We start from the raw sequence: 53,707 nt of genomic DNA on the forward strand, positions 1-53,707 counted from the left end.
TACTCACTAAAAAAAAATCATTTATGTTCAAGTGCACTATGGATTAATTATGATTAGATTGGTAAATAGAGTACTCATGGGATTTAAAGATTCTAATTCAAGTGATTCAGAAATCAACATGCACTAAGGGCATGGAAAATCATTTTATTTTACCCTTTCTTACAAGTGTAAAATTAAATCAATTTAATATTGAATTGCCTTGATTTACATTTGAAAGTGAAAAGTGATTCTTGCCCATAGTGTTATGAGCACTTCTCTTTCAAAATTATATTGTTTGAAAGTGAGTTCAAAAGTGTTTTTAAAGAAATATATATATAAAAATTCAAATCATTCAAAGTGCTCTACACTTGTAGAGTACTTTTTGGTTCCAATGCTTAACCTAAAAGCACTTGAAAAGCATTTTTGAAATTGTAAAATTTAAGCATCAAAGTGATTTATTTGTAAGCAGCCATGCAACTTAGGTGGATTTATTAACTATTAGATTTTTAAATCAACTTCTAAACGTTAAATGTACTAGTTTATACACGTTATGTTTATGTTTTCAAAAATCAATTCAAATTTTAAAAATCAAAATAATTAGTTTTTTTTTTAAATATATATAAAAAAATGGTTCTTGGAATTGACTAGAAATTCAAATATTTCTTTAAGACAAATGAAAATTCATAATAAAAAAATTGTGAAAAAAACAAACATAAATTTTAAAAATAAAAAACTAAAAATGAAATAATCATCCAATATCTAATATCTCGTTTTTTTGTTTACTTTTGAAAATTAAGTTTATAAACACTCTTTCCACCTCTAAATATTTTTGCTTTGTTATTGACTTTTTAATCTCGTTTTAAAAAATCGAACCAATTTTTAAAAACTAAAAAAATAGTTTTTTGAAACTTGTTTTTGTTTTTGAAATTTGGTTAAGAATTCAACTATTTTCCTTAAGAAATATGCAAACTATGATAAGAAATCAAGATGAAATAAGCTTAATTTTCAAATACCAAATAATCACCAAACATGATCAAAATTATAGAACAATGGATAATTGTTATAAATAACAAAATTGCTGGAAATATTTTCAAATATAGCAAAATGTCACTGCCTATCAATGATAGACGGTGATAAACATTGATATTTGTAAATAAATTCGTTTTTCAATATTTGAAAATGGCCCTAAGACAAAAGACCTTTAATATTAATATTGTTGTTTTCAAAACTTATTAGAGAAATATTGTTGTTTTGGGAGTTCGAGGCTAGAAGTCGAGGGTTGAGGATTCGACTAATGTAGAGGTCGAACGTTGAGAACTCAACAAACAAAGAAAAACTTGGAAACAATACGTTAATTAGGGTTGTCGAGGGTTGAAGTTTTGACTTATCGAAACTTCAACCCTCGATAAGGAAAAGGAAATCTCACTAGTTTTGATGTACATAAGTCAAAATTTCAACCCTCGATAAGAAAGATAAGTGGGTGAAGCAGATTGTAAGAGAGAGCGAGATTGAGAGTGAAATTGTAAGAGAGAGTGAGATTGAAAGCGAGATTGTAGGAGAGAGCTAGACGCATACATTCCATAGACGTTGGAGATTGTCCCATCCTACAATCTCGCTCTCTCCTACAATCTCGCTTTCTCTTATAATTCAAAATTCTGTTATTGTTATTATTTTTTCATTAATGATTACTAACTTTTTTTTTCTCATTGGTCATGTATATATATTATATATTTCTATGGAAAATAAATAAATTTATTATATATTCAATTTTTTTATTATAGAGTTATACATTATTCTTTTAATTAACTTATACATTATTCTTCTAATTAACTTGTACATTATTCTTTTAATTAAGTTGTACATTATTCTTCTAATTAACTTGTACATTATTCTTCTAATTGAGAAATAAATATTTTTTTAATTGAGAAATAAATATTTTTTTTTTTTCAGATCATGGCTTTAAACCCAGAACCTGTTGATCCTGATGTTTTGTACGACCAGTCCATTCATCGATCATCTGTTGTATGGCGAGATCGTACTACTGGAGAAATATCTTGTAGGCGTCGAGAGGCAGTTCTCCAACGCACTATCCCGCTCCACCCTCGAATACTATCGCTACTGCGCACATCTGGATTCTATGGGGTTGCCAGATTAGGATTTATTCAGTTGGACTGGCATCTAATCATAACCTTGGTCGAGAGATGGAGGCCCGAGACGCATACATTCCATATGTCTGTTGGAGAGTGCACTATCACTTTACAAGACATAGAAGTGTTGTTGGGGTTACCTGTTGACGGTAGGTCAGTCACCGGAGTGATGTACGATGACTGGTTAGAAGTTTGTCAACTGTACCTCGGTGCAACCCCACTTGCCAACAAGATTAAAGAATCGAGGTTAAGTTTAATATGGTTAGGAACACAATTTCGTGAGCTCACAGATGATGCAAACGAGGAAACCATCATAAGATATGCGCGAGCTTATATACTACAAATGATGGGTGGAAGTCTATTTTCAGATAAATCAAATCATTTTGTTCACTTGATGTTCTTGCCACTGTTAGCTAACCTCCATGATGTTGGGCGGTATTCGTGGGGTGGAGCATGCTTGGCATGGTTGTATAGACAACTATGCAAAGCAACAAGACCTGAGGTTTGAGAGATAATTGAGTCTCTCATACTTTTGCAACTATGGGCTTGGGAGCGATTTCTAACAATGGCTCCACAACTACAACATGTTAATGACGCTCAGTTAGTTGAACGAGCCTACGATTCTCGGTATGTTGTTTTAATTCAATTTAATTTTTATATCATTGATCTAGTTAATTTAAATTCTAAATTATCAATTTAAAAATTTAGGTAGAGAGACAAATTTTGTGTGACTAGAACAACCACACATGTAGTCAGCCAGTATAGATACGTGTTTGATCTGCTTCAACCTAAACAGGTACATTATACTAAACCTAATGGATTATTTTATACACATTTTTATTGTATTTGTCTTTAATATTCTTTAATATAATATTTTGTGTTTCAGGTTATTTGAGAGCCGTACAAAATTATTATGCATACTTTACCTAATTTTTATACAAATGGTTAAAACATATGGCGGACAATGAGTCCTCTCATATGTTTTCACATTGGTGAGTGGCATCTTCTTGATAGGGTGATTGAGACAATTCGGTTTTCAGCAGAATGTCCCATCGTCTTGTAATACTGAACCCGTACTGCATGATATTGACCTAAGGACTGGAAATTGGTCCGAAAAAGTTGCACATTTGGTAGAGCGATGGCACTATCGTGCAAGGTTTATTGCAGTGGGGGTTTCTCTTGAACAGTTTGACACAGATGTCACTCCAAAATATATTCATTGGTATAATAATATCACAAGGTGCTACGTCACTCGTCCGGGTGCAGCTGTGGGTCATCTGGTAAATGAATATTATCTAATTATTTTTAATTTAAATTTATTTTAAATATTGTCTAATTGTTTTATAATTCACAGAGATCGAACAACCGTAGACTCCGTGAGGTTGCAAATGATTCGAACCAGGTTCTTGCTATATGTAGTGACAACCAAAGCTATATGGAGGAAATTCATTATATGTACGATATACCTATTGTTCCTCCACCAGCTCCTAGACGTAGAGGACCTGTTCGGGAAGAGGATGAGTTTGATGAGGTTGCACATAATGTGGAAGAGTTGCCCCTTATGATGCAGACACAGAGTCAAACTGATTATGTTAATCCGATGATGATGATGCCAGCATTTGGTTCAGGACATTATGACTCAGAGGTTAGTCCTTCGTCTTCATACGTGCATGGACATGGTCGGGGTCGTGGAGAACATAATGAATATTTATATTATGAAGCACCTGCAGAGGTACCAGAGCAACATCAAGAAGAACCCGAGCAACCTCAAGTTCGAAGTCGACGATGATAACCAGCTCGAAATCGACAACGTCCTCCTTGTAGGACACATTGATTTTTGTAATTATTTTTATATAAATGAGATATTTAATTTATATTTTTTTTATTTTTATGAGATATTATTTTTTTAATTTATTCTTTTTGTATATTATGAATAGTAATTATTTTGATATAGAAACTTTTAAATGTCACTAACATAAATAATAACATCAGATAGTCTAAATCTAAAAAGTTAGGTAAAAAAAACTTCAATATTCAAATTTACATATTTTAGATAATAATTTGGGGACATAATAAATCAAATCAACACTCAAAAACTTCACATACAAGTATATAAATAAGACTGTATTATCAGTCTTATTTTGGTACCAAGATTTTGATGGAGTTTTTTTTTTTTTTAATTATAAATAATAAAAAAAATATTTTAAGAAATTATTTTATAAAATGGAAAATTAAAAAAAAAAAAAAGGAAGAAAGAAAGAAGAAGGTAGAATGTGTAATAATTAAAAAAAGAAAAAAAAGGAAAATTTGTACGGATATCTCACTCTCGCTATCAAAATCTCGCGCTCTCAAACTCTCGTTCTCTCAAACTCTCGCTCTCTCTCAAAATCTCGCTCTCTCTCATAATCTCGCTATCTCTCTTACTCTTCCCTCTTTCGTTCTCTCCCAATACAAAATTATTTTTAACACATCAAATAATCAAATAATTATGAGTGTTATGAGGAAGGTCTTTCGTTCTCTTCACATCAAATAATTATGAGGAAGGTCTCCAGAATGATAATTAAACAGACTCAATAATAATGTTAGGGTAAGGTCGAGGGTTCAAAATTCGACCTATCTAGGTCAAATTTTCAACCCTCGACTTATTTTAAAAAAAAAAAAAAAACAATATTTTTACAAATAGTTTGAAAACAACAATATTTTCCTAAATAGTTTCTAAAAGGTCTATATCCTTTTAATTTTTCCTTAAGACAAATGTATTTTTAAAATTTTGTATTTTGTATTTTGTATTTGTATTGATTATTTGTTTTTCTAACAACTCCTTGGAGGAAACTACCATTGAAAGTGAGGGTAGGTGGATGATAAGGGTTGGTTCTAGAATCCAAAGCATATTTATAGGCAACAAACAAAACATTGTCATCCAATCATTTTCTTTCTTCCTATGGCTATGGCATTCAACATGGACCATCCAACCACTCAATTTTTTTCTAAGCCCAAACACATTGTATTCCTTATTCAACTTTGTGACAACTTATCCACCTCTTTCCTACATTATTATATCCCTCCCATTCCCATTCCCCTACCCCTTTTTTCTTTTTTTCTTTTTTTCTTTTTTTCTTTTTCTTTTTCTTCTAGGATATTGAATCCCTTTTTAGGGACATTGTAATAAACCCTCTTCCCAATTTTCTATTAACCAATAAATCAATTATATGTCCTTTTTTTCAATTAAAATAACTATGCTTCAATTCCATCTAAAGTTTGGGATATTTCTTCCATATATATATATTACTTGTTTTGCTTGCATGATAATAACTAATAACTTGCCTCTTCTAAGATAGGAATCTTTTTTTTCCTCTCAAGAGATGATTTGGGTCGTCTTTATTAATTGAAATATTAATATTAATTAAAAGGGTAATACTTAAGTGAAGTCCAGACTGCACTCATCTCCATGCATTCTCTTCAATCATAGAAGAAAACAAATATCTTTTTTAAAGAAAAAAACTTCTTACATGACAATATGATTGGACACTTAGGTGAGCTGCATAAATGAGTGCAACCAAGTATTTTTCTAACTAAAATTTTATTTTTATGTATTTTCAAACATTTGTAAATTTGGAATAGCATCTCAAAAGACTCAAACTATGCCCACCATAGAGAAGATTTGTCTTTACAACATATTTATTAATTAGTAGTTGAAGATGTGATATGTTTGTAAGATGTTTATTATTTATCTCCAAAGATTTTATATTTTAGTAATTTTTTTTTAAAAAAAAAACTTGGATGACCTTTTTTCCACTCATTATATCATTATAAATAGGTATTTTAGAAAAAAAAAATTACTAAAATGTGCAATTCATGCAATTTTTTCTTTGGAATATTAATTAATTGGTGACCATCAAAGTTACCTATAAATATGGATTTTTAAAAATGAAAATTCCCACAAAAATTTAAATGATATTTTTATTTAAGCCACCATTTTAGATTAATGGTTTGTCAACTCTTAGCCAGAAACTTCAAGGATGGGTATTGTTGAATATGTCAACCCCTCTTGGTTTATTATTTTATGAAATGATTGCTAATTATTCACATTATGTCACTAATGCCACTAATTATTTTTTTCCAACTTTATATTTTATTAATTACGTCATACATTAAATAAACATTGTACCAAGTTTATTAATTTATGATAAATCATATCAAATAAACATTGGCATAATAATAGAGTATATGCCCAAATGTTATTGTTATTCTTATTACTTGAAAAAGTCATATATGGCAACATGACCAAAAGAAAATAAGAAAAAAAAAACTTTTTTTTAAAAGAAGTGGTAATAAACCTAGTAATTGAATATGTCTTTCTTGATTGTTATTTAGAAAACATAAAAATTATTTTGTAAACAAATTCCTCCCCCTCCCCAAAAAATGAAAATTTTGAAAGTATATTCATAATTACTTTAACATTCCATTTATAAATTTTGAAAGTATATTCATAATTACTTTTCTCACATGAATACTATCAGGATTATTTGAGAGAATTCGATAAAATTTAAGATTTATTAGAAGTAGATAGATTAATTTTAAGATTTATTGAAAATTGTATGGACTAAAATTGAATAATAAAATCTAAAATAAAAAAATTAAAATGATATTTTCGCCTTTAATTTAAAAAGTGCAGGACAACTTGAATGAATAACTTGAAATAAAATAATCATATTAAAAACATGAGTAAATTCTTAAATTTTTAATAGTTATTTGAACATATTTTATACATTTATTACACGTCATTCTCTTAATTCTCTCACTAATCCACTTCAATTGGTCATCTGAATTAATTTACAATAAAGTTTATTATAAAAATTAATGATTAATTTGGAATATAATCAGAATGTACATGATGCTTTTAGAAATAATTAAAGTAAATATTTAATTATACTAAAAAAAAAGTAAATATTTAATTATTCACATAGATTGAAAAAATAAAATAAAAGCTTCATCATTTCATCAAGAAAATTCAATTGCTATGCTATTGGCACTTGAATTTAATTTCTACCATATGATGCATATTAGGAAATTTTCCACCTTGCAAGTGAGTCTCTTTCTGTGGGACTTCATTTTTCAAAAACCAATAATTAATCAAATAAATTTTAAGAAAATTAAAATCATATCCATTCAAATCAAAGTCTTCTCAAATATTATATTCCATTTGAACTTATCAAAGTCTAAAATGGAATTCATATGTTTTTCTAAATAAATAAATTAAATCAACAAATGGTATTGTTATGGAGTTTGGTTTTAAAATATATTTTTGTCCTAAATTACTAATAATTTGTCCATGAACTATATTTTATAACAATTTAATCTATTACTCTTAGATTATTAATAATTTTGGTCCTTAAACTTCAGTAGGTAATAATTTAATTCTTATATTTTAAATTATGATAATTTTGTCACTATCATAAAAAAAAATCATCCAAGAGTATCCATTTTTATTTTATAACCAACTTAGTCTTTATATAATTTATAAATAAATTCGTTCTCCAATCATTTAATCAAACTACACAAAATTTCGTGAAATCTTAATTATATTTTGTATGACAAAGACTAAATCATTACAAATTATAAAATTTGTATACTCAATTATTATTTATTAAGGTTTAAGAAATAAATTATTACTTCTTAATAAAAATATTCTTTAGGGATGGTTACAAATATAACAACCAAGTTTAAAGTATTAACAAATATAACACAATACAAAAAAAATTGTAAATATAACAAAATTTAGACAATCTATTAGTGATAGATCATAGCATTGATAGTTGTCTATCACTAGACCATATTATTGGTAGAAATCTATTAACGATATATCGTATAATTAATAAATTTTGCTATATTTGCGATTTTTTTTCAATGTTGTTATGTACTTAGTTATTATCACTAAAAATTATATCCACTATAATTACTCTATTTTTTTTAACTTTAATTATTTATAAATTATAAAGACTAAGTTATTATATAATGGAAATAAACCAAAGATTGAGAAGTTTTATTTTCTAAAAGTTTATAAATTATTGTATTATAATGAATAATGAAATTACAATATCTCTCCTACCTTTTTCTTTTTTACCATTTACAAAATTTTAGGCATTATGTCTTATTCTTAGTTTACTTTTGGTTTTTCATATACCATTTTGCTCAGCTACTTTAAAATTTTTGTTTGAACATTTGATCTACACCAATTTTTTTTTTTTTTTTTTTTTTATGGCATGTTCATAATTTCTTAATTTCATAAAAGGGTTGATTAGACATACTAGCATTTTAATAATTTTGGAGTTGGTAAATTACTATTTGAAGTTATATACATCTCTGCTTCACAAGTGTTCTCTCTCAAAATTGTCTTAACTTTAATTTGAAGTCAATTAAGTATATTAATTGGCATCTTTATCATTTGAGTTATACTCGAATCGATAATCAAAATATGATATTGAAAAAACAAAAAATTATGGTCTGTTTGGTAACTTTTTTTAAAAAAATAATAATAATAATAAGTCTATTTCATTTATATTTCTTACAATAATTTACATATCTCTTAGATTGTTTTCAAATATTTAAAAAAAAAATTAGTCAACTTATTTACAAATATATAATAAGATAAAGACTTATCAGTATCTATCACTAATAGCTAATATATGTCTATTAGTGTCTATCAAACAGTGACGTTTGGCTATATTTGAAAATATTTCCAATAATTTCATCATTTAAAATAATTAACCTAAGTTCTTTATAGATCTCTAAATTCTTCTCTCTTTGAGTTCCATTTATCCTCTCTCGATTTTTTTTTTCATTATTTCTCTCTCCTTAACTCTTGAGAAATTAACTTTTCTTTTCTCGGAGGAAATTGAGAAGTTAATATTTAGTCATGAGAAAAGTTGAAAGTAAACCATTAATAGATAAAGAGTTAGAATTGGATTAAGAAATTTTATTTTCAAAGTTTATGAATTATTATATTATAATTAATAATGAAATTACAATAGAGCCCTCTCATTTTTTTTTTTTTTACCATTTACAAAAATTTTGGTATTATATCTCATTCTTAGTTTACTTTTATTTTTTCCATACATCTTTTGCATATCTTTAACTTTTTTTTTTTTTTTTAAATGTCATGAGAACATATATAATTTTTAAATTTAATACAACGACGTACAAGCAATTTAACAAGTTTGGAGTGGGTAAATTACTATTTGAAGCTATACATATACGTCTCAACTTCACAAGTATTCACTTTAAAAATTGTCTTTAAGTTTCTTTTATAATAATAGGAATAAAGATAATAATTTAAATGTTGACTGATGACCATAATATGAAAAGTTAGAATATGAAAATACTTCACCTAAATTAGGTATGTCAAATTATTTTTAAAAGTATATATAATTTTATCTTTAATTATAATATAATTAGTAATTAAAATCTAGAAGTTCTTAAAATTAAAACTAAAATAAAATTTCACTGTACATAGTACGTAGATGCATTCATAAAATTGAAGGAAACTCTATAATGCAAATAAAATTTGCATGTATAAAAGTTTGATAATTCACTTCTAAAAATTATAATCAATAATGAAGGTTTAACAGGTGTATAATCTCGTCAACATGAGACGATCAAATCAAGGTCTGAAGTTCGATCTTTCTAAAAGTTAATAAAAAAAAAAAAAAGAGTAATGGTTAATAGACTTTTAAAAAAAAAAAACTAAATAAATAAAGGTATAAAAGCACACATAATTTAATAAATTAGAGAATGGGAAAAAGTTAGAATATAAAAATTTTAATTATGAATAATACATCTTTAATTATAGAATTTAATTTGACTGCATTGGAATTTTAATTATTTGAAATCTCTACCAGAAGAACTCTCTTATCTATTCATTTATTCGAAAGTTTGTATTTCCTCTTGCTTGGTTGTTCTTAATTTTTCAATTGTATCTTCTCCCCTTGAGAGAAAAAAAATTTATAGCCTAAGCTTGTTTGTTTTATTTTTTAGTTTAATTTAAAAATTAAATCTATAAACAATCATTCCATCTTTGGTATTATTTTGTTATCTACTTTCTATCGATATTTTCAAAAATTAGGCAAAAATTTAAAAACAAAAATGAAAACTATTGTAAAAAATTGAAAAAAAAAAAAACAATATTCATTTTCAAATGCCAAATAATTATCAAACGAGTTTTTAATTATTGCATGAATTATAAAATAGTGTTATTTGAGAACCACATATCACTTCATATATAATTTATTCCATTGTAAGTATAAATTATCGCAATATTCATTATATGCTCGATTTTTCTAATAAAAAAAGTAATTTCAATATAGAATTATATTGATCATCAATATAAGAATAAATTCAAATATTATTTATACAAAATCTGGAGACTAATAAAATATTTTGAAGTTAGAGTGTAAGTGTAATTTTTTAAATTCAATGGTCAAAATAAAATAAAGAAAAAAGTTGATAAAGAATTAAATTACAATAAATTATATATGAATCAAAATATTGTGTTGGTGAAAATTGAGTTTTTTAAAAGAAAGTTGACTTTTGAGAATCTCATATTGGTTAAATTAGGAAATGCACTCTCCTTTTTATATTCTCAAGTTGGACTTTGGATTTGAGTCCAAGGTACCCATGTTTTAGAGAGAGCGAGGAGATAGACTAATGTGGGCACGATGGAAATCCCACACGTGTGCCGTTGTCGTCTGACCAGGCGTGTGTAGTAAAATTTTTATATTTTTATTATTTTATAATATATATTTTTAAATTATTTATCAAGAATTTTCCTTCTTAAATGGAGTTGGTCTTTAGTCGTTGCCGCATCACCCGCGTCCTTTTACACGCACATTCAGTGGCTGGCCGCACTTTCTTCTCTGACAGTTAGGTTTTGAGTCTTATAAAAGGCACAACCCTTAATGCGTTTGATCATTTTTCATTCTCCCAATGCTCTCAATCACTCCCTCTCTTCTTCTTTTTTTTTCCCCATTTTTCGAGCAATCTAGTCTGAAGATGTGAGTTCCGATCGGTAATAGTGTATTTTCGATCGAGTTTTTCTTTTTTGGGTTGTTTATCCTAGGGACAACATGGCAGTATCATTAATCTGCTTGTACACTTGTGCAGAACTACGAAACATCTTAAAGAGATTGAGATTCGCAACTCAATCTGTAATGAGCTTCTGTTTTGCATGTTCCATTCTTTGTCCAACCACCGATTTTTGACCATTCGTTACTGTCCCATTTTATTATCAGAGTATTTTCGTATCCAACATATTGATATGTATGAAAAGTCCATATCAAATCTACATCATAAAACAAATATTTGTGGGGAAAAAAAATCAGAGATCTCTCAATTTCCCAAATATAATTGGTCCTTCAACACTTAACCCTATATCGGGCCAACTTTAACTATCAATGGAGGGGACAAGGAGAGAGAAAGATAAAATGAAGATTTTTTTTTATTATTATTAAATTACATATTTAGTAACTTATAATCTACGTTTGACATGGCTGATAAAGATTTAAGTTTATATATATATATCCGATTGATGAATTTATTATATGCAAAATTAAAAGTTGAAAGAGTTTAAATGAATACTTAAAAGTTTATAAATTTAATAGGTAATTTTTATAGGTTAAGAATCTATTAAACATTTTTCTAAAAAAAAAATCCATTTTTTAGAAAAGTCTATAAAAAATAGACTCAGAGAATATGATGAATTCATTTTTTAAAACTATATTTAAATTGTGTGATCTAAATAGCATAAATTTCGGAAATAATATTTTGTATGTTTTTTGTGTTTTTAAATAAAATCAAGTTAAATTTTGTAACTTATTTTTAAAATAAATTGAACAAATTCAAAGTTCAAACATAAAAATGAAACTTTTTCGAGACTATAAACATAATTGAAACCATTTTACTTTTGTTTTTATTTTCTTAAAACAAAGTTGTTTGAGAACAGACATATATTTTTGTTATCTGTGTTTTTAAAAATGTTTTCGAATCTACTAAGTAAATTATATTTTTTTAAAAAGGAAAAGATTGTAAAAACATTTTCTTTTTTAAAAACTCGTTTTCCGTCGTTTCCTCTTTGATTTATTCCTTTAAAATTTTGATCATATACCATCCTTAAAAGATATCATTAGTTAGAAATTATATTAATTTAAATCTTAAATTAATAATTTAATCAATTTAAATTTTCAATTTTTGTAAATATAATAATTTACACAATTTATTAAATTTCGTTTGGAAAAATCAATAGTTAAACTTATAATTGTATCAATTGAGTCATAAATTTTCATAAATAAATCAATTTAAACTCTCGATCAAATTTTCATTTGAGAGTAGTCCATGTCTTTACTCTACTCATCAATTTTGTAAAATCGACATTTAAAAAAATTTACACACTTTTTAAGAATCATTGCATGATCCGAAAGTAATAATAATGAAGGATCTAATTAAAACCATAGGTTGCCAACAAGAGCATAGCTCAATTAGCATAATGTCCATACCATCAACCTTGTGGCTAAAGAATGTGTAAATTGATTCACTTGCCAAAGTTTAAAATTTAAATAGATATAACCATTGGTTTGAAATTTTAATTGATTTAACCCCAAAACTTTAAATATAAATTGATATTTGTCCCAATCTTTTACCTCTCTCCAAATTTTCTCTCTACATAATTTTCTATATTTCTAGAATGTGTCCTGTAATTTTTGTATCTCGCTTCTAACACATTTCTCCATTTTTCTACCTTTTCCAATATTTTTTTTTCTCTCTAAACTTTTCTTTTTCTTTAACTTGTCTTCTAAAATTTCTATATAAATTCTCTCTCAATTCTAATAATAAATGTATCTCTAACTTTTTGCTCTTTTAAAATGTTTTTCTTTGTACACTTTTTCTTACTACAAACTTTCTTTGTTTTTTCTCATTTATATCTATTTCTCTAACATGCATTTTCTACCTAACTTTAATCTCTCTTAATTTTATTTTTTATTCAACACTTCTCTCTCTTTCCCTCTTAACTTTTTTTTTTTTCCTGTCTAAAATTATCTCTCTACATATTGTTTTTTTCATCTCACTAATTTTATTAATTAAAATATAACAGCTCAATGACTAAAATATTATTAAGTTATCTTTAAGTTGATCATGATTTAGATCCACACATGTGCAATTAAATGAGGGGTGGAAATTAAACCTTAAGTTTTCTTTTTGCTTTTTTTTTTCCTTGTCTCTTTTCTTTTTTCTTTTAATTCAACACGTAGAGATGAAGAGTCGAACCTCAAAATCTCAAACTTCTCTAATAAAAAAAAAAAATCTAATTCAATTGAATTATGTTCAAATTGATTCAATCTAAAATCTTTAAGAGAATAACTCATTTACTAATTTTGAAGTTAAGATTATGTCTAATAGTTTAATCATTTGAATTTGACGACGATTTATTATTTTTTCCCCTTAATCTCAGACACAAAAAAAATCAAGATCATTACAATACTTCCAATTTTCATCCATTAATTTTAAATATGCATCTTTTTTCCTTCTGTAGACAAAGACAAACATCTAAAATTTATCTAAAAATGAAATCACATTTATAGATTTTAAAAATAATTACTTCTAAAAGGTCAACATTAATAATATTAGTATGCTTTTCTTTTTTTAAAAAATATATATATAAGGCATGGGCAATGTTTTAAAACATCAGAAAAATAACCATATAACTTGAATTTAAAGGAAAGTAACTCTTTTTTTTATAGGTAATATGAGATGAGGCAGTTGATTATATTTCCAAAAAACTCACACCAAACTAAGAAGAAAAAGGTAATAATAGTAATTTCCAATTACGGAAATTACAAAAATTGATATATTTATTTATTTTTATATATATTTATATATAGTTTTAACCGAACTACCGGCGGAACATTAGTAAAATATCGCGATATATTGTCGGCGAACCGACAGCAGATTAAATGCACGCAAATCTAAGAGCGGGTACACTCACCCCACATAACATACGGACCTCGATAACCCGCCGTAAAAAGCTGCCACGTGTATATAGGAGCCGTCTGATTTTCGACACGTCATGATAAGGTTTTTGATGCAGTGGGTCCGTTTTGCTTGATGTTTAGCTGGCTTGCATTTATTGGTCTGTTTATTTAACCATGGGTGAACTCAAAACCCAACTCCCTCACCGTCACCCTCACCCGCGGGTTAAACTTCTTGCGGTGTACGGCTTCTTTCTCTCTCCTCTGTGGAGTGCGAATCCACTCGGCCACGACCCTCTTTGCTTATCAAACTCATTATCTTTCTTTTCTTTTATTTTTTTCTCTCTCTTTTTATATCTGTGTATTTTTGCTGTTGTGCTGTCGTACCTTGCCGGCGGCGAACGGAGAAGCACAGGCGGAGGGCGGCATTTTTGTCGGCGGAAGAACCAATACCATTTCGGGGTTTGAATTTAGCTTCCCAATTGGGGAGATCCCATTTGAGAGACTTTAATTGATCTGGGGATCGGAGTAGGAGTTGGGTGAGATTAGATGCGGCAGAGTCTTTTGGAGAGTGGGGACTTTATTATGGTAATGTGTGAAGAGTTTTGAAGTTTGGGTTTGTTTTTTCTTCCAATTGGGGTGTTTTGAATCGATTTGATTGATGGGTTTTTGTTCTAGATGCACTTAGATTAAGACACTGGGATTGAATCAGGGACGTACTTTGGGTATTTTGGTTTCTGGGTGTTGGATTTTCTGATCAGGCATTGATTGAACTCAGGGGAAATTGGGACGAACTGCTTAGCAGTGGATCTCGGTTTAGGAGGGGAAATTGTAGTTGTCCTTTTGTGTGTGTGTATAAGATGCAACGGGGGAGATCGAGATGTGTAGGATAGAGAGGAATAAGTGGACATTGAAGAGTTCTATGGCGATGGGATTGAAAGCATTGGGAGAGAGCAAAGTTGAGAAACTGAAGAGTTCAATGGTGTCTCCAAGGTCGAAGATGAAGCTATGGATGATCCGTGCAATGACTTCTATTTTGCTTTGGACTTGCATCGTGCAGTTGACTGCCTTGGGGGAGACGTGGGGACCAAGGGTTTTGAAGGGTTGGCCATCTTGTTTCACTCAAGAATCTGCATCTGTGGATGCGTTTGGTATCCCCAATAAACCTGTTCCAGTTCCCCCAAAAATAGTTCTTCCTCCTAAGAGTAAGTTCTTCTATGGTGGATCATGATTGTGTTTGCTGTATTTTAGGCCATTTTGTTGTGATTGGTAATTCAATGCTCAAAGACAATTCAAACCTCTCTATGTTAATACTTGTGTTGACTTACTTCTTTCCCTTCTTCTCATTCCTTTAGTATATAGTTTTTTTTGTTATCTTCTTTCTCTGTTCATGTTTTGGATAATCTTGTAGCATCTTCTTAATTTTCTTAACAGGTATAATTGTTGGTTAGTGTTTTGAATATTCATTCCCTCTTTCTCATAAGTTTGTGGTTTCATATGCTGGGTTTTAATTCAGATTTTGTTCCTTTTTATGTAGGAATCTATAAGAACAATGGTTACCTGATGGTCTCTTGCAATGGGGGACTCAATCAAATGAGAGCTGCAGTGAGTGGGAGCACATTTGTGCATTTGCTTTACTTGTGAATTGTGATATTGAGTGTTTACTTTTTTTCTCCCTTGAGTTTATGCTCTATCACCCTGGTGATTTTTCCTCCCTGTTATATGCTTCACAGATTTGTGACATGGTTACAATTGCAAGATATTTGAATGTGACACTTATTGTGCCTGAACTAGATAAAACTTCCTTTTGGGCTGACCCCAGGTTTGTTGATTAATCTTCTTAATGGATTCTGCTATGCTTTAAGCTTCCATTTCTAGTTTTGCAGGAATATTAGTTCTAATCTCTTATCCCCTTGAATTTGGCCTATGAACGTATTCTGTACCTAATGAGCTTTTTTCTGGATGATGTTGCAGTGAGTTCCAGGACATATTTGATGTGGAACATTTTATTACATCATTGAGAGATGAAGTGCGCATATTGAAGGAGTTGCCTCCCAGGCTAAAGAAGAGAGTGGAACAGGGAAGGATTTATTCCATGCCACCAATTAGTTGGTCTGATATATCTTACTACTATAATCAGGTCAGTTTTCTCTCCCCCACCAGCTCCTGATATTTGATATACCTTAACTTTCAAATTGCAACTGGCTCATATTATGATCTTTGTAACTTTTCCTGTTAATAGAAACTGCTCTTGGAATTTAGTTTCAAATTAGTCAGTATTGACTATCGTCTGTCTGTCTCCTCATTGTAGGTCCTTCCTCTTATTCAAAAACACAAAGTCGTGCATCTAAATAGAACTGATACTCGACTTGCCAACAATGGTCAACCTATGGAGATTCAGAAACTACGATGCCGAGTGAACTTTAGTGCTCTGAGGTTCACTTCCCAGATTGAGGAGTTGGGAAGAAAAGTTATAAAGCTCCTAAGGCAGAATGGTCCTGTTCTTGTTCTTCATCTCAGATATGAAATGGACATGTTAGCATTTTCTGGGTGCACACAAGGCTGCAATGATGAAGAGGTTGAAGAGTTGACAAGAATGAGGTTAGCCATCTACTGAATGATTCCAACTGTGACATTGGGCTGTAAGTGTAGATTTATTCACTTATGCAAACTCGTTATTCTGTTGGTAGATATGCTTATCCCTGGTGGAAAGAAAAAGTAATAAATTCCGAGTTGAAAAGGAAAGATGGTTTGTGTCCATTAACACCTGAGGAAACTGCACTTACACTGAGGGCACTAGATATCGATCCCAATATCCAGATTTATATTGCTGCTGGGGAAATATATGGTGGCGACAGGAGAATGGCTGCTCTTGCAAAGGCTTTTCCAAAATTGGTCAGTAGATGTTGATATAATATAAAACCACTTTAGCTCTAGTATTTGATTGTCTGTCTCATGAAGCCTTTTGGAATGTTGAAACAGGTAAGAAAGGAGACTTTGTTGGAACCTTCAGAACTTAGGTTCTTTCAGAATCATTCATCTCAGATGTCAGCATTAGATTATCTTGTTTCCTTGGAAAGTGATATATTTGTTCCTACATATGATGGAAACATGGCAAAAGTTGTTGAAGGTCACCGCAGGTACGGTTTGTCAACCAGGTTCATTTATTAATTAGCTTGTTATAGCAACGTAATTCTGCCTCAATCTTGAGCTTAAATAAAGTGCCATTTCTATTCATTCTGCTGCATTCTTGATGGCGTCTTGCTTAACTTTTCAAACTCTCAGTTACATTTTTGTTCATTTGAGTTGGTCTGAACTAATTAGCTGTTTTCTTTTCATCTTTTGTAGATTTCTGGGGTTTAAGAAGACAATCTTATTGGACAGAAGGGTACTTGTAGATCTGATAGATCAATACAACAGAGAATTGCTTAACTGGGATGAATTTTCATCTGCAGTGAAAGAAGCTCATGCAACTCGCTGGGGGAGCCCTACCAAGAGATTGGTCATCCCAGACAAGCCTAAAGAAGAAGATTATTTCTATTCTAACCCTGAAGAATGTCTGCAATTTTCGAAGGAAGGATTGAGTAGTACATGATTTACATAAATATGCGGAGTTTGTGATTACATTCCACCATTGCTCTCTCAGCTCTAGATTTTATTACCAAAGAGATATTTAAAATAGAGTTCCCCCACATGCATTCTGGAAACTATGAGAGGTCAACTTCAAAAGAATCATACAGAATCTGTGGATTCAGCTGGAGAACATGTTTGATGTTAATGCTATATGCAATTCCTGTATAGAAGAAGAAGAAGAAGCTAACCTGCCATTTGGAGAAGAAGACAGCAGGTGAAGTTAGATTGTACACAGAAGAAGACGCAAATACGAATGCGGTTTAGTGCATCTACAATTCATGTAGGGGAAGGTTAATCTCCCCCAATATTCACGTCTTATTTTCTTTTCTTTTCTTTTTTTTTCCAATTTTTTTGTTTCTTCCTTTATGATCAACCATCAATCATGTTATTTCGATATGTTATGTCATGATATACAACAAAATACAGTATATTTTCACAGTTAAACTTTTCTTTCTTCCTGTTGATGGCTTGAATCTGTTAATGGAAAAGGGGCAAGTGACTGTTTATTTTTGAGTGACAGAGAATGTTTTTGACTTGGGGGAAGGGAGATTCTTTTAGCGAGCAAAATAAAAAGTTCAATTCAACCAAGCAGGGGTCAATTTTCTTCAATGTTGAAGAAAAATCTTATTTTACGCACATGACTTCTTACCCAATTTGGATCAGTTTTCTGAATTGACCATTATGTAAGATGGTTTGATGGGTTCTGTTGGATAGAAGAATAAAAGGGTGGTTGTAATTATAGTAATTAGGTTCAAAGCATTAACATATAGTATAATACAAAAGAATTTGCAGATATAACAAAATTCAAACTTAGTTGTTAAGAGTTTGATAGACTATATCAATAGGAGGAGACTCTAGCACAAATAAATTTTGAAATATTTGTAATTTTTTAAAATGTTGTTGTACAATTAATTATCATTCTTAAAATATTATCCATTACAATTTTGTAGAATTAAAAATAATGGGCCATCTCTTAACTAGACTGATTTCCTTATTAAACAAAGTGCTTTAATTGGGAAGTAATAGCTGCATTTTGTTGGTGGAAAATGAATTCTAAATGCTAGGAGTTGGTAAACAATGTGTGGGGGCAGTCCCAAATTTCCTTATGTTTTTCAATTTTTATTTCTTATTGGTAATGTTTTTTTAGGATGCTTTATTCTCAGAAAGTGACAAGAGAACGGAGGCTTTTATTGGTTAAAAAAATGGATGCTTTTTTATTGGTTGGTTGCTTGGTTATTGCCCCCATTAGTCTTCTTTAAAGAGTAGGCTTGGAATTTAGGGAAGTGGAAGAAATCTTTATTTAAAGGGAAAAAAAACCAATAGATTCTTCGTTTAGCTTAGTTGGTAGAAATAAAACAGAATTAGAGTGATGAACAAGAAAGGTGGCTTCATAATTAAACCAAACACTAATTTAGAATATATTCCTTCTATTATTGTTAAATTTTGTCACTTTTATATTTGTGTTCTCCGTTGACTATGCCACCTTAATTTCCAAACCTTTTAAACGCCAGTTGTTGATGGTAGAGACAATCAGAATAAAGATTTAGACAAATTTGAAATTGACATAAATGTGAAGATACTAGGATGAAGGGTATAATTTCAATTTCTTCTTTTACTAAATTTAAATGAGTTAGGAGAAATTAAATCTTTAATATACATCCTTAAATCAATTCAACTTCACTAATCCTCAACAAATTAATTTGTAAAGACTATTACAGTTAAGGAAAAGCTTATTGATTTTAAATCAATAAGTCTGGTAATTATACATTCTAATTGGACTGGAACTGCAAACTACACAGTAATAATTCATTTTTTTTAGTTTAAGACATACTAAGTCAGTTCGAGCATAACTCGGTGGATAAAGACGTCAATTACTATCTCAAAAGTCATCGATTCAATCCATGCTATAATTATTGAGCTTAAAAAGACATTACATTTGAATGATGTGCAAGAAGAAAAGTTAGTTCTATTCACAGGAGACACGGGCAAATTGCAATACATAAAAAGACATACCATATGTCAGGCTTGTTAAAAGAGACCCATTCTCACTCTTACATTTATAGTGCTGCTAAAGACTTAAGAAACAAGTTGCCTGCAGAATGCGAGATATTAGTGGGAGTTTACAGGAAAGTACAAATGAAATGAAAGAAACATATTTGAAGGAGAAGGCTTTGGATTAAAAATCCAACTATAATTTACATAACTGTAGGACAAAATAAAGAAAAAGCGGCTTCTCAATGTTAGGGTGGAAGCCTCAATTACAACAATAGAGAGAAGAATTTTTAGATTAATGTTACATATTATACCATTGTGTAGGGTAGGTAGGTAGGTATCCCCAGCAAAATGAATTAAACTAAACATAAATTATGGATGTTTCTGTAGTTTTGAAACCAGTGGAAGACACATGGGAACCCCCAAAAAAGAAAGAGGAGCCTCCAAAAAAAAATGAATAAATTTATGAACGATCACGAAAGACTGGAATTCTCACACTAGTTTTTTACTGTAGTCTTGAGCTTCTTTGTGGCTCTCTCAGAATCCTCTGTAGCTGAAACACTAGCATGCATCGTCCCCATATCGTTTACATCCTAGGAATAAAGAAAACAATTTAGCAGTGTTAGAAATCTAACCTCTAAACTAGAATTAAGATCTGAAATATATTGATATAGAAAGGTAATAAGAATTACAAGATAAACCAAGACCTAGATCATCAACAATTGCCTCCCTTTCGTCACTCATCCTCCTATTTATAACAAGATACACTAGCTCACTCCCTATCTAATTACCCCGATGTTTCTTACTATACCATACTATCATCTTTAACTAGGTACCTCACACAGAGTCATATAACATGAATATTTGTTTTCTAAAGCAAGAGATTATATGATAATATACTGTTGAGAAACAGTAGAAATAAGATCAAGATAGCATCTGCATACCTTAACAATAGACGGAGATATGGCTCGCCTAGTTGCTCGCTTACCGAGTTCTATTTGCACAGAGATTCTAGCTTGCGATAGATCCACTCCGGAACTCTGTAATGCATGGGTGAGAGTATTTAATAACCTGCTAACCAACAAAATGTAATTGATTATTCAATCAGTTGTCAAACTATTGGTTTATACCCAGAAGATCAAATTGGTCAGGCTGATAGAAATTACAAAAGCTCACCCTTGAGAATATACACTTGAAATGTTAATGGTACCCCCTTCAATGGTCAAATCTTGTTCTTTCTGCATTTCACTTGCAACAGCAACGTCGTTATTGTAGCATCTGGCCTCACATGACCGGATTTCGGGGCGTAATGAGGGGTGATCAGTTTCACATGACAATTGCTTTGGGGGTTGAGGCACTACATTTCCATCCCTTGTAGTTGCATAAACTTTTGGCGGGATCGACATGGGAAACAATGCTGCATTATTTGTTCTTCCAGGATGGTGATCAATTGCTTTCAAGGTAGAAGCAGAACTTGTGTCAGAATCTACCGCATTATGTGAACTTCCAGGAACAATTGGAGATAACGGAGAATTTTTCTCAATGAATTTTGCTGCTAAAACTAGTGCAGGAACAGAACCACTGTTTATCCCTCGAGATTGATCGTTATAAACATCTGCACTCCGTTGATTGTTTCTCTGTGCCAACCATAAGTTGATATTTAGAAATAAAACTTAGCTGTTTACAGATGATCTATTTAGTATACTGATTAGGGTCTTATCCACATACAGATTCTTTTATGCACAAAATTGAATATATAAAACATGCTGATCCAAAATACTAAGAATTAGAGTAGGAAATTTTTCAGATTACAAATTGTATGCAAAAAAGCTAGAAGCATGTGATTACCAACGGCACCAGTTTTGCCATTTCATGATTCCATTCTCGGTATGAACCTTCGTACTTCTGGACCTTTTCCTGTAAGAACTGAATGTACTCCACCACCTGAATAAAAAAATTCCAAAGCACGTTAGATATCAATAAAATACGACATGGATAAAATAAAGGGAATTAATACGAGGCGTACCTCTAATAAGAAAGATGCCTTGTCCCTCTTTTGATCACTATGAGGAATGAGGCCTCTAAGCATCTGAAATCTGTAAAACAGGCAGTAAAGATGTTATACAAGAAGTACTTGGCACTAACCTCCAAGAGGAATGCTACTTCTCTTTAGTATAGGAAACAGAAGTTCATTAGACGAATAAACTATACGAGGCAAGACAGAGAAGATACATAAAAGACCATTGTATTTGTTCCTATTAGAACTCTAGGACACGGTTGTACAACTTATAAAACAAATCCTGTTTAAGTAAGGTCATCGTAATTTGTTTCTACTGGCATTTGCTTAGGTATAATTAGTACAAAAACCACTGTGAAGAGCACTTCAAGAGGAGTGGGGGGGAAACACTACATACTGTTCATTTCTTGTTCCAAATAAAGATTCATCCATAAAGGTATATCTCACCAGAGCTGACACATGAAATCGAACTACTTTGCCCCTTATAAAGATGAAAAAGGAGTGTGAAGTGTGTAAATTCTATGACTTGGCCGGAAGTAATGAAACTAAAGTTGTAGTCGTAAATTGAAATCCTATTGTAAAAGACTAGTAGTTGGTAGTAAGTGCGTAAAACTACCAAGATTCGATAATTTTCCAAACGCTCCTAATATGAACAGTGCAGCAACGTTTAGCACAGGTTCTCCAAGCTATCATCATATTATCGAGTATATAAACAAAACAGATTAGGAAAAAGATAATCAGCAGAGAAGTTCGGTTTGACAGCAATAATTTGCTGACAAATTAACGAATTCTAAGTTGAATAATAGGAGAAACACTTGCCTGTCGTTTATCTTACTTCTTCTTCGCTGCTCTGTTGCAGAGTGCTTTGATCTAGGAGTGTTCGCCTTTTGATCAGAGGTGTTTCCATCAACTTTAATCCTCAATCCTCCTACAGAAATATTTCAAAACGTTTTGTTGCGAGGAGATGCATTCAATACAGTAATAGGAGAAAGTTGGAAGAATTACTGTCTGGTATGATCATAATGAATAATACCTTTATTGGCGGTAGAGGTCTCTTTCTTGATGACAAAATCGCCATCGTCGTCAAGTTCTTCGTCCTGAGAGGTACTCTTGGCGGACTTTAGCATCTCCATGAAGGTCGGGTTCTTGGTTCCTGTCGGCCTATGGAGATTTCCTTGGAATCAATTTCACTACGAATTTCAGAATTGAACTGAAAAGGAGAGAGAGAGAGAGAGAGAGAGAGAAAGATAAAGACTGACTGAGAGGATGAGAGACAACTGAAAGTGTTGTGATGGTTGTTCGAAGAAGATTGCGACGGCCGCTCCATGGACGCCGTCCATTGGCTCGTGCTCGCCCGAGGTTCTGTTCGCAACCCGAAATTAAAATTAAAATTATTTTTTTTTAAAAAAAAAGGGACAAATAATAAAAATAAGGAAACAGAAACCGTCGATTTATATTGTATGGGCCCCTACGCTAAGCCCGATTCTTTAACCAGCCCACCTTAACTTTCACACTTTATTGCCTATTTTCCATTTTTTTATATCGCTGCCAGCTACTCTAATTAGGCATGATATCACACTTTGCGTATAATTTATATTTCATGGACCATTTCAGAAATTTTTTCGTCCAAATTACTAATGCATATGTATTAGTCTGCTTCTAATAAGTTCATCCGAAAAAATTAGCATAATTCAACTCGTATAATATATATATTATAAACTTTGAAGTTCACATGCCGTAAAGAAAAAAAGAAAAAGAAAAATTGTGCATAAAAATATAATGAAGAATGTAAAAGTTGATTGTGATTTCTTTTACATATTAAGTTTTCTAAATAAATTTCATTTAAAATTTTAGGCTATAATTAAAATCCAAATATATAAACCTAAAAAATTAAGTGAGAGCGGAAAGAGAGTGAAACAGTAATTTCTTGAACAAATTAAGTTTTCTATATAATTTTCATTTAAAACTATAGAATATAATTAAAATTCATAATATATGTGCCTAAGAAATCTCGATGTCAAAAGTAATTAAAATATTTAACTTTTTATGTTTTAAAATCATATTTGTAATATTTTTAAGTTCAGTTGTTTTGATTGTAATTTTGGTTTGGTCTTTTTATTACATTAGATCAATGAAAGATAATAAAAATATGAAACTACAATTATTATCCGTATAAGAAATACAACCTAGCATCATCATTTACATTCCAAAATGAGATTAATTTTCTTCTGAAATTCGTTTTTAAACCAATATCTATATCAAATTTTCACAATCACAATATAGTTTTGATATTCACCCATTTTTCAACTACTCATTAATGCTAAACTTGGAATAATTATAGAATAATGATATTTACTTTTTGCATGCGATAATGCAAATGAGAAGGTTTTGTAAGTTCATACCATGGGGTCTATCTCCCACAATAATATTCTCCTTCCCTGTCTTTCCCTTTTTTACTGCACATTCTTCCCAAAGAGTGAAACCACCTCCGGCCGCTGCCAAAGAACTGCCGTTGGAGTTCTCATCATTTCTCTCGGCGCTGCTACTCGATCGAGCACCAGTGTAAACCGATCCTTCCGGCTTCGGCAGAACCCTCTGATCGAAATACGGAACGTGACTTATACTGTAAGTCCCGATCCCACCGGGGAGAAGATGCTCAACGGAAGGCGGTGGCGCTGGTGGCGGTGGCCTCTCCACATCCGTCTCTTCCTTGGTACTGGCCTTCCTTATGCGCTCTTGTGGTTGCAGGAAATCGTGTGTTTTAAGATAACTACCTGTTCCATCCGCAATTAAATTATTAAACCAAAACCAACCTATTTCATTATAAAAATTATTCACTGCAGCACTGTAAAAAAAAATAAGAACTTGACAAACCCATGGATCAGTTTCTATTGACTTTGACATAAATTCTCCCGACTTTGTTACAATGAAAACCTCCACATATCAGCCCATACATGATTGTTCTCACTTATATACCATGAATATCTCCTTTCTAAGGATTACTATTCCTTAATTTACATCCAAAATAGCCTCTTTTTTGTATTTGTTAGTTATCCAGACCAATTTATACATACCACTAATCTCACAAGATCATCTTGACCCTTAAATATTTAAATGTTAAAGAAACTCGTATGATATTAAATATTAGGTAGGTAGCAACCATAGATTAAATCCATAACTTCTTAGCTTTTTATCAAAGTCATTCTCATATATTATTAAGCTAACTCGTGATGGCTACATCTAAAACAATTATTAAGAGGTAGCTATACTGTGTGGACGGCAACTTGAAATATTCTTTAAAAAAAAGTTTTCTTCTCTCTCTTTCTTCCATTTGAATTTTGTTCTAATATCACATTAGAAAGTTGGTAAGAGATCTAACCAACACATTTCAATAAATATTGCAATTTCAATTAGGATAATACTTGAAGTGCATCTCGGGATGCATCCATCTTTATGAGTACCATCACTCACATCAAAAAAATAGTAAATATATTTTGTAAAAGATTATAAGAACTTGACACATAATATAACATGATTGGATAAGTAGATAATTAGATAGGATGTACGAACATAGAAGCTACTGAAATGCATCTAAGTAAATACTTAGATTAACCCAGAGCTTATGAACATTTAAAAAGGAAAAAGAAGAAAGAAGAAAAACCAAATTTTCGCTGTAGTGTGAAGAAATGGAAAAAAGGAAGTGCTGGGAGTCATGTGAGATGTCAAATCAAGGGGATGTGGGCAAGGGGTCCCCCGACGCCCCCACTCCCAATCTCAAATTGGGCGCTAGCTTCTAACCGCTGAGGCAACGCTTTTTTTTTTCTCTTTTTTTCTTTTTGGAGATTTTCATCAGCCTATGCGGTTATAGCCCAGCCAGCCCCGCCGAGACTACGCTTTTATAATGGCCCCAGATCCATGATTCAATGCGTGTCACGTGCATATACGTTTCTCCATTTTCTTCCCTTTTTCCCCCTCCTCTTAAATTATAAGTCCCAGCCTTCAACTCAAACATAAATATATATTTTTAAATATCAAAATTAAAATTGAAAATTAATGAATACCTTGTGGGGATGATCTTGGATCTAGCTGTGGACTTGAATGAGTGTACAGTGAGAGGAAGTCGTGTGTTGATTTGCTTCCTGTTCAACCACGTTCAAGATTTATATTCCGTTAAATCGAATTCTTTCAGTTTGTGAGGATTTTAAATTTTCATGGTTGTTTGCTCGATATGATTGAAAATGGGCGGAAAACAAATATACAGCTACAGAATCGAACTGGTAATTTTCGAGAGATGAATTTGATTTATGAGGAAGATGATGAAGAGGAAGAAGTACCTTCGGCTCCAAACGGACGTGGTTGAGGAAGTTCCATCGGAATTATCGCCAATTTTGGAATTGATAGTCGTCCACAACTGGAAGATGAATTATTCTCGCGGAATTTTGATTTGTATCGCTTCGGAAATGGTAGCAGTGGTTTAAGAAATTCAGAGCAAGATAGAGGGAGAAAATTCTTGAAGTAATTCTTAGATCCAAACCAGGCATCGAAAGCAGCCAATTATCAAATTTCTTGAGCAAATCTCCGGCTGCTGGAGATCTCCAAGACGAAACGTTCTCAGTCTCTTTACGACAAAGCTAGGTTTAATTTCTTTTACTCACATTTAGGTACAGCCTTTTCGCACGATTCTTGAATTCTGATCGTTTCTCGAGAAAATTCACTTCCGATCATCAAATTCCAGAGAAACTAAATCTTCTACCGAAGACGAATTCTCCACCACGACGAAATTCTAAAGATCTGTCAACTAAAATATACATAAGAAGAAGTTTAATTCCAGTATGAACAGTAAACGCAAGAGAATTCGAATTGAAGCAAGATTGAAATTCAGATGGTTTTTACCAGTTCAGATGCAGTTCCGACGCCGGAGTGCTTCAACAAAACGATAATGGAGTTTGATTCTGTAACCTTATCTTCGGAAATGGCCGGATTTAATTAGAAACTCGAAAAATTGGAAGATTTTAGAGGGAAAAAAAATGGCACAAGAATTGGTTTCGATCTGAATTCTTTTATCCTTTCTAAAAGTTGTTGTTTGTGAGAGAGCAAACAGTGCGGCGGAAGACGAGGCTTGAGGTCGGAAGAAACTCTCTCTTTTCTTCATACAGTGACAGTCTGATCTTTTTATACACTCGGCGATTCACCCTTTCTCCGAATTGTAGGTAGTTGTTTTCCGTTTGGTTTTACGACGCCGTTTGACTGACGACGTTGCGGCGCCCCTGACGGCGTTACTCATAACAGTCCACCAATTCCCCATCCCGTTTGCTTGTGGTGTGTGTGTGTGTGGTCATATGGTTCACGGAGAGCCAATCAATTTCACGTTTTAATTCCATTTTTAACAATTTAAAAAGATATTATGGAATCCCTTTGTATATTATTAAAATAAAAAATAAATAGCTAAAGTCCTATTTTGGTATTGATTTTGAAGTTTGTTCCGTTTTAATTTACACATTCTTTTATTCTAACTATTGAGTGAATAATTGAACTTCCAAACTATGCCAATTATCGTTGATTAGATAATAATAATAATTTTATGTCAATATATTATTAATTTTTATCTCTAAATTTTAAATTGATGTATTTATAAAAATACAAGATTTAATTGATACAATTATTAGTCTGGAGTTTAACGTGATATAACTCCTAAAATTCATGGTTTAAATTGATAAAATTATAAGTTTATAGTCTAAATTGATGCAACCTTCAAAATTCATATGTATTCAAAATTATATTAAAAATATTGATGGACAAAACAAAATTGAAATAAATTAACGACAAACTAACCATATTCATTAAATTTAATATTTAATAAAACTATATAAACTAAAATTAAATATTTAAAAATATATGGAAAAAAAAAAAAAAAAAAAAAAAAAAAAAAAAAAAAGAATGATGTCTAAATTCTAGAGATCAAGATAGTATTTCTCACCCTTTTTCTTTTTAATACAGTACTTCATTTTTAAGGGAACACGCACTTAAAATTTATAGCACTTGAAATTTATAGCTCTAGCAAAATAGCACATAGCATATAATTAATAATATTAAAAAAAAAAAAAGATTGCTGCCTAATAGTGGTCTTTGTAATTTAGATTATTTTAAAATAATAATAGTCTTCTCCAATTTTCTTACCCATCTTATTTTAGTCTCTATGTTTTAAATATTTTACTTTAATTTCTAAATCATGGGTAAAAACATAATTTAGTCCTTATCATTGATTTGTATTGGTTATTCAAATATACTAAAACAACAAAATGGAGAAAGAGTGAATGAATGATGATAAGGGCACAAATTTTCAATTATCAACTTAATTAAGTAATTAATTACCCAACTAACGCAATATTTGTTTTTTAAAAAAATACAGTATTTTCATAAATGAATATAGTTAACTTAAATTGGCTTAAAAGTTATAAATCAATCTCGTTAATGTAAATGTATTAAGCTGGATAATGATTGCCAAAGTTTTGTGCACATAAAGCAACACGTAACAGCGTGGCGTGACAATGTATTTAGCAACATATATTAATTTTTTCCAAAAAAAAAAATGTAATATAAGGTTCATATCCCTTTGTTATTAATATACTATAACTAGTGAAATTGGAAGAACATGGAGCTCACATAAACAAGCAGTATACACACACACATATACATATTATATAATTATATGCTTAATTGTTTCATTAATTTAAGCCATATTCACGCAACCGAATCTTCGAGCCACAGCTATGCCTTCTTATTTGATTATTTTATTTTTCTTTTTTAAATAAATAAAATTAAAAGTATTAAACATAATAATATTCGTGAAAAGTGATGGGTATGAGTTTTGTATGGTTTTTCTTGGACGGGAGCCGATCTGACCTGCCGCCAGAATTATCGATTTACTTTTTTGTTTTTCTTAATGTCTTTTAATTGTGAATTTCAAATTTTTCATAATAAATTGTTTTTTACAATAAGATTTAGTCCAGGATTAACGTTAATTTTGGTGGGTCGATTTCGTTAAATTACAAGTATTATATATATTATTTTAGTAACCTTCTCTAACTTTAAAAATAATTTAATAAGACCCTCTTTTGAATAGGTTAAATATGTCTCTAAATTTTTTTATTTTTCTTTATCTAACTGGTTATATACACATATTTGACGTATTTTTTTCCTCATATGCACATGCCCTACTGAACACAATATAAAGTTTTTTATTAGTACAAATTTAAGATGGAGGATTTGAACCGCGGATCTCTTGGTCCTCGAGATTTAGATTGAACTAATTTCGCATTAACGACACAATCTAAAATTTAAAATTTCATTAAATATTAAATTATATTTATCATTAGATATAAAATTGAACGTTTATATTAAATATTTTTAAAATTCGAAGAACTCGTATGTGACAAATACAAAGAACATTAAAAGAAAAAGTTCAGAAGTTTTGTAATTTTAATTTTAACTAAATTATCAAAAAAAATATATCTTTTTTTCCTTAAACGATTGGATTAAATATCACAAATTCATGTATTGGTTTCAATTATACTTCAAAATCTTTAATTTTAAATTTTAAAGTTTAAAGTTTTTTTTTTTTTTAACAACGATATTTTCCTGTAAATGCATTGACGAAACTTTTTGTACATATTCATGTGTTGCTTGAACAAATTTCAAACACACGTGAGAAGTAAATTTGAGGGTTAATTCAGATTAGAAAAAAAAATCATAAACTAAATAACGAAAAATTGGAGAAGCAAATCCAACCAGAGAAAAACGAAAACATGTGTGGTTTACAATTGCACCACATACTTTTTTTTTTCAAACTTCCATAATTAAAATAAAAATAATAATAACGATCCAGTTATATAATTGTAATCAATGGCAATGGTTTAAGGGTAATTTTCCATAGTTTAGTATCTGATTTAATTTAATAGAGGGTAGAATTAACAACTAGTTCGCAATGTAAAAGATAACTTTATTGTTATCATAGTACTTTTATTATCCATTTTTATTATCGTTATCTTTTTAGGCTAAATAATTAAAAAAAAAATGTTAACGAACATTACATTTTGTGTCAAAAATATTCTTGAAATTTCAAAAGTTTCAAAAATACTTTTAAACTTTTAAAAATAGTTTAAAAAAATACTTCTGTCATTAGTTTTGGATGGAAATCGTTAATTTTTTTTCCAAAACTACCCCTAAACTTTCAAAATTTTAAAAAATACCTTTAACTTAAAGGTTAAAAATACCTCCAACATTAGTATATGAACAGAAACCTTTAATTCATCGTGAGAAAAACAACTTTAAAAATTAAAAGAAAAGGTTAAAAATCAGATGCTCCTACCATTAATATGGTGATCAATTTGTTTGAAGTTTTATTAAGATCGAAAAAACAATTTCAAAACAAATTAGGTAGATATCCTCATTTTTTTCATTTAGATACTTTCATATTTCTTTTACTTTTTTAATTTTTAGCTTACATCAATTTTCTCAACGACCAAAATAGAAAACCAAAATTTTAAGTTAAAACACAAATCTCACAAATTTTCACAAAACCATAAAATCAAAATATGCTTTTTAAATATACCAAAACAATAAATAGTCAAATAAAAATAGTATTTGACTATCAACATACACACTTACTATCGTACAACTTCGTTAAAGTATGCAATTTAAAATTATTTGGTACTTTATTCATTATCTTTCTTCTTATTATAGTTTGTATACCTTAATTAAAGTGCATAATTTTATTTGTTTGTTTATTTTAGACAAACAAGTATCAAATAGTTAACAAAAAGGGGAGTAAACATGTATTGAAGAAGGGGGGAGAAAAAGATGGAAAATAAAGAGGTAATACGGTAGGGGTGGAATCGGTTCGATTTGGTGGCCAAACCGAACCGTTTTTGTTTATACATGGAACCGAACCAATCGGTTCGGTTCGGTTCCATGAATCGTTTTTTTTTTTTTTCCCATTCTTCTTCCTTTTATTTTCCTTCTTCCTTCCAAGTTCCATAAAACGAACGAAGCAGCGAAAATTTTTACATGGACCGGTTCGAACGAAGCGAACGGAAGAAGAACGGCGAAAGTAGAATGGAAGCGGCGGTCTACGAAAGAAGGATGGCGGCGGCGAGGCGAAAGTCTTTCAAAAGTCGCAGAAGTGGCGGTCCTCTGGTTCATGAAAGAGGAACGGAGTCCGGCGATACTTTCCTCTAGTCTTGTCAACGAAAGAAGAACGGCGGCAAAAAAAAAAAAAAAAAAAAAAAAACCTATAAATTCTCCTTTTGAAAGCGTTGCGATTGCTAATGCGTGCGACTGCAGGGGTGGAATCAATGTCCGCTGCATTGAGTTAAATTTAGGTTATTTGTTATTAAATAAATATTAATATTATATATATATTTATATTCAAACGGTTCGGTTCAGTTTAGAAATCGGTTTCCAAGCTTTGAACCGAACCGTTTAAATTCGGTTTCAACAACCTGACGAATCTCATCGAACCGAAAAATTCGATTTTGCTTATAAATAGGTCGGTTCAATTCGGTTTTGCAATTCGGTTCGGTTTGAGCAGTTTTTTTATCCACCCCTATGATTCGGTATTTAATGATTTATGTTCATATAACAAGAATGATACTTTTTATTTTTCTTAAGTTTAAGACTATTTTTGAAAGTTCATAAGTATTTTTGAAATAAAACTTTTGACCATTTTCATCCAAAACTAATGGCATTGATATTTTTTAACTTATTTGAAAAGTTTAAAGATATTTTTTAATTTTATTTTTTGTAATTTAGTTTTTATTTTTATTTTTTAATGGTATTTTGAAATATGTAAAAAATGGGAAGGACCGGTGAGTGAGTGGGGCAAGCTAGTTGAGGTTGACCTGCAGCTCACGTGCAAAAAGAACCGCAGAAAACGACGACGTTCGTAAAAAGGAAACTGCGGATTAGCACAGCCGACCAAACCCCTGCAACTCTCTGCTATAATGTCCTCTCACCAATAATAATATTAATAATAATTAATTTTTCTTAAATACAAAAAATATATAACTCACCCACACAATTAAATGGCTAAATAAATCCACCACCAATAAGAATTAATGGCCAGTAAAAGAAATAAAATAAGAAGCCAATGGATAAGTATACGTTTCCGTGTCTAATGATTTGTGTTTTTTTCCCTCTCTTAGTCTTTTTTTTCTTTTTTTTTTCCCTAAAGAAGTATTAGAAATAAATTAACCAAAGTTTAATATCCAAGCCTCCTCGTAAAGAGAGAATCAATGGGCAGATCAAAAGAGTCTATGCCAACTACTCCACATAAGCAAAGAAGAGTGATTTGACAAGACTAACCCCAAAATTATCGAAAGATACTGTCACCCTAGTAAGACGGTGTGTCACCCTCATTGCCACTATCGTACACTAAAGCGAAAGACACAACCCACGTAGCCTCAACAAGGAGACAATTTCGTCCACTAAACCAGTAAGCTTAGAAAGATCACAACCCCACACAATTTAACAATATTAATAAGGTTAGCACAATCATATCCCACAACCATGGAGAGAAACGAGCAAACATCAACCCGAACCAAAAAACCATGCGTGCACTTGATCACTGCAAGGACCTCTAGACTCTTGATGGCCTGTTTCACCATCACATTCTAACAACCCGCACGAATAAGAGATGTAGCAGAGCCACTCTAGGACACATCAACGTCAAACTTCTACGAGTCATCCACATGTACATATATACCACGAGATCACCTGAATCAATTGACTTCCCTCTTGCACAGGTAAGGTGATGTACTAACACCAACTCCAAAATCCTCAGCATGTAAACAAATTTTGTGAAATGGTGTTGTTCGCACGAGATTTCAAGAGAATTTTATTTTATGGAACTTGAACTTGATTTGGTGTTGATTTGATGCGATGTGGTCCGATCTCTAGTACTTGATTCTCTGATTCTCTCTCAGTTGGGTGGATGTGCTTGGCTTGCAGAAGAAAAACACTGAACGTTCTTGAAGTACAAGTCTTGGAAGAGTGTTTGTGTCTTCAATGGTCTTCTGTCTTCTAGGAGTGCATATTCACGGTCTTAGGATCTTCTGCTTGTTGATGAATTCTCTATGGGCTATCTGAATGTAGAATTGCTTGTATTTTCAAAGGACTTCAGTCTTCAAGATGGTCAGAATGCTTGTATCTTCAAAGGACTTCAATCTTCAGAATGTTTATTTTCGAAGGACTTCAGTCTTCAGAATGCTTGTATCTTCGAAGGACTTTAGGGAGTATTCCGATTGTAGAGAATTCTCTATAAGCTTTTTGCAATATAGAATTGTTGACTCTCCAAATGAGGGGAGTTTCTCTATTTATAGAGTTCACAGGTGGGCTTGGGTTTGGTTGATCTATGGGTCTGGCCTTTGGGCCCAATTAGTTAGACTTGGGCTTGGTTGGTCGACGAGTATGGCTCTTGGGCCGAATTAATCGAATTTATGCCTGATTTGACACTTGGGTCAAATTCAACATATTTGTGGGCTTAGTTGGACTCTGACCCAAATAATAATATCAAATAGGGCCAAAATAATCTTATCTGATTCAACGATCATGATAAAACCACGTGGCGTCATCGAAATTTGTTTCAACTTCAATTTGGGGCATATGTCAACTCCTAATTGAGCCCAAATTTAATGATTTGGAATTTCGTTGTTAATTTCGTAAATGACGTGGCAACTTGTAATTGGTCCAAAATTTCTTATTCAACCGGTGTCACCATCAGAAGCAAAGTTACACAATTTAATAAGGTCTCGATAATTCCACACATCGCACAAAATGATAGTCGCGATCGCCCAATCCAAATTCTTGAGATGATTCATCAAATCGTCCCAATAATTGGGCAAGTTCCTGAAACCTTTGCAAGAATTCATCCCTCCTCATTCCTCAGGTAAAATTTATAAATTGAGTTAATTAAATTCCTAAATATTATAATTTATTCCCTAAATTGTTTGCATTTTTTAAGTATAAATCATAATATGAAGGAAAAAAAGAAACAATAAAGCAAGCTTAAAATAAAGAAAAAGTCAATTGAGAGTCCCAAGATAGCTAGGATGATAGGGCTGCTAGCTACATGTACATATGGTTCCAAAGTAATTAAAAGATTCTCGTACAAAGAAACATCCACTCATACTGGCTAGGTTCATGCACGAACCTTGTTCCCTCTTTGTATTTTAAGTCTATAAACAATCCCATATGCAAATCAAGTAAATTATTAATTAAGGTCACATTATATATCATAATCACGGTATCTTCATTGTTTTCTTCCCTTTTCATTTTTTTAAACAGTAATTAATTTAATCTCCATAATTTTTGTTTTTAAGAATTCACAATAATTACTAGATCGAATGATATATAAAAATCAATGCACGAAAGTATTTTTATAATGAAATTTACTATAGAAATATAGGACCAACCTTTAAAATGATTCGCTATATAGAATAAACACAATTTTATTAACTACTTTAAAATCAATTTCAAACACATACCTTCAAAGACATTATATTGTGAAGTCAAGGTTGTGCTGTATTTTTAATTATTGTTATTATAGCACTCTGTTGACCGATCTTCAAATCATTCGGTTGTAAATGTATATATACCCTATAACTATTGGAAGACTTTCATATTGCGTACTTTATTGAATGAAAACTATTTTTACTATTTTGCCAAGTTAGATGAAAACTAACTTCAAAACTAGACTAATTTTTAATACTATTTTTCTTCATAGGTTGGTTTCTTTGTATTCTTGTTCATGTACTTTCACATGTCCAATTTAATTTATATATTTTTATAAAGTCATAATACCTCTTGAAATTAGTTTATTATTTATTTTTTCTTTAAAAAATCTCTATTAATGTTCTTCTTAACACTTCAAAAATATATCCGTAGTAGTTATGATTAGTATTCAATTAAATGTATATAAAAATTAATTTAAAATATTTTTTTAAAATTATAGAAAAACAAATTGGACAGTAGAAAATATACCAACTAAAATAAAAATAGGACTCAAATTACACAGACCCAAAAAGAAAAAAGAAAAAAAAACTAAATTTTAAAATTTTAAAAGATATTAACTAAAATAATTTCATGTTAATATATGTAATTCATTATTTTCATTAAAAAAAATTAAGATTCAAAATATTAAAATTTTGGCATGAGGAATTTAAAATAGTGGTTTGATAAGCAAGCAATATTAGAAGGTAAAAAATGGCGGTCTCTTAAAGCAGTACGATAAGAGCGGGGAAAGGTATTATCGGGAACCAGCAAAAGCGGCCGCGGAAATGGCGGGACTTGAGAAATTAAATAATATATACTGATTAAATTTTTTTTAAAAAAAAACTGATTAAAATTTAAAAAAAGAAAAAAAAAAGTGTGGGTTTAGTTAATTTAATGTTGAATATTTATGGTAACAGAACAGAGTGTTTCCCCCGTAACATAAACATTCTCTGGCGAAGGGAATCCGTTTAGGGATCCGTTAACAAATCATAAGCGCGTGACTGTCGCATAATATCCAATCAAACTTTGTATTACTTTAATTTAATTACAGCCTAATAGGGAGTTCTAATTTAATAATTTTAATACCCATGACGCTCTTTGATGTCAATGAACGCGTGGCAATTTCTCCGTTTAATCCGGAAGGTATCACGTGATTAAAAAAATGTCTGCCCACCACATCCTCACCCTCTCCTCTCCTTCATCACGTGGCCAACTCAACACACTACGTTGGCATTACCCACTTTATTTTCTTTTAAGCGATGCTTTTATTTTTTTTCCCCAACAAAAATAAATTTAAAAATTCGCGGATCGTTCATTATATAGAGTAAGTTAAGCGGTTGGAAAATTCAAACTTTTAAAAATTGAATTTCATCTTCTTTTTTTTTAATTATATATTGTCACATATGTGTCATATTTATTAAATATAAAACAAACCACAACTTGTTTTTGTTAGTTTTTTTAAGAGTACAGTGATATTTAGAAAGTTAATTCAAACGTGTTATTATCTTAAATAAGATTTAAATATTATTTGATACCTCTATTTTTAATTTTAGTATTTTTTGCCTTATATTTTCAGATTTTTTTTTTTTTATATAATATTGCCTTTGAAAATATTATATACGTAGAATTTTCTTGGTACATTAATTATGGCATGTGAGAAGTTTAATTTTCAATCTTCCGATAAAAAAATGTTATGTCGATCAAAATCACTAAGTTTAATTTTGTCCACATTTATAAAAATGTATGGACCCATACCAATTACCAAGAAGGGGCATCCCTTTCAAGACTATGGGGTCATGCCCCCTTTATTTTTATTTTTTCTAATGTATGTAGAACGTAAGCAGTATTTTGATTATATAGCTCTTTCAAATAAAAATATCTTAATTAATAATAATAATAATAAATAATAATATTTTAACATAAATAAGTAATTTAGTCCTCATTTGATTTTTTCCATCTTTAAAAAATGTGCTTACTTTCTCATAAATTTTTAGCATTGAATTTTATCGTTCAACTATTAACTACATTTTAAAAATAATTGCATGAATTATTTCAAGAATATAGGGAGAAGCAACGTTTATAAACTTAAAAAGTATTGAAAAAATAAAATAAATAAAACAACCGCCAAGTTATTAGCAAACTAAGCATTTATTGACCAGGTGTAAAAGTGAATTTATATAGCTATCTAAATTTATATAGGAAGGGAAGGGAATGGTCAATTTGTTTATTAAGAAAAAAATGGAAGTTTTATTTATGAGTGTAGGGATCAAAAAGTGTAGACAGCCTATCCTACACCACACCCTCAAGGCTTCTCTTAAAATCCCATCTCTCTCCCCCTTTTGACATGTCATCTAATGTGTAACATTGAAACACATTTAAAGATAATATAATATTAATAGCTATGGATTATGAAAATTAATATAGCCCTACCCAAGAACATGTGAGTTAAAAGTATATGCCAAACCTAGGCCTTGTGTTGTCTTTGGATGATGGTTTTTTTCCCCTTTTTAATTTAATTAAAAGTTAGGCTAAAATATCAATTTAATCCCTATATTTTGATGTTTGTTCAATTTTAGTCTATAAATCTCAAATCTAGTCTCGACTGCTTGTTTATTTTATTTTTAAAAAATATTTTGTTATCTATTAACATTTTAACTATAAATAATGAAAATCGTGTTCACATATTATATTTAAATAAATTATTTTAAATTACAAAATTATTGGAAATATTTACAAATAATAGGAAGAATTCATTGTCTATCCGTGATAAACCGCAATAAACTATTACCTATATCTATCTATTCATTTTATATTTGAAAACAATCCTCGTATTTATTTGCACGAAAATTATTGTTACTACTATTATTATTATTTAGTTAATTTTGATCTGCATGTGATTAAGTTCGAGATTTATTGAAGATACAAGATTAAAATTTAACAATTAAGAGTAAAGTGATTAAAATTGAACAAACTTTAAATTATGGGGATTAAAATGATATTTTAACTTTCGAGTATGGGAAAGGAATTTAATTATAGGAAAAAAGGGGGCATGTGTGAAGAGAAGGGAAGGCAACTGTCAGTGGCATAACGTGAAGGGACCCATTGGTTCCTAAGTTTCTATAGGCCCTGAGAATAGGAAAACGGATAGAGGTATTAAGCGATGTCGTTTTAATTGCATTGTCACTGCACGTGATCCATCCCAACCCTCTCACGTGCGCCCATCCTCTGCCCTTCATCTCCCTCCCTCGTCGCGTGCGGTGGGGACCTAAACCAAACTCCCCTTTTCACGCCGTCTCTCCACCGTTTGTTTGGTCTTAACGGATTCCGTCACGTTCCCGAACACAAACGCCCTCTAAATTCAACAAGTTTATTAAAATTATTGGAAAATGCCTCGAGCTATCAATCATAGTTTGTAAAAAAATTTCTAATGTTCATTCACTTTATAACAATTAATAACATATTCACATAAAAACTTATTATAATTTAATTTTAGTAAAGTACATGAACGGAATGTATGATTCATTGAAAATACAACAAGTAAATTTAAATTTGAATAATTGACCGTAGAAAAATAAAAAGAGAATAAGATCTTACAAGGATCAAAATAATACATTAACTTTTATTTTTTAATTCTAAAATGTCGTTAAAATAGTAATGTGAACATATTTTATTGAGTATGCTTGATTAATTAACTTGTTAATTTTAAAATATTTTATTTTTCTATTTCTGTGAGTGTCAAAACCAACTTACACGCTTGACTAATCTTAAAAGACATCTTGCTTGACCCTATAACATTTGGATGTCAAAAAAATTCGTAAATTTTGAGTTTTTTTTTTTTTTTTTTTCTGATATGACATTTTAAATTACAAATATCATTAGAAAATTTACCATTAGACCAACTTATGATGGTTTTTCAAATACAGCATTGCAATCACCGAATCTTTTAAATTAGGTTTAAAATTTTGAGTATTTTTTTTTTCTGATATGACATTTTAAATTACAAATATCAACTAAAAACTATTATATTTATTCCATTGTCACATTGACACTTTAAAATGAAATGATTAAAATGATACAAATTAACTTTTAGAGACCAAACATACTTACTATTAAAAAATGGTGACTAAACAAAATTTACTTCTCTTCATTATTATTATTTTGACTAGTTTTCGTAGTTTAGAGTTTGTTTAATTTTAATTTATATATTTTTAAATATCAAATTTTAATTTATACGTTTTTAATAAATCTTGAATTTAATCCAAAATTAATATTTATCTAAATTTTTTTAAATAATAAAAATAACTTTCATACGATCAAATCAGTTACAATGCGTGATTGTGTTTTCAAGCTTCCAGTAGAAATAGCAATAAACATTAGACAATATATTTTTTAAAGAACAATAAAGATAAAGTTAGACATTTGGAAATTTAAAGCATAGGAAAAAAATTATTCTTTAACCTACAATTTGTATTAAATAATAATAATAATAATTTTTCATTCAACGAGTTGGCGTATAGTGGCAGTTACCTTTTACCAACCGCGAAAAGTTTTCTCTAAAAAACAATAATAAAATAAAATAAACTACGGTAAATTTTCTTCTTAAGATTCAGGTTTTCTTATAATTGGCAATCATGGCTATTTGTCACCCTACCGTTAAAGCTTTGTCATTTTTATCCTCTAGGAATTATTTCTACATTGCCATACTCTTTTCTTCTTTGATTTTTAGTTCTCCATATTGTTGGTGCGGATCTCACTCTTCTAGGCAAGAAGCATTGTTCGACCTAATCCTTTTAAAATACCCGTATAGATATGATGTCAAGTCAAATATATTATGATGTTTAAATTAATATATAGAGTATTTAGTCCAGTTAAACACATAGTGAATTACTTACTCCATGAAATCATTGATATGATATTATTTATAAGACCTGACATCAATTTGGAGACATGTGTGATACCAGTAATGTCATAATTAATGGGCATGGCCCTTCAAACTGTCGACGATAAGTTTGACTCAGTCGTTTTTCCTTTATTGAAATTCCAAGAACTTGACTGGTCAATCGAAAATCGGAAGTAGGACTTTTTCCTTTGGACCACACGTATCCTTGTGCATATTCCTTTTGGACCTGAATCCGTCCATAGATTGTAGACCGTATTTGAAGCAATCTCCAACACATCTATTTATTTAGTAATAAGTTCGTAAACTTTAATTCTATCGTCATCGATCGTAAAATCAAATGAATGGAAATTAATTAAAATAAACAATTTCAGGCAGATCAACAGGGGGAAATTTTAAGGGGGGATGGGGGGAATCAACAAAGTTAACTATTGAAATTCAAGTTACAAGAACGTCAAGAAATTTCAAACGTAATTGCAAACTGGAGGAAGTAATAAAGAAGTAGAAAATATCTACTTTCGGGAAACAATTTGATAATTACCCACAAATATCCGGAATTTCTTTTATAAACGTTTTTAGCTCATCAATTGTCAGTATGAAATATCGAACACAGTAATTATTCACTTGCATTAACTTTTTGTCCGTATTTTAAAAATCCAAACTAATTTTGTAAAACTATAACTTTAAAAGAAAATGTTAGAAAAGAATTAAATATTCTTTTTAATATTTGGGAAAACTTGAGAGAGGGACTTGGAAATAAAATAAACTAAAACCGAAGGGCCTATTTGAAAAATTTTAAAACAAGGATTTTAATAAGAATAAAATCTTATTTCATTTTTTATATATGTGTTCGTTAATGAGTTCATAAATTAGATTCCAATTTAAAAAACTATTTAAAATTTATTTGATATTATGTATTTATAATTCATAACACTAATTATAATTACCGCAAAATTTTGATAGATAATAAACTATTATTACTTTATTTGTTAATATGATTTGTGCTACCAAATTTATATAAATATTGTTTTGTAAGATTATACTTATATTAAAATGTATTGAATTTATAAGATGACATATTGTATTTTCAAATGTTTTTATCTTCATCTATGTAATCATACATTTTAAATTTTAAAATTCAAAATCTGAATATAAATAAAACATAAAAATATTATTTTTAAAATTTGCACTATCTAGATCACTTAATTCAAAAAATAGTTTTTATAAATAGAATCCAAATTGTCATAAACACATATTTATTAAATTCAATAAATTTTAAAATATAAAATATAGTCTAAATTGTCAATCGAAAAGTTTTTATGAATTGGAAGTTGGGGAATGACCATAGTTTCATTTAATTTATAATATGATATTTTAGAAGAAGAGAGTTATATAAAAATTTAGTTAAATTGGGTAAATAATTTTTTTTAAAAAAAAGTAAGCCCGAAAATGGAAAGTGGTATTTAGATTGTAGTACTAAATAAAAGAGAAAACAGAAAAAGGAAAAAGGGAGAGGGAAGTCAGGAAAATAATAGTACGGGAGAAGGCACGTGCCGGGCATGCGAGTGGAGAGAGGCGGTGGGATATCTGAACCTATCCATCTCCCTTTCTCGTGACGGCGTCACGTGGGGAGAAATCTGCCAAGTAGGACCCACAAATTTCACTAACCGGTCCCACCAAAAAAGCAGATGAGATTGGATTGTGGAAAAAAGTAATTTTCTAATTTACTTAATTAAGCTAATATATATATATATATATATATATATATTATTTAAAAAAAAAAAAAAAAGGTTGTGGGAGGGCTGAGAGCATGTGCTCGCTTTTCCATAGTGACCTGTCGTGTATGGGTCATTTTTTGAGATCTCTCACAGGGTTTTCGGATGACGTGTTCCCACTCACGTGCTTTGCCACGTGATCCTTTCTTCTTCTTTCTTTTCTTGGCTCGCTGGACCTCACATTCTTCTCTTCTCCCTCCTTTATTTTACATCCCCTCAATTATAAAAATTATCCTCAATTTTCATAGTTCTTTTAAAAATACTCTTATATATTTTTAACACAAAAATAACAATTTACATCCCTAAACGTTAAGAGTTGTATCAATTAAAATACTAATTTTTGTAAATATATTGATTTACACCATTATCTGGATTAGGTTCGATCGGTTCAATTTGTATATTATTGAATAATTTTGAGTAATTTATAGTACATAATCAATCTTTTACAAAGTGAATAAATAGACATCAATAAACAAATAAAGGAAACTACATAAATGGAAGATACCCAAAAGAAAAATAATAATTAGAAACAAACCCTAATTACCTTTTAACACCCTCCCTCAAACTCAACATGGTAGATTGGCGAACAACTTGAGTTTGCAAAGATAACTTCCGAAATAAATCAGCAGGTCTAGGATGGAAACAGAAATCCACGAAGAGCCAAAATACGAAGAACTTCTAGGTTGAAACGAAAACCCACAAATAGCAAAATCAAGAACCTTTTGAACTAGAAACATTGATTCTCATGTAGATATCCATATCAAAACCTACGAAGAACGAACAATAACTTCTAAGCTAGAACAAAGAACCTCACAAAGATCTCCAACAAAACCCGAATGGTCGAATTGGAAATGGAACAAAGACTTCTGTGCAAAAGGAGATTTGCCCTGCAAATGAACCAAATTATACCAACTAACCACACCATACTGAGTGAACCTAACTAATTAAATCAAACCAATTTTTAAAACCCTTAAACCACAATGGAATCAATTAACTCACAATGGACAGACAATAGAGCGACGTGAAATTGAAGGATTTTGAAGATCGAATGAAACCCATTGTGAGCGACGCAAACCTAAGGTGGAAGTAAAAGAGTTAAAAAAATCCGATGACCTGGAAAAAAAATACACCCAATCTGTGCAGTTTGAGTTGGGTTACTAACTCTTTTGACTTGTGTTGGGGTCAAATATTGAAAATTTTATGGGTTTGGCTAGTTCATAGATTCACTTAAATAACTCGAACCAACCCGAACTTAATTATTATCTTTAAAATGTATATTTTTTATACTTATGATACAATTAGATACATATATATTTTTTTAGTTTTATTTAATTTCATTAGTTTTTCTTTTATAATTTATTATCCGACAACTTTTAAAATTAGTTTTTTAGCACTTTAGAAAGAGATTTTACATTGTATAAATTGAACATTAGTTGAAAATAATTAAATCAAATTTGTACGCATTAACATTTTACTTTCTTCTATAACATAAATATAAATAATTGACCCGAGTAACCTGAACCAACCCAACCCAAATGTTTCATGGTTGATTTGGATTGAGTTCATTTTTTAATGAGGGTTATTTGGGTTGATGAAATTTATAATCCGAACAATTAAGTTGGGTCTACAAATTCATTCAACCCAATCTAACCCAACCCACGAACACCACTAGGTGGAAGAGCGGATCTGTTGTCAAATCTGTAACAGGGGCGATCGAGGGGTGATGGTTGGTGCACAGATCTAAATGGAGCAAAGTTGCTACAAGACAGATTTGCAGTGCAGAAGATGCCCGCAGATATATACAATCTGATACACAAACATAGACGCATGGCAGAGGACGACAAAGGAATATATGAACGACATAAGCGCGAATGGGTAGCAGCGGTTGTAACGATCCTAGTTTCCTACTACATTCTATAACGCTACTTCATGCATACATAAGCTTAATCGTACAATTTCTTTTAAACCATCAAATAAAAGAGATAAATTTTATTTAATAATGCTAGAATGAGCAAAGATATGAAAATATGATTAAATATTAATAAATAAACTAAAGCAAAATAAAATAAAATAATTTACTATTCGGGGTGCCCCTAAACCCCACTTAATAAAAAATGAAGAAAATTAAATAGTCAAATAATAAAATTGATGTATTTTGCATGAAAGTGAAAGACGCCTAACTCCTAAACCAAATTTCAAAACATGATACTAGATGCGGAAGCAGTGAATCGTCCTAATGGCCAGGTCACGGATCTCTCTTGTCATGCGGCAGTCTATCATTACCCTTACCTGAAAAACAGAGAAAGAAAATGGGGCCAGGTCACGGATCTCTCTTGTCATGCGGCAGTCTATCATTACCCTTACCTGAAAAACAGAGAAAGAAAATGGTGAGTATAAAAATATATTCAGTAAGCAGCACACTACTAGGCCCACTGAGTGATCTGTTAGTCTATCAATTGGACCAAAATGCACAAGGGCATCATAGACATAAGCATGACCATAGGCATAAGGGGCAAACCCGGAGGTACGCTTGCTTTCATAAGTAGTGATACAAAGGTCACAAGCATAAAACACGAGTGATGATCCCAAAAAGGACATCGTACATAAGCATAAGGTATGGGCCCGAAGGCTCACACATGCGATGTACATAGCCCAATGGAAACACTAACAGCCACTAAAATCTCATATGAACATAAGCATACAAACAGTCAGTACAATCTCAGACATAAGCATGCAACCAAGGCCATGACTCAGTATCAAACTTTAACACTGTTGCCCATACTTCAAGTGTTTCACAGTCTACTCATACATCAAGTCTTTTCATAGTCTATTCATACATCAACATTAGCCAACTATCCTCAGTCTACTCAATCACCTTATCACAGTATCCCCTTAACCCTTATGTCCAACTTCATCACAACTTCATCACAGTATGAATACTTGAAATTTAGCACATCAAATTCATTACAATTACCCATAACAGATTTCATCACAGTTTCACATATGACATAAAAATTTCTCGATAAAATCTTACGGCAACCGGCAGTAAACCACTTACCTCAGGATAATGCACTGCCTCAAAACGAGACCTTACTCCGCTCGACAACTTCCTTCACCGCCGCACGTTCCTGAAACCAATCATAAATTCCCTGGTGAAGGTTAGCTTAGGCTCAAAAATCTCAAAAGACAGTGGGCTGCCAAAAGAGAACCGACACTTATCCCGAACAGAAGAATTGGGCGGAACCAACCACGAATCGGCAACAACCAGCACTGTTCTGGTGCACGATCGAACAAGGTGAGCAATCTGACGCGCGCTGGGCTTCGGCTATCGATGGAAAACTGACTTGCGGAGGACGAACAGAGGCGGAAGAAGAACTCAGCGCGGCTGGAAGTCCACATTGCGGCTGGAACCCTTGCATGGCTAGAGACCCACGGTCGAAGCTAACGATCAAAACCAAAGGTCGAGCAGCGGACAAGGAAGAAAAATATTGGTGAGCGCGGTCGATGACAGATTTCTGTCTTCTGGTGTGTGCTCGACGGCGGCTTCGGCTAGGAACACTGTCGATGAATGGAAACAACGATCGGCGAAGAGGCGCGGCTAGTGCGGTCGAGTGGCGGCACAGAGAAGAAGAACGATCGACGACTGGAAGTGAATGAGGGGTTTCGCGAATTGGAGAAAGAAGAAGAAAAAAAAAAAATCTCTTTTTCTCTTTTTCTTTTGCACTCATTCCAAGGCCCCCCAACACCTTTATAACCCTACCCTCTCTTCTTTTTCTTAAAATTAACCACCAACATTTTTTTTTTTTTTTTTTTTTTTTTGTATTTTTAAGACAAAACTTTGGAGCATCACACTCTTCCCCCTTAATAAACTTTTGTCCTCAAAAGTTCTAATCCTGGAAAAGCTCTGGATGTAGTGCCCTCATCTCGTCATCTCGTTCCCAAGTTGCTTCCTTAAACTAATGGTTCTTCCACAGAACTTTCACTAGTGGCACCTCCTTACTGTGCAAAACTTTCACCTCCCTGGCCATAACTTGCGCGGGCTTCTCCTCGTAACTTGAGTTTTCATTCAGTTGCAAGGGCTCAAAGTCCACCACATGAGATAGGTCGTTAAATACTTCCTCGGCATCGAGACATGAAATACATTATGGACTGTGGAGAGGGACGAAGGCAAGCCAAACGGTAAGCCACAGAGCCGACCCATCCCAAAATCTCGAATGGCTCTACAAAAGGCGGACATAGCTTACCCTTCTTCCCGAATCTCAAGACACTCTTCATCGTCGCCACTTTCAGGAACACCTTGTCACCTGCTTCAAACTTCAGATCTTTATGCCTAACATCCACGTAACTTTTTTGTCTACTTTGTGCTGCTAGCATTCTAGCCTTGATCTTATGCATGACTTCATTCGCCAACTCCACTAACTCAGTCCCCACCAGTTTCATCTCCCCAATCTACCCCATAAAACAAGAGACCTGCATCCTCTGCCATAAAGAGCTTCAAACGGCGACATGTCAATAGTAGCGTGATAGCTATTATTATAAGCAAACTCTGCCAAATATAAGTGGGAGTCCTAACCCTCTAAGAATTCCAATGCATGAGAGCGCAACATGTCCTCCAATATCTGATTTAAACGTTTTGTTTGCCCATCAGTTTAGGGGTGAAACGTTGTACTGAAGTTCAACCGCGACCCTAAAGCTGCCTAGAGGCTCTTCCAAAAACTGGAGGTGAAAATGAGGGTCCTTGTCGGACAAAATTGACATTGGCACACAATGCAACCTTACTATCTCCTTCAGGGGTCAAAAAGCCAAAATAAATGATTTTAGCCCAATTGCGACCTTATAATGCAATCGCATTCTCGGGTCTAATTGCTATTGGGCCGAGTTGGATTTGAACCAGCGTAGACATATTGTACAACTGAGCCCACTTACTCATCACGTACGTGGGCTTTCCTGGAATAAAATGTGCCATCTTGTTGACTCTGTCTATCACAACCCAAATCATTGAGAAACCCTTCGTTGTCCTGGGCAACCCCGTAATAAAATCCATAGCCAGGCTCTCCCATTTCCATTATGCTACATCCAATGGTTGTAGCAAGCCTGCTATCATCTGCCTCGGGGCCTTCACCTACCGACAGACTAAACATCTACTGACTTATTCAGCTATCTCCCTTTTCATATTGGGCCACCAGTAATACCGTTTCACATCTTGGTACATTTTGGTACTACCTGGGTGCATCGAGAATGGAGAGTTATGAGCTTCTGCCGACAGTTCCCCTTTCAAGCCATCATCTGCTAGGACGCACAACCGTCCCTGATACAAAAGACCCTTGTCCGTTGACACAGAAAATTCACTTGCCTGACTTAACTCTACCTGACAACACTTCTGAACCAGGTTGGGATCACTCTGCTGTGCATCAATAATCTGCTGCCTTAAGGTGGGTTGCATTATCAACTGGGCTAGCTGTGAAGTGACTTCCTCCATTGCCACCGCAATCTTTACTCATTCCAGATCTTTACACAACTGAACCTGCTTAGTGATCAAGGCGGCCAGATGAGCTACCTTTCAACTGAGGGCATCAGCTACCACATTCGCCTTACTTGGGTGGTAGAGGATCTCGCAGTCATAATCCTTTACTAAATCGAGCCACCTGTGCTGCCTCATGTTTAACTATTTTTGGATGAAAAAGTATTTTAGACTTTTGTGGTCAGTGAAAACTTTGATCTCTTCCCCATAGAAGTAGTGCCTCCAGATTTTCAGGGTAAACACTACCGCTGGCAATTCCAATTCGTGGATAGGATCGTTGCGCTCATGGTTCTTCAACTGGCGGGAGGCATAGGCGACCATCATACCATGTTGCATAAGCACACAACCCAAACCCTTCTTAGAAGCATCACTATAGATTATGAAGGTCCCGTAGCCGTCTGGTACGGTGAGAACCGGAGCTGAAACCAACCTCTGCTTGAGGTCCTGAAAACTATCCTTGCAAGCTTTGCTCCAAACAAACAAAGCACCCTTCTTGGTTAGCTGGGTCAATGGCGTGGCTATGCTGAAGAAATTCTCTACAAACCTACGATAATATCCAGCCAATCCTAGGACGCTATGCACCTCACTGACCATTGTAGGGCGGGGCCAATTGGTAACAACCTCAATCTTATCTGGATCTGCTGAAACCCCGTCCTTCGACACCACGTGCCCAAGGAAGAACACCTTCCGTAGCCAGAACTCGCATTTTGAAAAGTTAGCATACAGTTTGTTTTCCCTCAGTGTTCCTAGGACCTTCCTAAGATGTTCCTCATGTTCAACCTTTGTCTTGAAGTATAAAAAAATGTCATCAATAAAAACGATTACAAAGGTGTCTATGAAGTCCTTGAACACCCGGTTCATCAAATCCGTGGATACCATTGGAGCATTGGTCAGACCAAAAGACATTACAATGAACTCGTAATGCCCGTATCTAGATCGGAATGCAGTCTTCGGAATATCACTGTTCCTGATCCTCAGCTGATGGTAACCTGACCGTAAGTCAATCTTGGCAAATACGGTAGCACCCTGTAGCTGATCAAACAGGTCATTGATTCTAGGAAGCGGGTACTTATTTTTAATGGTCACCTTATTCAACTCCCTGTAATCTATGCATAAACGTAGTGACCCATCCTTTTTCTTCACAAACAACACTGGTGCACCCCATGGAGAAACACTGGGTTGTATGAATCCTTTATCAAGCAGTTCCTGCAATTGAACCTTCAATTCTTTCAATTTTGCCGAACCCATTTTGTACGACACTTTGAATATAGGAATAGTGTCTGGCTGTAGTTCAATCGAAAAATAAATCTCCCTTGGTGAAGGCAACCCTGGAAGTTCTTCTGGAAATGCATCGGGATAATCTCTCACAACTGGTTCAGATGTTAGTGCAACCTTGGTTTCTCTTGTGTCAACTACGCTAGCCAATATACTACATATACGTTGGTTAATCAATCTCTTGGCCTTAACCGCGGAAATCACCGTGGGCAAAACTACTGTCCCGACCCCTTTGAACTTAAAACTGGCTTCTTTAAGGGGGTTAAAATTCATTCCTTACGAGAACAGTCTATACTAGCATGGTTGGCAGTCAACCAATACATGCCCAGAATTACATCGAAATCACGCATGTCTAATATTATCAGTGTCACATCAAGGGTACGGTTTGCTATTTCTAACTGGCATTCTTTTATCTTTTCACTTGCTATCATAATTTGTCCTGACGGTGTAGACACTGACAAAACATAACCCAAAGGTTCCAAAACTAACGTGGCATGCTTTACGAACAACGAAGAAATGAAAGAGTGGGATGAGCCAGAGTCAAACAGCGTCAAGGCATGGTGTCCCACTATTGGGAGCGTACCTGTCACCACTGTTCCCAAGTGTTCAGCTTCCCGACGACTGGTGACATAGACCTGACCCTGCTACTGTTGTCGGTTTGAACTACCCTTATGCGAACTCGGGGGCTGATCCCCCGCACTTTCAGAACCACTACTAGGGCATTGGTTTGCCATATGCCCTATCTATTTACATCTGAAGCATCTCCCCGTGCCAATCAGACAACATCCATAATGACGCTTCCCATATGACTTGCACACTGGTCTATCTCTCCAAACTCTTCATAAAGTAGTAGTCTGTCGTTGGCATGTCCTACCGACCTGCTTGTACTCTAGACCTTCTGCGGAGGTCCCGGAGCCTTTTGCTCAACTTTCCTCTTCTGCCGGGGGCCAATACCTCGGTCAGGGACTTCAGAAATTCTATCCCTGAAAGACAACCCACGCGTGCTGCCTCTTGGAAGGCTGCGGCGTAGGTGAGAGGCTCAAGGGCTTGAACAATGCCTCGCACCCCGTCTCGGAGTCCTTGCACAAACCTTTCAACCTTTTTTTCTTCGGTAGACACCAGGGCAGGGGCAAAGCAAGACAATTTGTCAAACTTCTCTTCATACTTTTCTACTGTCATGGTTCCCTGCTTCAAATTCATGAACTCAGCCTGCTTGTTATACGTCACATGAGCAGAGAAGTACTTCTCATAAAACCGCTCCTTGAACTGATCCCATGTGGCTTGGCCTCCACCGGCTTCTATCATTCTCTCAGTCGAGCGCCATCAGCACTTGGCATTGTCGATGAGAACGAAAGCGGCTCACAGCAGCTTCTGCTCCTTTAGACACCTCATGTACTGGAAGATCCCCTCAGCAGTGGACAACCACAATTCTGCATTTGTGGGGTCTTTTAAGGATCCGAAACGTTGAAGGATCATACTTCTTGAAATCTCGCATATATACAACTTCCAACGAAGGGCCTGCCACGGTCCAACTCATGGCCCTATTCTGATTATGAACTGATGGTAACGGGACTGACGAGAATGGTGTCTGTTGTGACTGTACGTGCTGGACGATCTGCTCGGCCACCATTCCCCTTAACTGTCCCACCACGGCCTGCATGACGACGTTCCTAATAACTACAGCCATAACCGTATATTCTATTGGAATTTATGGGGACGACGGTCCTCGTGGGGGCACAGTCGAAGCTCGAGGCCCGCTTCTTGGTCTAACCCTCTGCCAGGTTAACCTAGAGGGGTCACGAAGTAGTAGGTCCCGCACCTCTTGGCTCTGCACGTCGGGTTCTTGCAGGTTGAGGTCCCGCTCCCAACTACTTTCCTGTCTCGACTCCCCTTCCTTTAGTTCGTGGTACCATACCTGGTGACCACACGCAACACTTTAATACATGCTAGCAGGGTAAACCATCAAACGATAACACACAGGTAGGATTTCATATATATGTATATATATATATATATATTTCCCTAAAGGTTTTAAAACAACATACCTGGCAATGACGAAATATCCATTTGTGGCCATAAGGAATACATTAGACTCACGATGTAAGTCAGTTTACAAAACCTAAAACTTAGGCTTTGATACCAACTGTAACGACCCTAGTTTCCTACTACATTTTAGGACGTTACTTCATGCATGCATAGGCTTAATCGTACAATTTCTTTTAAACCATCAAATAAAAGAGCCAAATTTTATTTAATAATGCTCAAATGAGCAAAGATATGAAAACATAATTAAATATTAATAAATAGACTTAGCAAAATAAAATAAAATAATTTACTATTCGAGGTACCCCTAAACCCCACTTAATAAAAAAAATAAAGGACATCAAATAGTCAAATAATAAAATTGATTTATTTTGCATGAAAGTGTAAGACACTTAACTCCTAATCCAGATTTCAAAACATGATACTAGATGCAGAAGTAGTAAATTGTCCTAATGGCCAGATCACGGATCTCTCTTGTCATGCGCCAGTCTGTCATTACCGTTACCTAAGGGAAAGAAAAAGGTAAGTATAAAAATATATTCAGTAAGTAGCCCACTACTGGGCCCACTCAGTGATCGGTTAGTCTATCCATTAAACCAAAATGCACAAAGGCATTATAGACACAGGCATAGGCATAAGCATAAGGGGTAAACCCGAAGGCACGCTTTCTTAAGTAGTGATACAAAGGTCACAGGCATAAAACACGAGTGGTGATCCCAAAAAGGACACCGTACATAAGCATAGGGTGTGGGCCCGAAGGCTCACACATGCGATGTGCATAGCCCAATTTAAACACTAACAACCACTAAAATCTCATATGAACATAAGCATACAAATAGTCAGTACAATCTCAGACATAAGCATGCAAATAGGCCATGACTCAATATCAAACTTTAACACCGTTACCCATACTTCAACTGTTTCACAATCTACTCAGACATCAATCCTTATCACAGTATACTCATACATCAACTAAACCCACTATCTTCAGTCTACTCATGCACCTTATCATAGTATCCCCTTAACTCTTACGTCCAACTTCATCACAGTATGAATACTTGAAATTCAGCACAATTACCCATAACAGATTTCATCACAATTTCATATATGACATAAAAATATCTCAGCAGGCTTATAAAAATCTTAGGGCAACCGACAATAAACCACTTACCTCAGGATAATGCACTGCCTCAAAACTTGACCTTACTCCGCTCGAAAACTTCCTTCATTGCCGCACATTTCTAAAACCAATCACAAATTCCCTGGTGAAGTTAGCTTAGGCCCAAAAATCTTAAAAGATAGTGGACTGCCAAAAGGGAACCGACACTTACCCCGAACAGAAGAATTGGGCGAAACCAACCACGAATCGGCAACAACCAGCACTGTTCTGGTGCGTGATTGAACAAGGTAAGTGATCTGATGCGCGTTGGGCTTCGGCTATCGACGAAAAACTGACGCGCGATGGACGAACAGAGGCGGAAGAAGAACTCGACGCGATTGGAAGTCCACAACGCGGTTGAAACGCTTGCGTGGCTGGAGACCCGCGGTCGAGCAACTTGAGGCGGTCGAAGCTAACGACCGGAACCAAAGGTCGAGCAGCGGACAAGGAAGAAAACGATCAGCTAGCGCGGTCGACAACGGATTTGTTTTCTAGTGTGCGCTCGACGACGGCTTCGGCTAGGCACGCTATCGACTGACGGAAACAACGATCGACGAAGAGGCGCGGTTGGTGCAGTCGAGCGGCGACGCGAGGAAGAATAACGATCGGCGACTGGAAGTGAAGGCGGGGGGGGGGGGTTCGCGAACTGGAGAAAGAATAAGAAAAAAAATATCCTTTTTCCGTTTTTTTTCCTTTTTGCACGCATCCTAAGGCCCCCAACACCTTTATAACCCTAATCCCTCTTCATTTTCCTAAAATTAAGCACCATTTTTTTTTTTTTTAAAAAAAAGACAAAACTTTGGGGCATCACAGTTGTGGTCGGTGGTTGCAATGGATTTAAGGCTAGTGCATACCTATGAGCACAGAGGGACAGATATAAGTACGCCACGGTAACAAAGAGCACACGAACGGTGCTATTGAACAATGAGTAGTGGATCTAATGAACAGAGGTGTGACAAAAAAGAAAAAGAAAGCCTAGTAGGATAAAGGGCAAACAATCAGAAAACCCACGTGGTAACAGGCGACGGGTTTGCCTCCAGTAACTATTGACGAAGGTAGAAATCGGATGGGGCTTTGACTGCTGAGGTTCCACATGACTAAACCTAGTGCTCTAATACCATATTAAAATTGTATATTATTGAATAATTTAGAGTAATCCAGAGTATATAATCAACCTTCTACAAAAGCAAATAAGTAGACATAAATAAACCAATAAAGAAAAATGCATAAATGAAAAATACTTAAAAAGGAAAATAATAATAAGGAATAAACCCTAATTTCCTTTTAATAGTTACAACATATAATTTGAATCAATTAAACTTGTAAATTTTCATAAGCCAATCAATATAAACCCTTCGTTACAATTGCTTTTGAAAATCATCCATACGTTAATTCATAAACGTGTGTGGACTTCTTCAAATATCAATTTTACAATGTGGATGATTAGAATAAATACATGGATGATCTACAAAGGACATTATGAATAATAGTCTAAATTGGTCTATTTAAGATAGTTTAGGGCCTTAATTAATTCAATTGTAAGCTTCACACGAGATTTTCCTAAATGAAATATTACAGAATGTGTAAATCGATATACTTACTAAAATTTAAAGTTTAAATCGATACAATTATTAGTAGTTTAAATTAATATATACAACCCCTGAAATTTATGGGTTTAAATTGATGTTTTCTATAATTTTGAAGACTGCAATATTAGTTTTCACCTATAATCAACGTTTCAGAATTATAATTAAACTAAAAATTGAGATTTAAAACAATATGATAATCTAATTTTTTGTTTTAAGTCACGGTTGTTCAGCTACACCTAACTTTCGTTTGAAAATTTAGATTATATCCTTAGTGTAGCTTGAAACGTTTATAAAAATGTCAAAGTAATGTTATTGTAATATCATTCTTTTATTATTAACAAATGGGAAGTTCGTTATTGTTTTTTACGGTTTAACCATTTCAATATTTATAATTTTGCATTGATTTATTGGAAATTCACTTACTGGGCTTCAAATTATTCTTCAAGTCGAGCTGCTATATGGGCCTGTAAATTTCATGGAATATTGCAAGTGTTTCATGTCCATTTATGTGTTTTTAAAATTATTATTTTTTTCAGGCTTTCCCCCTTTTAACTAAACAAAAGTATTGAAATATGAAAAAAAAAACAAAAAAACAAAAAACAGAACCAATAGTCCTTGAATATATATTAGTTAAATGATGTAGCGTGTTAAGGAATTTAGGCCAAATCCATGACCAAATAAGTGAATTCATTTAAAAGTTAAGAGAGCGTTCCCCAAAACATAAATTCTACGTTAAAATGACTATCAAAATTTCTCATTACATCCTAAAAGTAGCTATTCATAGCCATACACAAAAACGAAAGATAAAATTAAATAATTAATCATAAAATGCTAATTCAATACTAAATAATCTAAATTCTAAATTCACAACTAAATAAATATTTAACTCAGATATACTAATTATCTAACTTATTATCCTCGTCATTTAATATATAAGATTGAAAAAAAAAACCTAGTGTTAAAGTCAAAGCTCTCTATTTAGTATTTTTTAAGCTTTCACCAGTTAAGTTGTAAATTTAGTCCATAAATTTGTAGCTTATATTAAATAAATTCCTAAACGATTAAAATTCAAATACTAAGATATTGCATAGCAAAAGTTATACTTAATTTTGAA

At 32.6% G+C, this 53,707-nt stretch overlaps 3 protein-coding genes and 1 long non-coding RNA gene across 6 annotated transcripts; 1 reads left to right on the forward strand and 3 right to left on the reverse strand.

The window, feature by feature from the left end:
• Nucleotides 1-13,017: 13,017 nt before the first annotated feature.
• On the forward strand, nt 13,018-18,220 carry LOC120072194 (rhamnogalacturonan I rhamnosyltransferase 1-like). The gene is made up of 8 exons (XM_039024601.2): nt 13,018-15,348; nt 15,681-15,748; nt 15,877-15,965; nt 16,118-16,283; nt 16,455-16,744; nt 16,834-17,038; nt 17,126-17,283; nt 17,492-18,220. The coding sequence occupies exons 1-8, from the start codon at nt 15,024-15,026 to the stop codon at nt 17,736-17,738; spliced, it is 1,548 nt and encodes a 515-aa protein (XP_038880529.1). The 5' UTR covers nt 13,018-15,023; the 3' UTR covers nt 17,739-18,220.
• Nucleotides 18,221-19,931: 1,711 nt separating this feature from the next.
• Nucleotides 19,932-26,979, reverse strand: LOC120072193 (transcription factor BIM1). Of its 3 annotated transcripts, none has more exons than XR_016527719.1 (12): nt 26,679-26,961; nt 26,120-26,583; nt 25,847-25,924; nt 24,188-24,559; nt 23,045-23,147; nt 22,819-22,946; nt 22,605-22,713; nt 21,795-21,864; nt 21,617-21,712; nt 20,945-21,405; nt 20,713-20,808; nt 19,932-20,361 (listed from the first exon to the last, which is right to left on the reverse strand). XR_016527719.1 is itself a non-coding variant. In XM_039024600.2 (12 exons), exons 2-12 carry the CDS (start codon nt 26,154-26,156, stop codon nt 20,266-20,268), a joined length of 1,677 nt encoding a protein of 558 aa, XP_038880528.1. In that variant the 5' UTR covers nt 26,157-26,583; nt 26,679-26,979; the 3' UTR covers nt 19,932-20,265. The 3 variants fall into 3 exon arrangements, 1 of the variants encoding a protein (XP_038880528.1); XR_016527720.1 differs by having other exon boundaries at nt 20,899-21,405; XM_039024600.2 differs by having other exon boundaries at nt 20,713-20,839; nt 26,679-26,979.
• Nucleotides 26,980-43,020: 16,041 nt separating this feature from the next.
• LOC120071567 (uncharacterized) lies at nt 43,021-44,744 on the reverse strand. The gene is made up of 3 exons (XR_005480287.2): nt 44,255-44,744; nt 44,065-44,134; nt 43,021-43,370 (listed from the first exon to the last, which is right to left on the reverse strand). It is a non-coding gene; the product is annotated as an uncharacterized LOC120071567 (long non-coding RNA).
• A 369-nt stretch (nt 44,745-45,113) lies between these two features.
• On the reverse strand, nt 45,114-46,485 carry LOC150037572 (uncharacterized). Its single transcript, XM_090310757.1, has 3 exons — nt 46,230-46,485; nt 45,944-46,128; nt 45,114-45,455 (listed from the first exon to the last, which is right to left on the reverse strand). Exons 1-3 carry the CDS (start codon nt 46,483-46,485, stop codon nt 45,114-45,116), a joined length of 783 nt encoding a protein of 260 aa, XP_090166883.1.
• Nucleotides 46,486-53,707: the final 7,222 nt, after the last annotated feature.

This window comes from Benincasa hispida, chromosome 2 (assembly GCF_027475165.1).
Source record: "Benincasa hispida cultivar pf3 chromosome 2, pf3_genome.v1.1, whole genome shotgun sequence".
Taxonomy (NCBI): Eukaryota; Viridiplantae; Streptophyta; class Magnoliopsida; order Cucurbitales; family Cucurbitaceae; genus Benincasa; species Benincasa hispida.

Bases quoted from the DNA above. Each gene is read 5' to 3' on its own strand.
- LOC120072194 (XM_039024601.2), top strand. From the start codon at position 15,024: ATGTGTAGGATAGAGAGGAATAAGTGGACATTGAAGAGTTCTATGGCG. The intron at 15,349-15,680 runs GTAAGTTCTTCT...CTTTTTATGTAG, and splicing joins AATAGTTCTTCCTCCTAAGA to GAATCTATAAGAACAATGGT. The intron at 17,284-17,491 runs GTACGGTTTGTC...CATCTTTTGTAG, and splicing joins GTTGTTGAAGGTCACCGCAG to ATTTCTGGGGTTTAAGAAGA.
- LOC120072193 (XM_039024600.2), bottom strand. From the start codon at position 26,156: ATGGAACTTCCTCAACCACGTCCGTTTGGAGCCGAAG. The intron at 21,865-22,604 runs GCAAGTGTTTCT...CCTGTTTTACAG, and splicing joins AGAAGTAAGATAAACGACAG to ATTTCAGATGCTTAGAGGCC. The intron at 21,406-21,616 runs GTAATCACATGC...TGGTTGGCACAG, and splicing joins TGGCAAAACTGGTGCCGTTG to AGAAACAATCAACGGAGTGC.
- LOC150037572 (XM_090310757.1), bottom strand. From the start codon at position 46,485: ATGGAGGAAGTCACTTCACAGCTAGCCCAGTTGATAATGCAACCCACC. The intron at 46,129-46,229 runs GTAGTACCAAAA...GTCTGTCGGTAG, and splicing joins TCCATTCTCGATGCACCCAG to GTGAAGGCCCCGAGGCAGAT. The intron at 45,456-45,943 runs GTACGTGATGAG...TTTATGGGGTAG, and splicing joins TTTATTCCAGGAAAGCCCAC to ATTGGGGAGATGAAACTGGT.